The following is a 70,902-nucleotide window of genomic DNA, read 5'->3' as shown; positions in this document are numbered from 1 at the left end:
AGTCTGCGCACTCTGAGCTGGATCCTAAACAGGACGGGACTGCACAGACGGTAACGTCAGTCCGATCGTCCAGCTGTGGTGATGATCCTAACTGACCGTCTTTAATGAAGCTCGAATTTGTTTCTGGTTGAAGCTTCTGACTCAAGAAATGGCAAAAGGGCGATTATAACAGAATGGAAGCTTCTGCAGTCATAACAGAGGCTCAGATGTCTTTGCTGAACATTTTCTGTTCAGATTTTTTTTTTACATTCTACAATACATTGATTTCCTCCAGTGTAACATAAGCCTGGCGGCCCGCCGTGGTTTATTAGGCTCGCTGCCAGGCAAACCGTTGCTTGATTTTCTTTTAAGAAAAGTTAATAATTGAGGGAGAGAGGAAGGATTGATTAATGATTTATTTATTTTTAAATCTTAAAGCTGGACTCCAAGCGACTCTGTTGTTTTGAGAGTTTCTCTTGTAGATCACATTTTATTTTTAAAAGATTTCTAAGTTTATATTTTATTCATTTAAATCTGGTGTTCTGTCAGATTATCATACGCTGTCAGAATAGCATAAATGCTGTGAGTATGCATGCCTGCGCATCAAGAAGTCCAACCGTCAGAGTTGTCAGTTCAGAATACACAATTGAGTTGTGACAACACTAAGTCATTAAATTGTTTTCATTGATAACCAGATATACATGCATTGTCGTGGTTTCAAAGTGTATTTAAAGCAGGATGTAGCTGCAGCTGCAATCAACTACATCTTTGTTGCTGATTAAATGAAATCGTACGGTAATGGCAGAATATACTTGTCTGATAGATGTAGCCGTCAGTTTGTGCTAAGCGTATGCTGACCTGACAGAATACCAGCAGAGCTGACCAATCACACAGCTGGCGTCTCTGCGCGCTGCTGCTGCTGTTTCATCTCTGAAGTTTATCTGAGCGCGGATCGCACGCGCCTCCATTTACTCAAACTGGACACAAGCTGACCTGTATGGATATTTACATCAACCCCCTGAGAGGAATGATCAATCTTTGGAGAACTCTTATCTCAGGGCTGAAACGATTCATTGAATGGTTCCAATACCTCAATTATTAAAACTTCTTGAGGAAAATTTACCTGCCTCGAATCTTCGTTAATTTATGTGTTATTATTTTGCGAACCGTCTTCCGGCTGGGACATTATTTGCCTTACGCAGCACTCTGACTTCCACCTATTTTGTTTTAGAAATATTTTTTATCTGATTACAATTAATCGAAAGAATAATCACTCGATTACTATAATATTCATTCACAAGTGTCCTAATTATTGTATTATTTTTAGTATAATTTTTCCAGCTACTTAATGCATCAAACATATCAAATCCTTTGTGCACTTAGTCAGCCAGAGCTAATGTGCACGGATGCAGGAAGATCAGAAAAACTCGTCCCACAAACTTGAGCAGCCAGAACAAGTTTTTTGTGACGTTTATTAAAAACTCTGGAGCCACATTAGCAGCATTTCACTAAATCTGCTACTGTGATTTAATTTCTGCCCAGTGCAGCGGATTTAACTCATCATACAGGGCCGGTCCACGGCTGTATGAGGCCTGGAGCGAAATCTGACTCAGGGCCCCTTTTACTCCTAAAACCATCAGCATCTCTAACAGCTTCTGTTAGATTTAATCTGGGAGAGGGAGAGTAGTTTAATTGGCCTACCTAAAAACAAGCAGTTATATTTGCAGTTTATTAATTTGTATTTTTGAACAAATGGAGCTCAAACTGAAAAAATAAACTCACAGTATCTGATTGTTGTGATAATAAAACAATCTAACTATGAATATTGTTCTTTGAACTTTTACAAAGTAAACTTGCCAGCTCCCTAAAATCTTACATATAAACGTTTAACAATTTGAAATTATTTAATTTATGTATGCTGATAACATTAAATCAAATTCAGCAACATTGATGATCTGGATAAACAAATGTTACATTTATGATTGTGTGTTTTGTGTTACAATATTAGCTTTTATGGGGCCCTGAAGTCCTGGGAACCTTTTGGAGCCGCTGACTTAATTTGTATTAAACAGAAGTGAAAATAATTTATATTAATTTTAATTGTATTTTTTGAGTAGTTTTTTTTTTTTAGACTAGTTGTGGGCTTAAATGTCATTTCACTGGCAATGTTTTCCAGTGACATATAATTAGCCAGTAATATTTTTACCTTTCTTCTCTTCTTAACATCATTAAATACAAAAACACGGTGGACCGCCTCGGCGCCCCGACCGAGTTTTCTGGAAAACCCTGCAGACGACTGCAGACGACCCACATCTCTTGGAGAAAACTGAAAATTTGACACTTGCTTTTTTTCGCTCTCTCTCTCTCTGTCCCTCTCTCTGTCTCTCTCTCTCTCTGTCTCTCTCTCTCTCTCCCTCTCTCTTCTCTCTCTCTCTCTCTCTCCCTCTCTCTCTGTCTCTCTCTCTCTCTCTCTCTCTCTCTCTCTCCCTCTCTCTTTCTCTCTCTCTCTCCGTCTCTCTCTCTCTGTCTCTCTCTCTCTCTGTCTCTCTCTCTCTCCCTCTCTCTTTCTCTCTCTCTCTCTCTCTCTGTCTCTCTCTGTCTTTCTCTCTCTCTCTCTGTCTGTCTGTCTGTCTCTCTCTCTAATATATTTGGCAACCTGACTTTGATTATGGCTGATCAGTCCTATGCCACCAAACAGGAATTGGCTTTAACTTCTGTCAAGAAGGTTTGGTTTCTGCCAAAACTTTGAATACTTATCAACTGAGCTCAACTGAGTCTGACTGGCTGAACATAATACAGAGTCTTTCTCAATGCACTGTTTGGTGGTGATATGCAGAGTTGATCGGAATGCAAAGCACCGACGGGTTTGCAATTGCAACGTACCCCAGAGAGTTGTTGAGGCGAATGAACCGTTTGAGGTTGCTTACAACTTTAATTTTTGTTGCTACAGTAGTAAAGAACAGATGTTGATGCAAATGAGGATCGGAATGATGAAATGAAACCAAAACTATCAACAGGGTTTAAAATGCTCATTTTCTTTTGTAATGTGCATTAGAATCCAAGCTGCTCTATGCATAAAATGTTTTAAGTGTAGAACTACATTTAAGTCTCTAAGGTTCTATAGCAGGACTAAATCCAGTTGCTGTTTGAACTATTTTTGTCGTGGAGCCTCTAGGTTTAATTATCGCCATCTTGCTTTCTCACCTGGAGATCCATAGTATGTTTGGACTGATTTCTTGATCCCTTCCAGTCAGAAAAACTAAAGTGTAAAAAGTTAATTTTTATACTTATGAATTTGTAATTTTAGTGTTTGGAACACTTGAGAAAGATTTAAGTGATTAAAATGAAGGACTCATTCTTTTACTCACATTTAAAAGCTTTTATTTTGTGTTTTTGTGCAGATCTGCCACAGTGCTGGGTGTGTAAAGAGGAGGAGGATCTAAATGAATTCAGCATCCAGGAGAGGAAGTCCACTTCAGATAAAGAGGAACCAGAATCTCTGCAGATGAAACAGGAGCAACAGGAACCAGAACCTCTGCAGATAAAACAGGATCAAGAGGAACCAGAACATCAAGAGTTGAAAGAGGAAGAGAAGCAACTCTGCATCAGTCAGGATGAAGAGCATCTGGTGCTGAAACTGGAGACTGATGACATTTTGATGAATCCTCTAAATGTGCAAAGAATCTACAATGAAACAGAACCACAGAGGAACCAACTCATCTCTCATGGCTCTGCTGAGGATGAGAACCAGGATCAGGAAGGAAGCAATTCTGAAGATCCAGGAAAAAAGAGAGATGAAGAACAGAAACAAAATCGGAGATATAAGAAAACCAAACAGCAGAAAATCGTTTACAGTTTCTTCCGTGCAGACAAAGTGAAACACAGAAATCATCTCAGAGCGCACGAGGGAGCATTTGCTGTTCTTTAGTTAAACTGAAACAGGTTTGGTGTTTTCAGTGAAAATGTCTTCAGTTCAGCATCAGAGAGAGTTTATCAAGCAGCAGGAAACTCCTGCTGAAGAAACATTCACAGAGTGGAAAGAAATCAACGTTAAGATGGAGGAAGATGGACGATCAGCGCAGACTGATGGATTTTACCCGGATACCCAAGATCATCTTGCACCGGATAGGTACGAAACAGCTTTAAATTTTACTCAGCAGAGTTAAAAACAGGTTAAAGACAGCTCGAGACAATGTAGGAAACTTTCTGGGCCGATGTTTCAGATTAACTGGTTGAAACATTTGCGCGCCGCAGATGTTTCTGAATTGTAGGTGGCTGTGGATGCCTGTTGAAAAATGCCTCTTGTGTGACAAAACCGTTTGCAAAACATTATTATAAATCCCATTTGAAGCAAAAATGTTTAATGTTGCATTTGGAAAATTAGTTTCAAAGCAAGTTTCAACAGAGCAGCGTTCAGTGCGCTTCGAAAAGAGCAGAACCAGATTAATGAGTAACACCACAATGGACCTTACCAAGCTCCGCCCACAACTGACCTAGAAAATCCCACGTCTCACAAACAAAGGCTATAGGCGCTTTGTATCTCTGTCTGCAGAGCATTTCTGAGTCGATTAGTACATCATTTCACCAAATATCAGCTACAACAGCAGCAGATCTGACAAGTTCATGCGAAGCTTCACTACATTGATGTTATTTTCAATCCTAACATTTCATTTAGCAAGCTTTTAGGAGTTGTAGACAGTTATGTCCAAGTTGAACAACTCGGCTCCTAATTGACTCTGAAGTACCTGTAATGTGAGTTTCTTAATATTTCTACCCCAGTTTTTGGTTTTGGCTCAGATCCTGCAATGCAACTGCACTGTTTCTGAATTTCTTCTTTTTCTTAGCAGCACTACCCACAGGACGTGTCGCTAAACAGTGAGGTTGGTGTCATCATTTTTAATAAAATTTAAATCGCATACTTGATGGTGTTGCTATGGTGTTCCTGGTTCTGTAAAGGGGTCCTTAAAAGTCACGCAGCTGGCAAAACATCTGACTTTGCCAGCTGCCGGCACCAGTTAATCTATAACACCGACCCTGAACTTAAACTAAAAGACTCAAACATATCAAATCAGTTTCCACCGGAAATAAATAAATAAAAATTTAACAAATCCTTAGAATGAAGAACTCTGACCTCAATAATAGTCGATAATAATGAATAGCATATTCTATGTCAAATTATGGCTCTCATTTGTATAAATGTAGAACTAACTCTGGTAAGTGTTGATTGAAAAGTGAATATTGAGTTTGTTAAAACTCATGTAATTTTAACAATGGTTAAGTTGCTTTAAAACTATACACTCAAATGCCAGAGGCAACGAGACCAATGGTTCTCGGCTTCTGGGCAGAGAAAATAAATGATTGAGTCAAAGACTCAATCATTGCCAAGAACAGAAAAAAAAAACATTTGAACCGAGGGTGAAGCTTACAGTTTCAGCTTCTGAGCATCTTTAAAAATGAGTTTTGAACCTAATTAAACAGAAATGAGATGAACATTCCCACCATTCCACTCCAAACAAAAGAACTGAAGGAACCAGTCAGGTGATGAGCAAGTTGTTGATTTACATCTGACTGGGAATGAACTGAAGAGGATGGACCTCCATGAACTAAAAAGAGAAAAAGAATCAGATTCCAACACCAACTTACTGATCTGCAAAACTTTGTCCTGAGATTAGCTGAGTACTGTTACTGTTTTCCAATCCAGCATCAACCCTTCCTATTGCCATGCCATTACTTAACATTTGTTAGTCTGCACATTTCAATAGCTGAGATTAAAACGCACTTTAGGAATTTTCTCTGAGTATTTTATGTGATGCATATTCTGTATCTACACAGAGGAAAGACATTTTTGGAATATTCATTTGGGAGACATTAGGTTAAGCTGTCATCAGAAAAACTAACTCAACTTAATCTAGATGAGTTAATTTTTCAAACTTAAATGTTTTTAATTTCAGAATATACCAAGAAAATCATGTTTTCATACATCAATGGATTCAAATGCATGTTTTGATCTGTGGTTGACATTTCAAAGCTTTTGTTTTTTTCTTTTGTCCAGATCTGTGGAAGGAGGAGGTTCTCAATGAGCCCAGCAACCAGGAGGAAAACTCCACTTTAGAACAAGAGAAACATCTGCAGATGAAACAGGATCAAGAGGAACCAGAACATCAAGAGTTGAAACGAGATCAAGAGGAACCAGAACATCAAGAGTTGAAAGAGGAAGAGAAGAGAGTCATCCTACATCAGTCAGGATGAAGAGCATCTTGTGCTGAAACTGGAGACTGATGACATTTTGATGAATCCTCTAAATGTGCAAAGAATCCACAATGAAACAGAACCACAGAGGAACCAACTCATCTCTCCTGGCTCTGCTGAAGGTGAGAACCAGGGTCAGGAAGGAAGCAATTCTGAAGATCCAGGAAAAAGAGAGATGAAGAACAGAAACAAATCGGAGATATAAGAAAACCAAACAGCAGAAAAGTAAAACTGACAGTTCGAAACAAGAAAGTTCACGCAGACAAAAAAATATATATTCCTGTAGAATTTGCAATCAAACCTTTTCCAGAAACACTTCTGTGATTAGACACATGAAAATTCACATATATATACCACAAGCAGACTCACGTGGATGAGAGCCACACTCATGTGATCTGTGGAAAACATTTTAGTTACAAAAGTTGTTTAAATATTCACATGAATTCACACAGGTGAGAAGCCTTTCTCATGTGTGATCTGTGAACAAAGGTTCACCAGGAAGATGGTTTAACTGTTCACATGAGGTCTCACACAGGTGAGAAACCTTTGTCATGTGTTTTTCTGTGGAAAACATTTTGGTTCCACAGATGATGTAAATATTCACATGAGGATTCACACGGTGGAGAAGCCTTTTTTATGCGAGATCTGTGGAAAACGTTTCTATCAAAAATCATATCTTTCTCAACACTCTCAAACTCACACAGCTAAGACTTTTCCTGGTGTGATTTGTGGAAGACCTTTGAAGTCTAAACCTAATTTTCTTTTTCATATGAGAACTCATGCATGTGTGAAGCCTTTCTCTGGTGGGAAATGTGGAAAGAGTTTCACCACTGTTCATATGATAGAGCACAAAGCACATGAAGGCATAATTATAAGTATCAACATTCTCAGTAACTTGCTATGTGAAAGCGCAGTGATTATAGCTGGGTGACGTTTTGTAAATGTAGCAGCTTTGTTAAAAAATCCAATGGATTTAGCTGAGATACTTTCAAGAAATCATCTTACACTGGTAGATTTACCCTTCCATTTAAATGTTTATTTTTAAGTGAGATTGTTTCCATATTACTTGTTTCTTAATTAATAAAGGGATTTGAATGCTTTTAGAGTCATTGTACATTTGTTGCACTTCAATGATTTTTGGTTAGTGGATACATGTTATCTGTTACTGAATGCCATGTATGCTGGTAGGTTATAAACGGATTGCCCAGTGGAAAAATACTTGTCTAAACTTGAATCTGAATGTCAGTTTTTTATTATGTTGTCTTTGTGATTAGAATAGACTTTAAAATACTGTGAGTTTAAAAATCACTGAACAACTTATCAATCAAATTTTATTTGTATATCACATTTCAGTAGCAGGACATTTCAAAGTGCTTTACATCATAACAAACACAAAAAACTTAGCAGCATAATACATTAAAGATCTGCTGTTGTTATAGACACCTTCCAGATCTTCTGGTTCTGCTCTGCATCCCCAGAACCAAATCAGCTTCCATACGCCACAAATCTGGAACAAACTTCTAGAAAACGATGAAACAGCTGAACACTGACTTCCTTCAAATCTCGACTAAAAACCCACCTGTTCAGAGTTGTATTTAGAACATAATCAATTGCAAATTTCATGATGGAACTTGACTTAATGTCATGTTTTGATTGTTGATTTTGTGACGCATGACTTTGTATTTTGGTGTTGTGGTGCGAAGCACTTTGAAATGCATTGCTGCTGAAATGTGCCATACAAATAAAATCTGATTTGAATCAGGACAAAATAAATATTGCTAATTATATGATGGCAACAATGCAGACATAAGTTTTACTAGATCATAATTAATCCTGAAAAGTGTTTTTTGTAACCGTGCTTTGACTTTTTATTAAACCCATCATCAGTCCAAAGCCAATCAGACGGCATGAGGAGATGACGGCTGCCGAGACGCCTGCAGACACTGGTGGCCATTCACCACTTATATCAAATAAGTGTATTATTTATTGCATCAGTGTTTATGGTGACCATTAAATACTTTCTGTTTCTGATTTTATTCCATTAAAAGTCCATTCACATCCAAAATGGTGTCTCTCTGATGCGCCATGATGGCACTCGGTCATTAACGTCGACGCAGATGCAACGCCCTTACTCCAGATGCTTTATTGAAAAACAAATATCTACTTTATTAAAATTCATGCAATGTTATGGACGAAGAGATGGGCTCTGTGGATTGCTTCTGTTTATACATATATGTATAAATCAGGAAGGTTTTCCTGATTTACTATTTGTTTCAAACAGGTTTAATTCGGGTCTCTGATTTCTGCCAAATCATTTACAGTTTCCATGAACGTCTGAAGGAGAATTCAGAGATTGGGTTTGTAATTATGTAAATTTATTCTGTCACACAGTCTTCTACTAAACAGACAAAAGAAAAAGACAATTATTGTGGTAAATAAACTTTATTATATCTGAAATTACTTTTCTATTATCCAAAGCATAAAAACAATGTCAAAAAAAATTGACGAAACAAGACTTGGTAAAAACAACAATTTACAATAACTAACAAAAATATGCAGATTTTTAAACAAAAGGGGAGAAAATCTCAGGTTTCATAATTATTTAGCACGATTTCCTTCCTCAATCAGAACCTCTGAGAAAAAAACATGGTGGATGATATTTAGATTAAAGTTTAGAAAACACTAGTAATCTCATTAATGTGTGACCCTACAAGAACACGCAGTAACAGCTAACATATCTATTTCATCCAACCAAATAAGTACAAAGGATAAACACAATAAAGACTCCAAAACTTTACAAGTCTAAATGAAACCTTTAAACCCATTGCTCCTTTAAGAAGCTACAAATATTTCTTATTCTCTTAAAAAATTAATGCCAACAGAAAACTGCTAGAATAAAGTGAATGTTGAAGCGTTTTAGCTAAATCTCCAATTTGAAATGCATTTTAAACAAAGCTGCTGCAATTAAAAATGCAATCCAGTTTCAATGACTCTGTTTCCAAAAAGCAAATTACTAAGAATGTTGGGACTTGATGTTCACATTATGCCATCAAAGCTGTGTGAGTTCTCATGTGAACGGTTACATTTCTTTTGAGCAGTGCACCATCTGCAGTTTTCTGGCCGATCGTCGATGACCTGATAAGCCATTTTGAATTTTGGGCAACGCCAATTTTTTTGTATGAAATGTCACTAAATACAGCAAGAAAGTTGCTGAGATGGCAACAGTGCAGTGACTTTTGTGAAGAAATGTGTAGACACGACTTTTGACTGATAGTCAAACCTCTCACTGGAGAGCAGAAGAGGACAGTGGCTGATCTTTAGACCTTTGCTGAGGTAGAAAAAATCGGGGAATAAGATCAAATTCACAGGTAATTATTGGCTGATCACAGATCTCCAAAAATTAAGTGACATTGATAAATCAGTGCACTCCTACTTCTTACCTGTGTGAATTTTCATGTGAGCAGTTAGATTTTTTTTATGAGAGAAACTTCTTCTACAGGTCCCACATGAGAATGACTTTGCACATGTGTGCGTTCTCATGTGAGAATCTAAATAATATTTTGAGCAAAACGTTTTTCACAGATCCCACATGAGAAAGCTTCTCACTTGTGTGAGTCGTCATGTGCTGACGTAAACCAGATCTACATGTAAAGGATTTTCCACAAATCCCACATGGAAAAGGCTTCTCACCTGTGTGAGTTCTCATGTGAGCAGTTAAATGTATGTTACGAGAGAAACATCTTCCACATGTCCCACAGGAGAAAGGCTTCTCACCCATATGAGTTCTCATGTGAGCAGTTAAAATCAATTTACGAGTGAAACTTCTTCCACATGTCCCACATGAGAAAGAAGTTTTGCCTGTATGAGACTTCATGTGAGAAGTTAAACGATGTCTTCCAGCAAAACTTTTTCCACAGGTCCCGCATGAGAAAGGCTTCTCGCCTGTGTGAGTTCTCATGTGATTAACTAAGTCAGATTTATTCAAGCAATTTCTTCCACAGGTGCCACAAGACAAAGTCTTCTCACCCGTGTGACTCTCATGTGAACACTTAAACTGTTTTTATGAGAGAAACATTTTCCACAGGTCTCACATGAGAATGGCTTCTCACCTGTGTGAACTCTTACGTGACTAACCAAATCAGGTTTCCTCCGGAAACTTTTTCCACAGGTTCCACATGAGAAAGGCTTCTCACCTGTATGAATAGTCATGTGATCAAGTAATTGAGATTTACATGCAAAATGTTTTCCACAGGCTGTGCATGTGTAAGGTTTCTCACCAGAGTGAATTCTCATGTGTCTGCTTAAAGTACCATTTAGATGGAAACTTTTTCCACAAGCAGCACATGTGAACGGTTTTTCACCTGTATGAATTCTCATGTGATCAATTAAACGACTCTTGTAACGGTATCTTTTTCCACAAGTCAAACATATGAAAGGTTTCTTAGCCGTGTGAGTTGTCATGTGTGTCATGAAGGAACTGTTTTCAGAAAAGGTTTTGTCACAAATTTCACAAGAATATAGTTCTTGGTTTGGCTGAGCTTTCTTGTGCATTTTCTCATTTTCCTGCTTCAGCACAAGCTTCTCTTCATCTTTGAGCTGCAGAGGTTCTGGTTCCTCTTGCTCCTGTTTTATCTGCAAAGGTTCTGGTTCCTCTTGTTCCCATTTCATCTGCAAAGGTTCTGGTTCCTCTTGTTCCAGTTTCATCTGCAGAGGTTCTGGTTCTCTGTGTTCTTGTTTCATCTGCAGAGGTTCTGGTTCCTTTTGTTCCCATTTCATCTGCACAGGTTCTGGTTCCTTTTGTTCCCATTTCATCTGCACAGGTTCTGGTTCCTCTTGATTTAAAGTGGAGTTTTCCTCCTGGTTGCTGGGCCCATTGAGAACCCCCTCCTCTTTACATGTCCACTGTTGTGGGAGATCTGGACAAAAAGACAAAAAAAAATCCCAAAACAAAACATAAAAGCTTTTAAATGTGAGTCAAATACAGAACCATTCACTTTTATGTATTGATGTATTTAAACAGGACTTTTTAAGGTTTTTCTAAAATAACAAACTCAACAAATGTACATCTTCTGACCAGAAACGGAACGAGATTTGAGTCAACATTATATCATGGACTTCTGGGTGAACAAGCAAGTGATGATAAGTTTTTTTTCTAGTAGCTGAGACAAATTTCCCAAAAAGCCTTTTTCCTCGATGTAGAACTATATGGTTGCTGTCCTTCAATAGAACCAGCTCCCTCTTCTACATCACTCCATATCTTATTCCTCCAAAACTGCAGACACGCTGCTTTGCGAAAGTATTTGGCCCCCTTGAACTTTTCAACCTTTTATCGCTTGTCAGGCTTCAGAAATAAAGATCTAAAATTTGTATTACTTTGTGAAAAATCAAGTGGAAAACAATCTTGAAGTGGAATTTATTTATTGAATATTTTAAACTTTTTTAATTAATGAAAAACTGCAAAGTGGGCTGTCCAATATTATTCTGTCCCTTAACTTTCAGTGCAAACTGAGTCCAGAAGTTCAGTGAGGATCTCTGAATGGTCCAATGTTGTCCTAAATGACTGATGATGAATGGAATTCGCCTGTGTGTATTCAAGTCCCTGTCTAATAAATGATAATAAATAATCTGGGGCCTGGCTTTTCCCCAGATTATTCAGTCTAACAGTCGTTCGACGACCTGTTCTACAGATTTGAGTACGACAACAAATACCAAAATAAAAATAGTCCTTCAGCGAATGTGTGTGCTCCCATTAAAAAAAATTGAACCCTGCTGTAGTTTACCAGTAATAAAACAGAGGTGCCAACATTTTGAAATATGCAGTTCGGCCAGCCGGACAGAGAATCTGTAAGACCTTAACTCCTCTTAAACATTTGCTTGGTGCAAAGGTCATATTCTGTGACCTTTGTACATTGTGACTGTAGGGGGCGCTGTTGCAGATTTACTAACCCACTTAATGGGACCACTCTAAAGTAAAAATTTTAACCAAATAATTTCTGCTAACTCTCTCCTTCCTAAGTGACTGAGTATTATGACGTTACTTTTTATTATTTGGAGGAATAATAAAACAATGTTGTCGTTGGTTTTCACAATTATTCAAGAAAAGAAGAAAATAATTAGCTTTTAATTAATTTAACAGCACTTATAGCAAAGCTGTTTTATTCACAAATGTAAATTCAATAGAAACATGGCTTGTTTAGAGACTTTTAAAATTGACCTAAAAACTACTTTCAGCTACTCTTTCATTCAAAAGCACAGTAAGGCAATTAATATAATAATACAACTATTGTAATGTTGACCAATGTTAAATATAGTGCAGTAAAATACTCATCTGTGCTCTGGAGATACTGGTGTGATTGTCCTGAATGGTTAGTAGCTATTTCTTACGTACTTTTATTCTATTTGTTTGTTTGTTTTATTTTTTATGCAAGTTGGACTTTGAGTCTGTTATAAAATGTATCTCATGCACTCAGTGTATTGCCTAACTTCCATTCATGTACATGATGCTGCAATAGCTCTCTGGCTAATGATGGTATCAGCAAAAATGTTGTTTTTGTACATCTAGTGTTGTTTTAAAAAAGAAGAAGTCATAATCCAGGTCACAGTTGATCAAATTAGCTGAATGTTTTCAGACGGAGCGGATTTGGTTTGGTGTAATACTCCTTTAATAGCTTTACGAATTCAGCGCAGCCACAAAGAGTTTTATTCAACCTGGATCATCAGTAAACCGTGGAGCTGTTTCGTACCTATCCGGTGCAAGATGATCTTGGGTATCCGGGTAAAATCCATCAGTCTGCGCTGATCGTCCATCTCTTCCTCCATCTTAACGTTGATTTCTTTCCACTCTGTGAATGTTTCTTCAGCAGGAGTTTCCTGCTGCTTGATAAACTCTCTGAGGCTGAACTGAAGACATTTTTACTGAAAACACGGAAATATTTAACTAAAACGCCAAATTTGTCTTCAGACAACCGTCTCACAAAAGAAAAGCTAATGCTATCCCGTATGCTCTGTTTTTATCTTTCGTGTGTTTCACTCTGGCTGTACTGAAGAAACACTAAACGACTTTTAGTTCCGCTTTGAGCCTCCTCTTTTAATATACTGTTTTATTAAATAAATGAGTGCTCTTGAGAGGTCAATTGTTAGCGTAATTTTAGAAAATAGTTTATTTTATTGGTTTGTATAGTTTTGCTTCCACAGCAAAGTTACGTTCATCCTATCGGAAATTAGTCAGAGTTTAGATTAGAATGGACAGTTCTATAATTTAAGGTTTTGATGATCTTTATAAGCCAGAAATGTTGGTTTGTGATAACTTTGTGTCAACTTGAGACCAACAATAAGTATCGAGTGTGTAGTTAGAACAGACTAGATTGAAAACACTGATCATGAATTTTTGCAATAATTAATAAAGTGCTGCTCGAGTGAAAATCATTTATGTCTGTAAGGGTGATAGTTCATCAGAATAAACTCCTTTTATCCATTTATTTTTTTTTTGTTTCACTAACTCAGTGTATAGAAAATAATTACGCACAGACTAATGTTTAAGCTTTTTCAGTTAATTATGACCTTTTATTCTTTTTCTTAGTTGTTTTGAATGAAAGCTTTATTTATTAAAGTTTTCTTTTAATATCAAAAAATGTACGACAGCCTGGCGATCTGTCCAGGGTTTAACCCGCCTCTCGCCCGAAATGTCTCGCTGGAGGCTGGCACTCCTCCCGACCCCATTAGGGAGAGAGGGGTGTAAGAAAATGGATGGATGGATGTTGAATAAAAAACATTTTATATCAGAAATGTGGCCTGACACAGTAGCACCTACATGCTGCCACCTACTGACCAGAACCTGATACTACACCTACTTTGTAGGTTTGTTTTTTGCAGGATGAAAAAAACAAAAGTTGCATAAGTATTTTACTGTAAAGTATTTTCACACTTAGTTTGCAGCCTTAAGTGTGAAAATAAACCTCAGTCAAGTTTGAAAACAAAATATGTGAATAGGTTTATGTCTGGTTGAACGATGTGTGTGCCCGGTTGATTCTTTTTTGGCAGGGATTTTATTGTAATCCATAGGGAGCCCGAAAAATCTTTGGGAACCTCTGGATTAGTTGTACTTAAGTTTTGTGTTTAATCTTATTTAGGTTAATTCTTTGTTAAATTATGGCTAATAAGTTCTTTTCTCTTTAATTTGTATAAGTATAGACTCAGTCTGTTAAGTACTCAGTAGAAAGAATATTGACTTTTTTAAAATGTGTGCAATGCGAAGGAGGAAGAGATGGACTATTAGTTTCAAACTGAAGGTTTTATTCCAGTCTCTGATTCCAGCCAAATCATTTACAGTTTCCATGAACATCTGAAGCAGAATTCAGAGAGGGAGGAGTTGTAATTGTATAAATCTAGTCTGTCCCACAGTCTTTCTACTAAACAGAAAATAAGAAAAAGGCCATGATTATGATAATTCATTTTCTAAAATTATACAGTTTCAATCTAAAATTCAATCCATATCATCAATACATTTTCTAAGCAGGAAAATCATTAATACCATGTCAAAGAAATGCATCCATTTCTCCAAATCATTGAAATAAATAAAAAAAAATAAGTACAAAGGATAAAATCACTATAAATATTTCACAATTTTAGAAGTGTAAATCTGAAAGCATTCAAACTCATTGTTTCTTTGGAGACAACCTCTCCCTTAGTCTCATTAAATAAAATGGAAATATAAAACTGCCAGAATAAAGTGAATTTTAAAGAATTTAATCTAAATATCCAATTTAAAATGCTTCATAAGCAAAACCTGATACATTTAAAAATTTTAGTTGGTTGCAATTACTCCACTTCAAAACAGCAACTTACTGAGAATCTTGAGGTTCACATTGTGGCATCAAACCTGTGAGAGTTCTCATGTGAACAGTTACATTTGTTTTGAGTGAACCTTTTCTATTGAATCTACAAAAGAAAGACTTCTAACCCGTGTGAATCTTCACGTGATTACGTAAACCGGTTCTATTCACATAACATTTTCCACAGACCTCGCATGAGAATGGTTTCTCGCCTGTGTGTGATCTTATGTGAACAATTAAAGTCTGTTCATGAGCGAAATTTTTTCCACAGGACCCACACAAAACGGTTTCTTACCTGTATGAATTCTCAAGTGGGTAGTTTAAGGTATCCTTATGAGTAAACATCTTTCCACAGATCTCACATGAGAATGGTTTCTCACCTGTGTGAGTTCTCATGTGAACAGTTAAACATTGTTTTCGAGTGAAACTTTTTCCACAAGTCCACATGAGAATGGCTCCTCACCTGTGTGATTTCTCATGTGAAAAGTTAAGGCATTCTTATAAGAGAAGATTTTTCCACAGGTCCCACACAAGAAAGGCTTCTCACCCGTGTGAAATCTCATGTGAACAGTTAAACTTTCTTTTCGAATGAAGTTTTTTCCACAAGTCCCACATGAGAAAGGTTTCTCACCGTGTGAATTCTGATGTGATTAACTAACTGAGGTTTCCTCCGGAAGCATTTTCCACAGATCTCACATAAGAAAGACCTCTCACCCGTGTGAATTCTGATGTGATTATGTAAATGACATTTAAACACAAAACTTTTTCCACAGGTTGTGCAGGTGTAAGGTTTCTCACCTGAGTGAATTCTCTTGTGTCTGTTTAAAGAGTTGTTCAGACGGAAACTTTTTCCACAAGCTGGACAAGTGAACGGTTTTTCACCTGTATGAATTCTCATGTGAGCAATTAAACGACTCTTGTGAGGGTAAAGTTTTCCACAGGTGGAACATGTCAAAAGTTTCTTAGCCGTGTGACTTTTCATGTGATTCATGAAGGAATTATTTGAGAAAAGTTTCATCACAAATTTGACAAGAATATAGATTTTGGTCTGGCTGAGCTTTCATGTGCGTTTCTTGTTCTGAAGTCTCTGTTGAGTTTTTCTGCTGTTTGTTTCAAAATGTCATCAATTTCCTGTTTCATCACAAGATGCTCTTCATCCTGACTAATGCAAAGTTGCTCCTCTTCCTCTTTGATCTGCCAAGGTTCTGGTTCCTCTTGTTCCAGTTTCATCTGCAGAGGTTCTGGTTCTGGTTCCTCTTGTTCCAGTTTCATCTGCAGAGGTTCTGGTTCCTCTTGATCCAGTTTCATCTGCAGAGGTTCTGGTTCTGGTTCCTCTTGTTCCAATTTTATCTGCAGAGGTTCTAGTTCCTCTTGTTCCAGTTTTATCTGCAGAGATTCTGGATGATCTTGATCTGAAGTGAAGTTTCTCTCCGTGTTTCTTATCTCATTAAGATCCTCCTCCTCTTTGCACACACTGCCTTGTGGGAAATCTGGAAAAAAAAGTCAAAATGTGAGGTCACACAATGAACTCTTCAGTTTAATTAAAAACTAAAATGAAAATATTCTTCATCAGGGGGCGTGCTGTGGTAGCGCAACCCACGATTGGAGGCCTTCAATCCTCCACACGGCCGTCAGGGGTTTGATTTCCGGACCCGACGATATTTGCCGCATGTCTTTCCTTACTACATTCCTGTCAGCCTTCTTTCTTATAAGGGACACTAGAGCCCACAGAAACCCCCAGGAGGGGAAAATGTATATATATCAATCAGCAAACATTACAAAATGAAATCTCTTCCATCGTCTTTCAGAGAGATTGTTATTTACCTTATTAGAATAAACAAATGTCTGCATGTGGTTAATAATTTTACCAGCAATTAAACTTAATGCCGTCAAATGTGCCAACATTTGGAAATATGCAGTCTGGCTAGCTGACGTTAACTCCCTTCAAGATTCGCTTCTCGCCAACAGGGACGTTACACCATATTCTGTGACCACTGCACATTGTGACTGTAGGAGGCGCTGTTGCAGGTTTACATCATTCTTTGCTATTCTTATGGACAGAATATGATGGCACTTATCAAATAATGGTCCCACACTGTAACTTACAGTAAAATACTAAATATTTAAACTGAACCATCTCTATTAACTCTGCTTGCTAAGTCAATATCTGACCATTAGTATTATGACATTTCTTTTTAGTTAAATTAAACGGCCCTTTAAATAGCTTTACATAGTGTTATAGTCAAGACCATCTAAGCAGAGACCAAGACCAGCCGCCACATGACTATAAAATGTGAAATATTAGCAAAAGTGCTAATAAAATTGGTCTGAAAGATCCACATTCCCATAAAAACAAATCAATTTAACCAATATTATCAATTCAAACTCTTTGTTCTACTTTGCTCTGTGCTACAATCCATGGAAGTCTCATGCCAACCCTAAAAGTTAACGCCCTGGGCGGTTGCCCATATTGCTCATATCAGAAACCACCACTGTCTGCACTATTAAACATAGCAATTAAGGCAATGCACTAGTGGTAAACAACGCTCCATCAAGAACACAGACCAAGGAGCAACAAGCAGAAATAACCAAACACTGTGACAGTTCTCACTTTTTCTCCTGCTGCATGAAGCCAGGCAGCACAGAACTATCACAGAGCAATGAGCATGCTCTGTGTGCTCTGGTTTTATTGATTCACCAATTAAATTAATATCAATGTATACAATCAATTAAAATAATGACAGCTACTGCAGCTGTTTCGTACCTATCCGGTGCAAGATGATCTTGGGTATCCGGGTAAAATCCATCAGTCTGCGCTGATCGTCCATCTCTTCCTCCATCTTAACGTTGATTTCTTTCCACTCTGTGAATGTTTCTTCAGCAGGAGTTTCCTGCTGCTTGATAAACTCTCTGAGGCTGAACTGAAGACATTTTCACTGAAAACACGGAAACATTTAACTAAACTGCAAAACAGTCTTTAAGAGGAAAAGTAAAGCCAGACATTTGCTCTGTTTTTATTTTTCACGTGTTTCACTGTTGCTGTGCTGAAGAAACTGGAAGTGATTATTAGTTTGGCTTTAAATTTTCTGCTGAGTCTCTTCTTTTAAAGTCCTGGAGGGCTGATGCCCTGAAACCTTTAGCTGAGCCTCTGCTGCACCACCTGAATAGAGTAATTAGGTCATTAAGGCTCTGCAGATCTGATCCACAAGGAGGAGGTAATTATGGTGATTTCATTGCAGTGTTTTGTACCTGTGGCTCATCTAAACACTGCAGGTCACCTTGAGGACTGGAGTTTGACTCCTGTGGTTTAGTTACAATAGATCAGTCTGGAGAAAACACTGATGATGTTTTGTTGTTCTTGCAATAACTTATAAAGTCCTGATTCAGTGAAAGTCACATATATATTTTCTATTTTTATAAAGATATTTCAGATAAGTATGAAGTTAACCAGGATGCTTTTATTGTTCTGTTGGTTTAAATTTAAAGCCTTTAGTTAATATTTAGAGTAGATTTATTAACCTCCCTAATTTTACTTTAATAAATTGCTGCACTTTTAGCTGCTGTTCAATCTGCCAGGTTTCTGCAACCTGGATATCTGGAGACTCAAGAGGCTCTTTGGCTCATTTATTATATCAAACTATAAAATATTGATCTGTCGTTTTGTTTCATTCTTTTTTAAGTGTCGTCATGAAACGATCACATTGGCCCTTGTGGTAAATTTGGCCTCTAAACCAACTCCTTATTGGTATCAATATTTTCAGAAATTCTCTTTAAAATACCAGAATATTCACATAACTGTTATACTTTTGTCAGTGTGAGGAGACACTGAATATTGAATTAGGTGTTATGATCAGTTACTCAGTAATTCACCAAATACTTCAAAAGAAAATACAGAGGAAGAACATTGTTCCAGCAGGAATATTAAATAAATAGAATGATAAACCCTGACCTTTACTATTATATAAGATCAAAATATAGTTTATGTTCCATGACTCCTTCACTTCTAACTCACCAGTTTAAGTACTGAAGGTTGTTTAAAATGATTAATTGTACTTGCTTTGAATTTTAAAGTTTTGATTATTTAGGTTCATTCTTTGTTAAATTATGGCTCATTTTGTTTTATCTCTTATTAGTATAAATATAGAACTCAGTCTGTTAAGTGTTGAATGAAAAGAATATCGACTTTATTAGAATGTATGCAACGTTGAGGAAGAGATGATCTCTGTGGACTGCTGCTGTTTATGTATATGAAGGTTTTCCTGATTTACTTTTTGTTTTAAACAGGTTTTATTCCAGCCTCTATAATTATGTAAATCTAGTCTTTCACACAGTTTTCTACTAAACAGGAAAAAAGAAAAAGGTCATCATTATAATAGTTTATTTTCTAAAATTATATAAAAAGTTTCAATCTGAAATTCAATTTATATCATCAATACATTTTCTAAGCAGGAAAATTATAAAACCATGTCAAAGAATGCATCCATTTCTCCAAATCATTGAAATAAAATAAATGAGTACAAAGAATAAAAACACAATAAAGTTTCCAACATTTTAGAAGTCTAACTCTCAAAGTATTTAAAGTCATCGTTTCTTTAGAGACAATCTCTCCCTCAGTCTGATTAAATAAAATAGAAATATAAAACTGCCAGAATAAAATCCAAGTTTGTTGCAATTACTCCACTTCCAAACAGCAACTTACTGAGAATCTTGAGGTTCACATTGTGCCATCAAACCTGTGCGAGTTCTCATGTGAACAGTTACATTTGTTTTGAGTGAACCTTTTTCTACTGAATCTACAATAAAAGCTTCCAACCCGTGTGAATCTTCATGTGATGACTTAAACTGGATCTATACACAAAACATTTTCCTCGCTTTTCACTAAGGGTGCAGACATGACATGGTGAGCTGGTCTAATAGTCAACCTCACAGCGGAGAACAGAACAGTGGCTGAGGTCAATAACGTTGAGGAATCAGATCAGCTTCACATGCATGTATCTGCTGCTCACCCATGTCCCAAAATTAAGGAAATCAACATTTATTAATCAGCCAGCTGATAAATCAATGCACAGCTACTTCTCACCAGTGTGAATTCTGTTGTGAGAAGTTAAGTACTGTTTTCGAGTGAAACGTTTTCCACAGATCCCACATGAGAAAGGTTTCTCACCTGAGTGAATTTTGTTGTGAGAAATTAAGTGCTGTTTTTGAGTGAAACTTTTTCCACAAATCCCACATGAGAAAGGTTTCTCACCTGTGTGAGATCTCATGTGAACAGTTAAACTTTTTTTATGAGGGAAACATTTTCCACAGGCCTCACATGAGAATGGCTTCTCACCAGTGTGAATTCTGATGTGAGAAGTTAATCTATGTTTGTGAGTGAAACCTTTTCCACAAATCCCACATGAGAAAGGCTTCTCACCTGTGTGAATTCTGTTGTGAGAAGTTAAGTTGTGTTTTTTTGAGTGAACTTTTTCCACAAATCCCACATGAGAAAGGTTTCTCACCTGTGTGAATTCTGTTGTGAGAAGTTAAGTTCTGTTTTTGAGTGAAACTTTTTCCACAAATCCCACATGAGAAAGGTTTTCTCACCCGTGTGAATTCTGATGTGATTAACTAACTTATGTTTCCTCCGGAAACTTTTTCCACAAGTCTCACAGGAGAAAGGTTTCTCACCTCTATGAATCGTCATATGAGCAAGTAAATGAGATTTAAACAAAAAACTTTTCCCACAGGTTGTGCAGGTGTAAGGTTTCTCACCCGAGTGAATTCTCTTGTGTCTTTTAAAGAGTCGTTTAGACGGAAACCTTTTCCACAATCTGGACAAGTGAACGGTTTTCACCTGTATAAATTCTCATGTGATCCTTTAAACGACTCTCTTTAGGGTAAATTTTTCCACAGGTGGAACATTTGAAATGTTTCTTAGCCGTATGAGTTTTCTTGTGATTCATCAAGGAACTATTTCGAGAAAAGGTTTTATCACAAATTTGACAAGAATATAGATTTTGGTCTGGTTGAGCTTTCATGTGCGTTTCTTGTTCTGAAGTCTCTGTTGAGTTTTTCTGCTGTTGTTCAAAATGTCATCAGTTTCCTGTTTCATCACAAGATGCTCTTCATCCTGACTGATGGAAAGTTGCTCCTCTTCCTCTTTGATCTGCAGAAGTTCTGGTTCTTTTTGGTCCAGTTTCATCTGCAGAGATTCTGGTTCCTCTTGTTCCTGTTTCATCTGCAGAGGTTCTGGTTCCTCTTGATCCAGTTTCATCTGCAGAGGTTCTGGTTCCTCTTGTTCCAGTTTCATCTGCAGAGGTTCTGGTTCCTCTTGTTCCAGTTTCATCTGCAGAGGTTCTGGTTCCTCTTGTTCCAGTTTCATCTGCAGAGGTTCTGGTTCCTCTTGATCCAGTTTCATCTGCAGAAGTTCTGGTTCCTCTTGTTCCTGTTTCATCTGCAGAGGTTCTGGTTCCTCTTGTTCCTGTTTCATCTGCAAAAGTTCTGGTTTCTCTTGATCCATTCATCTGCAGAGGTTCTGGTTCCTCTTGTTCCAGTTTTATCTGCAGAGGTTCTGGTTCCTCTTGTTCACGTTTCATCTGCAGAGGTTCTGGTTCCTCTTGTTCTCGTTTTATCTGCAGAGGTTCTGGTTCCTCTTGATCCAGTTTTATCTGCAGAGGTTCTGGTTCCTCTTGTTCCTGTTTTATCTGCAGAGGTTCTGGTTCCTCTTGATCCAGTTTTCATCTGCAGAAGTTCTGGTTCCTCTTGATCCAGTTTCATCTGCAGAAGTTCTGGTTCCTCTTGTTCCAGTTTTATCTGCAGAGGTTCTGGATGATCTTGATCTGAAGTGAAGTTTCTCTCTGGGTTTCTGAGCTCATTTAGATCCTCCTCCTCTTTGCACACACTGCATTGTGGGAGATCTGGAAAAAAAAAGTCAAAATGTGAGGTCACACAATGAACTCTTCAGTTTAACTAAAACTAAAATGAAAATGTTCTTCATCAGGGGGCGTGCTGTAGTAGCACAACCCACGATTGGAGGCCTTCAATCCTCCACACGGCCGTCACGGGTTTGATTTCCGGACCCGACGATATTTGCAGCATGTCTTTCCTTACTACATTCCTGTCAGCCTTCTTTCTTATAAGGGACACTAGAGCCCACAGAAACCCCCAGGAGGGGAAATGTAAAGATATTCTCAGCAAACATTATAAAATGAAATCTCTTCCATCGTCTTTCAGAGAGATTGTTATTTACCTTATTTAGAATAAACAATGTCTGCATGTGGTTAATAATTTTACCAGGAATTAAACTTTAGTGCCGTCAAATGTGCCAACATTTGGAAATATGCAGTCTGGGCTAGCTGACGTTAACTCCCCTTCAAGATTCGCTTCTCGCCAACAGGGACGTTACACCATATTCTGTGACCACTGCACATTGTGACTGTAGGAGGCGCTGTTGCAGGTTTACATCATACTTTGCTATTCTTATGGACACAGAATGTGATGGCTTATCAAATAATGGTCCCACACTGTAACTTACAGTAAAGTACTAAATATTTAAACTGAACCGTCTCTATTAACTCTGCTTGCTAAGTCAATATCTGACCATTAGTCTTATGACATTTCTTTTTTAGTTAAATGAAACGGCCCTTTAAATAGCTTTACATAGTGTTATAGTCAAGACCATCTAAGCAGAGACCACCCAGCCGCCACATGACAATAAAATGTGAAATATTAGCAAAAGTGCTAATAAAATTGGTCTGAAAGATCCACATTCCGATAAAAACAAATCAATTTAACCAATATTATCAATTCAAACTCTTTGTTCTACTTTGCTCTGTGCTACAATCCATGGAAGTCTCATGCCAACCCTAAAAGTTAACGCCCTGGGCGGTTGCCCATATTGCTCATATCAGAAACCACCACTGTCTGCACTATTAAACATAGCAATTAAGGCAATGCACTAGTGGTAAACAACGCTCCATCATGAACACAGACCAAGGAGCAACAAGCAGAAATAACCAAACACTGTGACAGTTCTCACTTTTTCTCCTGCTGCATGAAGCCAGGCAGCACAGAACTATCACAGAGCAATGAGCATGCTCTGTGTGCTCTGGTTTTATTGATTCACCAATTAAATTAATATCAATGATACAATCAATTAAAATAATGACAGCTACTGCAGCTGTTTCGTACCTATCCGCTGCAAGATGATCTTGGGTATCCGGGTAAAATCCATCAGTCTGCGCTGATCGTCCATCTCTTCCTCCATCTTAACGTTGATTTCTTTCCACTCTGTGAATGTTTCTTCAGCAGGAGTTTCCTGCTGCTTGATAAACTCTCTGAGGCTGAACTGAAGACATTTTTACATTAAACACAGAAATATTTAACTAAACTGCAAAACAGTCTTCAAGAGGAAAAGTAAAGCCAGACATTTGCTCTGTTTTTATGTTTCACGTGTTTCACTGTTGCTGTGCTGAAGAAACTGGAAGTGATTATTAGTTTGGCTTTAAATTTTCTGCTGAGTCTCTTCTTTTAAAGTCCTGGAGGGCTGATGCCCTGAAACCTTTAGCTGAGCCTCTGCTGCACCACCTGAATAGAGTAATTAGGTCATTAAGGCTCTGCAGATCTGATCCACACAAGGAGGAGGTAATTATGGTGATTTCATTGCAGTGTTTTGTACCTGTGGCTCATCTAAACACTGCAGGTCACCTTGAGGACTGGAGTTTGACTCCTGTGGTTTAGTTACAATAGATCAGTCTGGAGAAAACACTGATGATGTTTTGTTGTTCTTGCAATAACTTATAAAGTCCTGATTCAGTGAAAGTCACATATATATTTTCTATTTTTATAAAGATATTTCAGATAAGTATGAAGTTAACCAGGATGCTTTTATTGTTCTGTTGGTTTAAATTTAAAGCCTTTAGTTAATATTTAGAGGTAGATTTATTTAACCTCCCTAATTTTACTTTAATAAATTGCTGCACTTTTAGCTCCTGTTCAATCTGCCAGGTTTCTGCAACCTGGATCTCTGGAGACTCAAGAGGCTCTTTGGCTCATTTATTATATCAAACTATAAAATATTGATCTGTTGTTTTGTTTCATTCTTTTTTAAGTGTCATCATGAAACCGATCACATTGGCCCTTGTGGTAAATTTGGCCTCTAAACCAAACTCCTTATTGGTATCAATATTTTCAGAAATTCTCTTTAAAATACCAGAATATTCACATAACTGTTATACTTTTGTCAGTCTGAGGAGACACTGAATATTGAATCAGGTGTTATGATCAGTTACTCAGTAATTCACCAAATACTTCAAAAGAAAATACAGAGGAAGAACATTGTTCCAGCAGGAATATTAAATAAATAGAATGATAAACCCTGACCTTTACTATTATATAAGATCAAAATATAGTTTATGTTCCATGACTCCTTCACTTCTAACTCACCAGTTTAAGTACTGAAGGTTGTTTAAAATGATTAATTGTACTTGCTTTGAATTTTAAAGTTTTGATTATTTAGGTTCATTCTTTGTTAAATTATGGCTCTTTTGTTTTATCTCTTATTAGTATAAATATAGAACTCAGTCTGTTAAGTTGAATGAAAAGAATATCGACTTTATTAGAATGTATGCAACGTTGAGGAAGAGATGATCTCTGTGGACTGCTGCTGTTTATGTATATGAAGGTTTTCCTGATTTACTTTTGTTTTAAACAGGTTTTATTCCAGCCTCTATAATTATGTAAATCTAGTCTTTCACACAGTTTTCTACTAAACAGGAAAAAAGAAAAAGATCAGCATTATAATAGTTTATTTTCTAAAATTATATAAATAGTTTCAATCTGAAATTCAATTTATATCATCAATACATTTTCTAAGCAGGAAAATTAAAACCATGTCAAAGAAATGCATCCATTTCTCCAAATCATTGAAATAAAATAAATTAGTACAAAGAATAAAAACACAATAAAGTTTCCAACATTTTAGAAGTCTAACTCTCAAAGCATTTAAAGTCATCGTTTCTTTAGAGACAATCTCTCCCTCAGTCTGATTAAATAATATAGAAATATAAAACTGCCAGAATAAATCCAAGTCGGTTGCAATTACTCCACTTCCAATCAGCAACTTACTGAGAATCTTGAGGTTCACATTGTGCCATCAAACCTGTGCAAGTTCTCATGTGAACAGTTACATTTGTTTTGAGTGAACCTTTTTCTACTGAATCTACAAAATAAAAGCTTCCAACCCGTGTGAATCTTCATGTGATGACTTAAACTGGATCTATACACAAAACATTTTCCTCACTTTTCACTAAGGCAGACATGACATGGTGAGCTGGTCTAATAGTCAAACCTCACAGCGGAGAACAGAACAGTGGCTGAGGTCAATAACGTTGAGGAATCAGATCAGCTTCACATGCACGTATCTGCTGCTCACCAATGTCCCAAAATTAAGGAAATCAACATTTATGAATCAGCGAGCTGATAAATCAATGCACAGCTACTTCTCACCAGTGTGAATTCTGTTGTGAGATGTTAAGTGCTGTTTTTGACTGAAACTTTTTTCACAAATCCCACATGAGAAAGGCTTCTCACCAGTGTGAATTCTCCTGTGACGTTCTAAACTTTTTTTATAAGGGAAACTTTTCCCACAAATCACACATGAGAAAGGCTTCTCACCTGTGTGAGATCTCATGTGATTTCGTAAATCAGACCTAAAAGCAAAACTTTTCCCACAGGTAGCACATGAGAAAGGCTTCTAACCCTGTGTGAGTTCTCATGTGAGAATTTAAACTTTTTCATAAGGGAAACAATTCCCACAAGTTCCACATAAGAAAGGCTTCTCACCTGTATGAGTTACCATGTGAGCAGTTAAGCTGGTTTTATGACTGAAACTTTTTCCACAAATCTCGCATGAGAAAGGCTTCTCACCAGTGTGAATTCTCACATGAAGTTTTAAACTTTTTATAAGTGAAACATTTTCCACAGGCCCCACATGAGAAAGGTTTCTCACCTGTGTGAATTCTGTTGTGAAAAGTTAAGTTCTGTTTTTGAGTGAAACTTTTTCCACAAATCCCACATGAGAAGGTTTCTCACCTGTGAGATCTCATGTGTTGAACTAAATGAGATCTAGTCAAACAATTTCTTCCACAAGTGCCACAATTGAGAACCTTCTCACCCGTGTGACATCTCATGTGAACAGTTAAACTTTGCTTTCGAGTGAAACTTTTTCCACAGTTCTCACATGAGAAAGGTTTCTCACCCGTGTGAGATCTCATGTGATGAACTAATTGAGATCTAGTCAAACAATTTCTTCCACAAGTGCCACAATTGAGAACCTTCTCACCCGTGTGACATCTCATGTGAACAGTTAAACTTTGCTTTCGAGTGAAACTTTTCCCAGGTCTCACAGAGAAAGATTTCTCATCTGTATGAATCTCAATATGAGCAAGTAAATGAGATTTAAACAAAAAACTTTTCCCACAGGTTGTGCAGGTGTAAGGTTTCTCACCCGAGTGAATTCTCTTGTGTCTGTTTAAAGAGTCGTTTAGACGGAAACCTTTTCCACAAGCTGGACAAGTGAACGGTTTTTCACCTGTATGAATTCTCATGTGATCCTTTAAACGACTCTTGTAAGGGTAACGTTTTCCACAGGTGGAACATTTGAAATGTTTCTTAGCCGTGTGAGTTTTCTTGTGATTCATCAAGGAACTATTTCGAGAAAAGGTTTCATCACAAATTTTACAAGAATATAGATTGTCTGGTTGAGCTTTCATGTGCGTTTCTTGTTCTGAAGACTCTGTTGAGTTTTTCTGCTGTTTGTTCAAAATGTCATCAGTTTCCTGTTTCATCACAAGATGCTTTTCATCCTGACTGATGGAAAGTTGCTCCTCTTCCTCTTTGATCTGCAGAGGTTCTGGTTCCTCTTGTTCCTGTTTTATCTGCAGAGGTTCTGGTTCCTCTTGATCCCATTTTATCTGCAGAGGTTCTGGTTCCTCTTGTTCCCATTTCATCTTCAGAGGTTCTGGTTCTGGTTCCTCTTTTTCCAGTTTTATCTGCAGAGGTTCTGGATGATCTTGATCTGAAGTGAAGTTTCTCTCCGGATTTCTGAGCTCATTTAGATCCTCCTCCTCTTTGCACACACTGCATTGTGGGAGATCTGGACAAAAAAGTCAAAATATGAGGTCACACAATAAATTCTTCTCTTTAACAAAAATTAAAATGAAAATGTTCTTCATCAGGGTCGTGTTGTGGTAGCGCAACCCACGTTTGGAGGCCTTCAATCCTCCACACGGCCGTCACGGGTTTGATTCCCGGACCCGACGATATTTGTTGAATGTCTTTCCTTACTACATTCCTTTCAGCCTTTTTTGTATCTGTGTATCGTTTCACTATAAATGGTTCACTTATTGCATAAATTAAAATGCAAAAAATCTAAACAGAACAAGATCTTATGAAATAGGAGCGTATCGCTGCACACATTTAATGAGCACAAGCTGCCGGTCTGTGTATCGTTTCACTATAAATGGTTCACTATTTAGCGGCACTGAAGTGAAAGTGCTGAGCAAACCTTATCAGGGGGAAAGTGAGAGAAAACGGTGGATTGAATCCACCGTGAGAGTCAGATGTGAGGATTAAGGGGTAAACTGCTGGAGAAAAAGCAGCAGGATAAAGCAGAGCAGAATTTAAACATGGAAGAGACGCAGCCGGATCCGGTTTGAGACCAAAACAACGAGGTGCGCCGCCTCACTGACTGATATTGGAAATCAATGTGAGCCTTTAAACCAATCAGCAGCAGCAGATAAGTTATCCTGTTCAGGTCGATATTTATTACACCGATCCACTGAAACATGTAGATACACATTAGTGGTGTTTTACATCATTTCCTGATGTTTTGAAGCTGATTTTTTTAGACTCCACTGGTGTGAATAGGTTTACATGGACAACATGTAAACAACAATAACTCTTTAAAAAACTTGAATTCATATGAGCTTCAACATTTATTTTCAATTTGGGGTCAAAAGAGTATTTTTGAATTTGACTGATATTTTATCAGATGTTTTTGTGATTGATTGATGTATTTGTTATCATCAGGAGAAAGGTCAAAGGCAGAAGAGATAGATTATGATAAAAAAAAACACAAAAGATCTGAATAATTCATCAATAACAAAAAACATCAATCAATCTCAAAAACATCTGATAAAATATTAAACATTTGGAAATATCTATTGAACTCTGATCCTGAAATCTGGAATCAACTCCCTCTCTCATGGCAACTAAACAACAATATATTGCGATAGACTTGATCAGCATCAGTAAACAAAACATTAGATCCACACCTCAGGATGGTTTAGAGGAATCAATAAACCTATCAGTCATGCTTTTGGACTTTGGGAGGAAGCCGGAGTACCCGGAGAGAACCCACACAAGCAAGGGGAGAAACATGCAATATTCGTGCAAAAAGACTCGGCATGAAGCCCGGAGGTCAGCCGGAGAGTATCTGATGACCTGGCGACAAGGAGATTAGAATCTGATGGTCTGGGAACTCGAGGCCTCAAGTTCCCATGGCACCGCAGTCCTGCGGGCCCAAGCTCTCCTGCCAGCATCTTCTGCCATCAGCCCCTAAGTGTCAAGCTCCCTTGACACTGCAGTCCTTTCTAATTAGAATTCAACCCAGTACTTCGCAGTACCTGCTCGGTATGTGTGCAGAATAGAATTGGAGATCCCTCCGATCAGACGTGCCATTACTGACCGCTGCTCCTGTGGCTGGTCTGAAACCGACTGGCTGTCTTCGTGGGTTTCCTCTTCAGGTGGCTGCCGGTTCTGCTGTTCTACTCTGTCCCTCGTCTTTTTGGTCTGCTTTTCCTCTTCCGAGACATTTCCGACTTCTCAGCTTCAGGTCGGTGTTTTCCTGTTCATAGGCGGTGTTTATATTCTCCAAGGCGATGGTTTTCTGCTCCAGGGCCAAGCTTTTCAGCTGCAGGGCGGTGCTCATTTTCACCAAGGCAGCGCTTCTTTTCTCCAGAGCGAAGCTTTTCAGCTTCAGGCCGGTGTTTTCCTTCTCCAGAGAGATTTTAACCTCCTCCAAAGCGGTGTTTTTCTGCCCCAGGGTGGTGTTTTCTTGCTTGAAGGTGGTGTTATTTGTGCCAAGGCAGTGGTTTTCTGCTCCAGGGCACGTTTTTGCTGCTCCAAGGTATTGATTTTCTCATCCAAGAAGGTGCTTTTCTGCTCCAGAGCGGTGCTTTTCTGCTTCAAGGCGGTGTTTACCTTCTGCAGGGAAGTGTTTGCCTGCTCCAGCGCGGTACTTTCTTGCACCAGAGCGGTCTTTTCCTTCTCCATGGCGGTGTTCTTTAGCTCCAAGGCGATGCTTTTTTTCTCCAGAGTGCTCTTCATTTTCTCCAAGGCAGAGTTTTTCTCTCCAAAAAGCTCTCTTTTCGATCTCTAAGGCTGCGTTTTTCTGACCCATTGCAATATATTTTTTCTCCAGATCGTCATTCTCTTCTTCTCCAAGATGGTGTTTTGTGTCTGTAACGCTGTGTTTCTCTCCTCCAAGGCAGTCTTTTCGATCTTTAAGGCCGTATAATTCTCCTCCAAGGTGGCCTGTTTCTTCTCTAGATCGGCGATATCTTCCTTTAAAGTTTTATTTGCCTCCAACTGTTTTTTCAAGTCGTCGTCTTTCTGCCGAAGGAGAGCGTCTACTTCAAGCGCAGCTTTTTTCACGTTGAGAACTTGGATGTTCAGCTCCTCATTGGCTTTCAGCAGAGACTTTCGCTCAATGGACATCATGCTGACTTGTTTCAAAATGTCATTGAGCTGCTGCGTCTGTCTCGCTATGATCCGTTGCAATTCCTTGTCTTTGCAATCAGTAGACTTATTCATCTTACTGCTCTTATTCATTTTTAACTCTTTCTCTCAGGACAAATTTGAAAATCGATCAGAAAATGTACTAACTGTACTAACACGCGAATAATACAATCCTTGTGCTTTCTCTCCAACTGCTGCAATAGCTATGACCGTAGATTTCAGAAGTGATGCATTGTCTCTCCACAAAGGGTGCATCACTCTTTGTGACATCAAATTCTGTGATGTCACAAACTGATGTCACCACCTCAGAAGGACAACAAGAAAACTGCTGAAGTTTGAATAAAAACAAACTTTACGACTGAATGCAGCTCGGCTCGCTGATGCGATTCTGGAACGAACCGAACGTTAAAGATGGCGTCAAAGTGAGGACGGTTGAGAGCGGTTACCCAGACAAGGCAAGAGTAAAAAGAAACAGTCATTCATTGCAGGAAATGCAGCCGGACGAGACGGAGAAAAGTAAAAAACCAAGAGTTTAGATTGAAAAATAGAGAAAACAGGCGCAGTGAAAGAAAATCCCAGGTGAGGAGCCAGTAAGATGGTTTTTTAAACTGGACTCCAGCCGAGTACGAACAATCCGTTTGTATATTGGCTCTGTTGAAAAACTTTAACAATAAGAAATTGGTAAAAACTTTAACTTTTGGTATAATATGGTAAAAAGTACATATTTTATTTTGCCAATGTATAAATATTTATTTAACTTTCTAGAGTTTAAAATCAACACCTTCAATATCTGTAATTATTCTTGATTTGATTTAATTATAACGTTTGAATTAACATCTGTATGTATGTTCATGTTATTTGTTTGAAATAAAGTTAAAAAAACACTCTGGTTACCTAGCAACGAGTTCCGTTGAGCAACTGACAGTCGCAGTTTAAAGTTTCACCACTTTTCCTCATAACTGGTTAAAAATAAAAAAACAACGGCGCAGAGTGAAAACTGGATGAAAGAGGAAAGGATTCCCATATTTAACCTCCTCAGACCCCGCATCCTCATATGAGGACATTACATTTTGCTGTTCTGCACCATGATCCTTAATTTGTGCGAATTTTGACCAATTGTCCTCATCTGGGCGGCATGACCGCACCACCTAGTGGCCTCACAATGAAATTACACTCATTTGAAAAAAACAAAACAAACCAGCATGGCGGGGATGACGGCCAATTTCTTCTACGGCAGCTCCCGACAGAAACATGGACAAGGTAAAAATCCTAATGTAATTTTATGATTGAAACTAGTTTATTTATGCACAATAATGTCTGTAGCTCCACCTGGCATGCTAATTTGATATATTTGAGTAATATTAGCAAGCTACAACGTCTGTAAAACATGACGTACTTGTTTGAGGACATCAAGTCTAGCTTCAGTGCAAAAACGTAAAATGTTTCCAAGAGCATTTGTGTTTATTTCTAGTCAAAATGTCTAATTTATAGTGAAAATAAGTCTTATTACACTTAAAATAAGTCTTATTACACTTAAAATAAATCTTATTACTCTTAAAATAAGACTCATCCTCCAAAAATGGTGCAGGTTTTCCCTGTTTCTGTCAAGATGGCTGCCATAAAAAAATGGTCCTTGCTACATCACTTTGAGATGATCTAATTGGTTTTGTTTTTAGGTGAACCTAACTGGTACAGTCATGAAGAACAGGATCCCAAAAGCAAAACAGAAGCTTCCAAGTGACAAGATCATGAAGCAGCAAGGCAGATGTACCTCCGGTCCTCCGCATCAGTTGTCAGGGGAGATGGGAAACGGAATGTAGTGAAATGGTTTGACAACAAGCCGGTCCTGATGCTCTCTGCTGTCCACGCTAAGGAGCCAGAGGACACCTGCCAGCGGTGGTCCAAGAAGGACAAATGCTACTTAACCATCAGACGACCAAATATTGTACAGGAGTACAATGCAAAGACGGGTGGGGTAGACTTATCAGACAGAATGATGAGTTTCGCTATGACATGTTCATAATGAAGATCATAGACTTTGCACTTTTATCTGCACTTTGTGTTTGACAGTATAAAATAAACCTTTGTACTTTGTTAACCAATGGTGTCTTCATTGTGAAAGTCTGGACAGAAAGCAGCGTAAATGTACATCCTGTGAAACACAGATGTAAATAATGACATTGATTTAATGGTCTTATCGTCACACAGATAGACCCGATGTCCTCGTATGAGGACATTTGGTTTTGAGATAACCACTTATTGTAGAAAGCTAAAATTTCATTTTAGGCTAATTGGGTCCTTTTGATCCCAAATGGCAATGAAAAAAATTATATGCAAAAACAGACCCATTGTCCTCATATGGTTTTGACATAGTTCAAGAGCACATAGAAAGCTAAAATGTAATTTCAACTAAATTAGGTCAGACTAATCCCAAATAGTAAGGAGACATAAGAATGCACATCAAACAAAATCCCAGGTCTCAGGAGGTTAAACATAGCAATTAAGGCAATGCACTAGTGGTAAACAACGCTCCATCATGAACACAGACCAAGGAGCAACAAGCAGAAATAACCAAGCACTGTGACAGTGCTCACTTTCTCCTGCTGCATGAAGCCAGGCAGCACAGAGCTATCACAGAGCAATGAGCATGCTCTGTGTGCTGGTTTTATTGATTCACCAATTAAATTAATATCAATGTATACAATCAATTAAAATAATGACAGCTACTGCAGCTGTTTCATACCTATCCGCTGCAAGATGATCTTGGTATCCGGGTAAAATCCATCAGTCTGCGCTGATCGTCCATCTCTTCCTCCATCTTAACGTTGATTTCTTTCCACTCTGTGAATGTTTCTTCAGCAGGAGTTTCCTGCTGCTTGATAAACTCTCTGAGGCTGAACTGAAGACATTTTCACTGAAAACACAGAAATATTTAACTAAACTGCAAAACAGTCATCAAGAGGAAAGTAAAGCCAGACATTGCTCTGTTTTTATTTTTCACGTGTTTAACTGTTGCTGTGCTGAAGAAACTGGAAGTGATTATTAGTTTGGCATTAAATTTTCTGCTGAGTCTCTTCTTTAAAGTCCTGGAGGGCTGATGCCCTGAAACCTTTAGCTGAGCCTCTGCTGCACCCACCTGAATAGAGTAATTAGGTCATTAAGGCTCTGCAGATCTGATCCACACAAGGAGGAGGTAATTATGGTGATTTCATTGCAGTGTTTTGTACCTGTGGCTCATCTAAACACTGCAGGTCACCTTGAGGACTGGAGTTTGACTCCTGTGGTTTAGTCAGAACTCCTGCTGAAGAAACATCCACAGAGTGGAAATAAATTAACGTTAAGATGCAGGAAGAGATGAACGATCAGCTCAGATCAGTCTGGAAAAACACTGATGATGACAATAACTGTTTGATTACCTTGGTAACTAAGAGTGATAGCAAATTAGAGTAAATTCTTTCTGATTCATTTCCTTTTTTCCATTACTATTCATTCAGTTCCTCAGTTGACCCGAGTGAAACACAGTATAATTTTTTTCAAGTCATTTTAATTAATTATTAAGTTTTATGTTTTTTTAAACACATTTACTAACGTTTTTTTAAAATATATGTAAAATGTTTATATTAAACTTTCAATGTATAATAAAACATTTTAAATCAGAAATGTGACACAGAAGCCCCTTTATGCTGCCACCTACTGACAAGAACCTGGTACTACACCTTCAAAGATCTATTTTTCTACGGTCTGTGCGACTGAATTCATTTCCATGGATTTCATATGCAGGAGTATGTTTTAAACAGTCATGTTCAATAACATGGAATCAGACCAACAACAAAAAAGTTGTATTTCATAATGTGTGTTTGAAGTCAGTTCTATTGTGAGACGTTTTTTTAATTTTATTTCAAATGTTCAAGTTGAATACATTACTCTAAACCACATGTGGCTTCATACTGTTTAACTTTAAAAATGAATCAGAACCTACAAACTAAAACCTCATGTGTCGATATAATAACTGTACGTGCTTTGTTCTAATTAAACAGATCTAATCATGCTCAATAAATTAAAATATGAAAGAAAATGTGGTATTAAAGCGGAACTTTGAATCGTTCACAGTTTCTTCAGTACAGTTCCAGTGAAACACGGGGAAGATTTTTGAATATATTTGTTATTTAATAAATCACCTTAAGAAAACAAAATTGGTAGAAAGAATATTTTATTTATAATAATAATAATAATAATAATAATAATAATAATAATAATAATAATAATAATAATAATAATAATAATAATAATAATAATAATTTGGGTGTGGGGAATATTTATGTAGCATCCCGTTTCACACTCCATTCCAGTAGATGGCGGTAATTCACATCAATAAGTTTCTTGCCAACCGCCATGAAAAAAAGAAGAAGAAGAAGAAGAAGGCGGGGAAGATGAAAACAGAGCACGCGGGCTCGCTTTAGCTTTTCCTTTGTTAGACGGTTGTTTGGAGAAGAGTTTGAGGTTCAACTAATTTTTTCCGTGTTTTCAGTGAAAATGTCTTCAGTTCAGCCTCAGAGAGTTTATCAAGCAGCAGGAAACTCCTGCTGAAGAAACATTCACAGAGTGGAAAGAAATCAACGTTAAGATGGAGGAAGAGATGGACGATCAGCGCAGACTGATGGATTTTACCCGGATACCCAAGATCATCTTGCACCGGATAGGTACGAAACAGCTTCACGGTTTACTGATTAATCAGGTTAAAGAGAGTTTTTACAGATAAATAATCGTTGTGTTCGTAGACATATTTTAAAGAATCTGCTCAAATTAAGTAAAAATAGAAAATCCCTGGAGAAATGTAACCGGGCCTGCTAAAGTGTGGCCCCAGTTTGGACCCAGCGCTGATGCTAACAATTAGCATCAATACTAAGCTAAGCTGAATTATAGTCAATAGCCTGTGGAAAGTCACAAGCATGTTGACTAACATGGACTTCTCCATTCAGTTTGTTAAAATTAGTGTATAATCTAAATGAGCCAAATGCTAATGTTAGCCTAAATGCTGCTAGTAGCATGTGGGGCATCATTACAATGTGGTCCTTACATTGACTTCCTGCATTCAGGGTCCTAAACATGGCTAATAAATAATAAAAATAGCTAGAAGCTTATTGGAGGGAAAAGTCTGATGCTTGTGCAGCAAAGCAGAGCCCTAACCTGAGAGGAAAAGATCATGCAGGCTAATATTATTGCACTGTCTCTGAGTTGGTTTCTCTTCGCAATATTTATTAACCTATTTGTATGATTTGTTCTGTAAATTGCCATTCATATTATTTCTCAGTCTTTATCACTGAGAGGATGAAGAGACTGATGTCTGGTTCTTTAGGTTCTGACGGGTCTGCGGTTCCTCTCCTGACCCACTGTGCACCCTGAATATCGCCGACACAGTTTTTTAATTCCCCTATCAAACTTCTCTGTGATTGTTTAGCCTAGAATGTGCATCTTCCAATGTTATGTTATTTGATGTTATTGTTACAGGTCAGTTTTCTAAACTACAAAGAAATGACTGTTAGGGATGCTCCAATATGAAAAATTGGATTGATATTGATATCTGATAGTAAACTGGTGTTATACCAGATTTACCAATATTTTATTTTATATATGTTTTTAATCCGATTACTCGATTAATCATCAGAATAATTAATAGATTACTCAGTTACTGAAATATTTGTTTACAGCAACGCTACTATCCATCCAGTTATCACTAGAAAATATTTATTGACTTTCTCTTTTATCTTGTCACATATGCTGAGCTGACAGCGCCTCTTAATGCTCATTTGTACTCAATGCATGTCAGCTATTCTGACAGAATAACGGCTCAAATTTAAGTTAAAGAAGGTCAGTGTTAGACCCGCCCAAAGCCCGCCCTCCACTTTCATTGGGGAATTATTTTATGGTGACATGACAGGAACTGCAACCAGGTGATAATAATGATCACAACAATCAAAAGCATATTTAGTAACTGTCTTGTCTGGCTGCTAAGTTTCCATTTTCATAATGTAAACTTAGTAAATGACTTATTAACTAACTTGTGTCTTAAATAAACTCGTTAAATAATTTTATCATTGTACATTTTCACCTTTCATATTTAATCTTCCAAATTGTCCAATATTCATGTCAAATATTTTCAATTGGTTCATTTTGCCATTATTTTCTGCATGTGTGCGATTAACAACAATCACCCACTGCTACCAATTCTGCTGTGAATCCCAGAAAGTAAAGGCTGAGATTTAGTTGTGCTTTTGAACGTTCTTCCTCTCTCTACATGGAGGAAGAAGATTTTATGTAATATTTGTCAGGAAGCTACTAGATTAAGCGATTGCCATCTTATTTGCTCACCTGGAGATCCTTAATATCATATTTTGACTCAAGTCTAGTTCCAGTCTGGTCATTAGAATGGAGCTATGACCAGAATGAAACTAGTTCTGATCATAGTTCCATTCTAGAACATCCAATGTTCTAGAACATAGAACGTTAACTTCTTAGTTGAGTTAATGTTCATTCTTGTAAGATTGTAATTTTCGAATAACCTAAGAAAATCCTGTTTCGATACATGAAGGCATCAAGTGGATTTCTTGTTTGATTGACATTTAAAAAACTTTTTTTTTTGTCTATTTCCCAGATCTTCCACAATGTTGTGTGTGTGAAGAAGAGGAGATTCTCAATGACACAAAACCACAGAGGAACCAACTCATCTCTCATGGCTCTGCAGAAACTGAGAACCAGGATCAGGAAGGAAGCAATTCTGAAGACCCAGGAAAAAAGAGAAAGGAAGAACAGAAACCAAAGGAGAGATATGAGAAAACCAAACAGCAGAAAGACAGAACTGATGCTGAGAAACAAAAACCGCAGAAGAAAAACTCATAGAGGGCAAAACATATATTCTTGTAAAATTTGTGATAAAACCTTTTCTCTAAACAGTAACTTGAAGACACACATGAGAATTCACACAGGAGTAAAACCTTTCACTTGTTCAACCTGTGGAAAGAGTTTCAATGAAAGAGGGACTTTAACTAAACATATGAGAATTCACACAGGTGAGAAGCCTTTCTCATGTGGGACTTGTGGAAAGAGTTACAGACAAAAAACGAATTTAACTGCGCATATGAGAATTCACACAGGTGAGAAGCCTTTCACTTGTGGGACCTGTGGAAAGAGTTTCAATGTAAAAACGGCTTTAAACTCAGCATATGAGAATTCACACAGGTGAGAAGCCTTTCTCATGTGGGACCTGTGGAAAGAGTTACAGACAAAAACCGAATTTAACTACGCATATGAGAATTCACACAGGTGAGAAGCCTTTCACTTGTTCAACTTGTGGAAAGAGTTTCAGTGATGGAGGGACTTTAACTAGGCATATGAGAATTCACACAGGTGAGAAGCCTTTCTCATGTGGGACCTGTTGACAGTTTCAGGATGAAACAACAATTACTTAAACACATAAAGATTCATATGGGTGTGAAACAGTGACGTGCGGTGAGGCTTTACGATGTATAAATACAGACACCATGTATGTTATTGGTTACTCAGAAATTTTGCTCATGCATACAACGCTGGAGGGCAGAAAGACCGTTCTTTTACACGTCATCCATAGCTGTAGTAACCAGGTTAAACTTAGAAATGTAGGTATTGTTTCGTGTTATGATCCACAGCAAAGGGAGAAACCTAAACCACTTTCTCACTCTGCATCACCCAAGCTACATGCAGACTCGTTGCAATAGCAACTGATAACAATGCCATGTTTTAGGATTTAACATAAAAATAAAGAATTTTGGTCACAGAACAGAACATTGAGTTTTTTGCAGTAGTTTTGTTTTAGTCTTAGTGTTTATTAATAAATCATTGCTGTGGTAGATTAGCTAACATTTTCTACTTTACTGAATTCTTTAGACATACAGACTGTGCCCACAAAATGCACATTTCATTAAAAAACTAAACAAAACATGTTTTTTCCCATCTTACCTTTACTTATAAATTAAATCCATGCCAATTCTGCACAAAAATATCCATTCATCCAAAGCCAAGTCGATGCTCTGAATGTCTTGTACTAAGATAGACTTGAGGTCCATTTTGTCTACCAGCTTTGTTTTTCTAAAATCAGTTTTTAGTTTTATTTCTCAGTCACATTTGTACTTAAGGTTCCCATCAGTGTCCCATTAGATACTGAAGTTAAAGAGGGGAATGTCTTCAGGAAGGTTTAATTTCTGTGGATTTCAGGTGTCTTGCAGTTCTGTGTCATGTAGTTATTGAGTTCAGCTTTTACATTGTTGACTTTTACATGTATGACTTGAAATAAAGTATTTTACATTTTAAAGCAGTGTATTATTCTTTTTCCCATAAATTGCTGGGTTTCAGATGATGTAGCACCGATGCCTTACCATGGAGGTGGGGGTCAGAAAGTAAATGCAGCACATTTAGGCATTTTGACTTAAACATCAAAATGTCTTAATTCTGTGCCATGTGTGGTTGTTCCAACCGTTCTAAAAGAGAAAGAAAAACTTTATCTTTGTGTTTTGAAGGTAGTCGGTCACAAGGAAGTTAATTTAGAAAAAACTCACCTAACAAAGAGAAAAGTGGATCAACAATCTACAGCTAAAACCAGGAGGTGCAGGAAGTAATAATGCGGGAGTTTGCAGAGCCACTTTTCTAACATCATTTAAATTGTATTTTCAGATATTTTATTGGATGGTAACTTAGAAAGACAAGCATTCATATGCAGGCACATGCAGAGGGGGTCTGGAGAGGGCTTGAGCCCTGCCCCTTTTACCCTTGATGCCCCCAGAGCCCTTTTTGAGTTTATTTTGTTTTCAACTTGAGTCTTTTGTGTCAGGAGGCCTTCTTGTGCCTCTAAATATAACACCTAGCAAAAACTAATGAGTCTGGCTGCCCTTGGTCTAATTATGAGGATTCCCAGTCCTTCTGCCTCCACGTTGTTCAGACACCGGGTCCGTGGCGAGGAAGAGCGGGGCTGAACTGTGACCTCTAACAGTCAAATTTTGGGCAATAATTAATTTTTCTAACGTACACTTGTGAATAAAAATATAGGTCTGATGTTGAAGTTATAAAACCAGTTTCTATTTATATTCTGTAATAATGTCTGGAGGGCCCCTACCAGCAGCTACTGGGTTCTCTTTGTTTACCTTGATATCTCAGCCTTATAATTCTAGATCTCAGAGGTGCTGAAATCAAATTAATGACATGTGAGAAGTTAACTGTTTATATATGAAGGTTTTCCTGATTTACTTTTTGTTTCAAACAGGTTTTATTTCAGTCTCTATGTTTATGTAAATCGATTCTGTCACAGTCTTTGACTAAACAGAAAAATAGAAAAAGACCATCATTATGATACTTTATCATCTAAAATTATAGAAAAGTTTCAATGATTTTTTTTATCTGAAATTCAATCCACATCATCAAACCATTTTGTAAGGAGAAAATTTATTTAAAACCATGTCAAAGAAATGCATCCATTTCTCCAAATCATTAAAATAAAATATCTACAAAGGATAAAAACACAATAAAGACTCCAAAATTTCAGAAGTCTAAATCTCAAAGCATTCAAACTCATTGTTTGTTAGACGATCTCTCCCTCAGTCTCATTCAATAAAATGGAAATATAAAACTGGCAGAATAAAATTTTTACGAATTTCAGCTAAATATCCAGATTAAAATGCTTTGTAAGCAAAACCTGCTACATTTAAGAATTTAAGTCGGTTGCAATTACTCCACTTCCAAACAGCAACTTACTGAGAATCTTGAGGTTCACATTTTGCCATCAAACCTGTGCGAGTTCTCATGTGAACAGTTACATTTATTTAGAGTGAACCTTTTTCTACTGAATCTACAAAATAAAAGCTTCCAACCCGTGTGAATCTTCATGTGATGACTTAAACTGGATCTATACACAAAACATTTTCCTCACTTTTCACTAAGGGTGCAAACATGACATGGTGAGCTGGTCTAATAGTCAAACCTCACAGCGGAGAACAGAACAGTGGCTGAGCTCAATAACTTTGAGGAATCAGATCAGCTTCACATGCATGTATCTGCTGCTCACAAATGTCCCAAAATTAAGGAAATCAACATTTATTAATCAGCCAGCTGATAAATCAATGCAAGCTACTTCTCACCTGTGTGAATTCTGTTGTGAGATGTTAAGTACTGTTTTTGAGTGAAACCTTTTCCACAAATCCCACATGAGAAAGGTTTCTCACCTGTGTGAATTCTGTTGTGAGATGTTAAGCACTGTTTTTGAGTGAAACTTTTTCCACAAATCCCACATGAGAAAGGTTTCTCACCTGTGTGAGATCTCATGTGAACAGTTAAACTTTGTTTATGAGGGAAACATTTTCCACAGGCCTCACATGAGAATGGCTTCTCACCTGTGTGAATTCTGATGTGAGAAGTTAATCTATGTTTTTGAGTGAAACCTTTTCCACAAATCCCACATGAGAAAGGTTTCTCACCTGTGTGAGATCTCATGTGAACAGTTAAACTTTTTTTATGAGGGAAACATTTTCCACAGGCCTCACATGAGAACGGCTTCTCACCTGTGTGAATTCTGTTGTGAGAAGTTAAGTTGTTTTTTTGAGTGAAACTTCTTCCACAAATCCCACATGAGAAAGGTTTCTCACCTGTGTGAGATCTCATGTGAACAGTTAAGCTTTGCTTTTGAGAGAAACTTTTTCCACAGGTCTCACATGAGAAAGGTTTGTCACCCGTGTGAATTCTGATGTGATTAACTAATTTATATTTCCTCCAGAAACTTTTCCCACAGGTCTCACATGAGAAAGGTTTCTCACCCGTGTGAATTCTGATGTGATTAACTAACTTATGTTTCCTCCGGAAACTTTTCCATAAGTCTCACAGGAGAAAGGTTTCTCACCTGTATGAATCGTCATATGAGCAAGTAATTGACATTTAGACACAAAATTTTTTCCACAGATTTTGCATGTGTAAGATTTCTCACCAAAGAAAATTCTCTTGTGTCTGTTTAAAGAGCCGTTAGACGGAAACCTTTTCCACAAGCTGGACAAGTGAATGGTTTTTCACCTGTATGAATTCTCATGTGATCAATTAAACGACTCTCTTTAGGGTAACGTTTTCCACAGGTGGAACATTTGAAATGTTTCTTAGCCATGTGAGTTTTCTTGTGATTCATCAAGGAACTATTTTGAGAAAAGGTTTTATCACAATTTGACAAGAATATAGATTTTGGTCTGGTTGAGCTTTCATGTGCGTTTCTTGTTCTGAAGTCTCTGTTGCGTTTTTCTGCTGTTTGTTCAAAATGTCATCAGTTTCCTGTTTCATCACAAGATTCTCTTCATCCTGACTGATGGAAAGTTGCTCCTCTTCCTCTTTGATCTGCAGAAGTTCTGGTTCCTCTTGTTCCTGTTTCATCTGCAGAGGTTCTGGTTCCTCTTGTTCCCGTTTTATCTGCAGAGGTTCTGGTTCTGGTTCCTCTTGTTCTTGTTTCATCTGCAGAGGTTCTGGTTCCTCTTGTTCCAGTTTTATCTGCAGAGGTTCTGGTTCCTCTTGTTCCAGTTTCATCTGCAGAGGTTCTGGTTCCTCTTGATCCAGTTTCATCTGCAGAGGTTCTGGTTCCTCTTGTTCCAGTTTTATCTGCAGAGGTTCTGGTTCCTGTTGTTCCCATTTCATCTGCAGAGGTTCTGGTTCCTCTTGTTCTTGTTTTATCTGCAGAGGTTCTGGATGATCTTGATCTGAAGTGAAGTTTCTCTCCAGGTTTCTGAGCTCATTTAGATCCTCCTCCTTTTTGCACACACTGCATTGTGGGAAATCTGGAAAAAAAAGTCAAAATGTGAGGTCACACAAGAACCCTTCAGTTTAACAAAAACTAAAATGAAAATGTTCTTCATCAGGGGGCGTGCTGTAGTAGCACAACCCACGATTCGAGGCCTTCAGTCCTCCACACGGCCGTCACGGGTTTGATTTCCGTATCCGACTTTATTTGCCGCATGTCTTTCCTTACTACATTCCTGTCAGCCTTCTTTCTTATAAGGGACACTAGAGCCCACAGAAACCCCCAGGAGAGGAAAATGTAAAGATATTCTCAGCAAAACATTACAAAATGAAATCTCTTCTATCGTCTTTCAGAGAGATTGTTATTTACCTTATTTAGAATAAACAATGTCTGCATGTGGTTAATAATTTTAAACAGCAATTAAACTTTAGTGCCGTCAAATGTGCCAACATTTGGAAATATGCAGTCTGGCTAGCTGACGTTAACTCCCCTTCAAGATTCGCTTCTCGCCAACAGGGACGTTACACCATATTCTGTAACCACTGCACATTGTGACTGTAGGAGGCGCTGTTGCAGGTTTACATCATACTTTGCTATTCTTATGGACACAGAATATGATGGCGCTTATCAAATAATGGTCCCACACTGTAACTTACAGTAAAGTACTAAATATTTAAACTGAACTGTTTCTATTAACTCTGCTTGCTAAGTCAATATCTGACCATTAGTATTATGACATTTCTTTTTAGTTAAATTAAACGGCCCTTTAAATAGTTTTTACATAGTGTTATAGTCAAGACCATCTAAGCAGAGACCAAGACCCAGCCGCCACATGACAATAAAATGTGAAATATTAGCAAAAGTGCTAATCAAATTGGTCTGAAAGATCCACATTCCCATAAAAACAAATCAATTTAACCAATATTATCAATTCAAACTCTTTGTTCTACTTTGCTCTGTGCTACAATCCATGGAAGTCTCATGCCAACCCTAAAAGTTAACGCCCTGGGCGGTTGCCCATATTGCTCATATCAGAAACCACCACTGTCTGCACTATTAAACATAGCAATTAAGGCAATGCACTAGTGGTAAACAACGCTCCATCATGAACACAGACCAAGGAGCAACAAGCAGAAATAACCAAACACTGTGACAGTTCTCACTTTTTCTCCTGCTGCATGAAGCCAGGCAGCACAGAACTATCACAGAGCAATGAGCATGCTCTGTGTGCTCTGGTTTTATTGATTCACCAATTAAATTAATATCAATGTATACAATCAATTAAAATAATGACAGCTACTGCAGCTGTTTTATACCTATCCGGTGCAAGATGATCTTGGGTATCCGGGTAAAATCCATCAGTCTGCGCTGATCGTCCATCTCTTCCTCCATCTTAACGTTGATTTCTTTCCACTCTGTGAATGTTTCTTCAGCAGGAGTTTCCTGCTGCTTGATAAACTCTCTGAGGCTGAACTGAAGACATTTTCACTGAAAACACAGAAATATTTAACTAAACTGCAAAATAGTCTTCAAGAGGAAAAGTAAAGCCAGACATTTGCTCTGTTTTTATTTTTCACGTGTTTCACTGTTGCTGTGCTGAAGAAACTGGAAGTGATTAGTTTGGCTTTAAATTTTCTGCTGAGTCTCTTCTTTTAAAGTCCTGGAGGGCTGATGCCCTGAAACCTTTAGCTGAGCCTCTGCTGCACCACCTGAATAGAGTAATTAGGTCATTAAGGCTCTGCAGATCTGATCCACACAAGGAGGAGGTAATTATGGTGATTTCATTGCAGTGTTTTGTACCTGTGGCTCATCTAAACACTGCAGGTCACCTTGAGGACTGGAGTTTGACACCTGTGGTTTAGTTACAATAGATCAGTCTGGAGAAAACACTGATGATGTTTTGTTGTTCTTGCAATAACTAATAAAGTCCTGATTCTGTGAAAGTCACATATATATTTTGTATTTTTATAAAGATATTTCAGATAAGTATAAAGTTAACCAGGATGCTTTTATTGTTCTGGTGGTTTAAATTTAAAGCATTTTGTTAATATTTAGAGGTAGATTTATTCAACCTTCCTAATTTTACTTTAATAAATTACTGCACTTTTAGCTGCTGTTCAATCTGCAAGGTTTCTGCAACCTGGATCTCTGGAGACTCAAGAGGCTCTTTGGCTCATTTATTATATCAAACTATAAAATATTGATCTGTCGTTTTGTTTCATTCTTTTTAAGTGTCGTCATGAAACCGATCACATTGGCCCTTGTGGTAAATTTGGCCTCTAAACCAAACTCCTTATTGGTATCAATATTTTCAGTAATACTCTTTAAAATACCAGAATATTCACATAACTGTTATACTTTTGTCAGTCTGAGGAGACACTGAATATTGAATTAGGTGTTATGATCAGTTACTCAGTAATTCACCAAATACTTCAAAAGAAAATACAGAGGAAGAACATTGTTCCAGCAGGAATATTAAATAAATAGAATGATAAACCCTGACCTTTACTATTATATAAGATCAAAATATAGTTTATGTTCCATGACTCCTTCACTTCTAACTCACCAGTTTAAGTACTGAAGGTTGTTTAAAATGATTAATTGTACTTGCTTTGAATTTTAAAGTTTTGATTATTTAGGTTCATTCTTTGTTAAATTATGGCTCATTTTGTTTTATCTCTTATTAGTATAAATATAGAACTCAGTCTGTTAAGTGTTGAATGAAAAGAATATCGACTTTATTAGAATGTATGCAACGTTGAGGAAGAGATGATCTCTGTGGACTGCTGCTGTTTATGTATATGAAGGTTTTCCTGATTTACTTTTTGTTTTAAACAGGTTTTATTCCAGCCTCTATAATTATGTAAATCTAGTCTTTCACACAGTTTTCTACTAAACAGGAAAAAAGAAAAAGATCAGCATTATAATAGTTTATTTTCTAAAATTATATAAAAAGTTTCAATCTGAAATTTAATTCATATCATCAATACATTTTCTAAGCAGGAAAATTATTAAAACCATGTCAAAGAAATGCATCAATTATTCCATATCATTGAAATAAAATAAATAAGTACAAAGAATAAAAACACAATAAAGTTTCCAACATTTTAGAAGTCTAAATCTCAAATCATTTAAAGTCATCGTTTCTTTAGAGACAATCTCTCCCTCAGACTGATTAAATAAAATAGAAATATAAAACTGCCAGAATAAAATCCAAGTTTGTTGCAATTACTCCACTTCAAACAGCAACTTACTGAGAATCTTGAGGTTCACATTGTGCCATCAAACCTGTGCAAATTCTCATGTGAACAGTTACATTTGTTTTGAGTGAACCTTTTTCTAATGAATCTACAAAATAAAAGCTTCCAACCCGTGTGAATCTTCATGTGATGACTTAAACTGGATCTATACACAAAATATTTCCTCACTTTTCACTAAGGGTGCAGACATGACATGGTGAGCTGGTCTAATAGTCAAACCTCACAGCGGAGAACAGAACAGTGGCTGAGGTCAATAACATTGAAGAATCAGATCAGCTTCACATGCATGTATCTGCTGCTCACCAATGTCCCAAAATTAAGGAAATCAACATTTATTAATCAGCCAGCTGATAAATCAATGCACAGCTACTTCTCACCAGTGTGAATTCTGTTGTGAGAAGTTAAGTAGTGTTTTTGACTGAAACCTTTTCCACAAATCCCACATGAGAAAGGCTTCTCACCAGTGTGAATTCTCCTGTGACGTTCTAAACTTTTTTTATAAGGGAAACTTTTCCCACAAATCACACATGAGAAAGGCTTCTCACCTGTGTGAATTCTGTTGTGAGAAGTTAAGTGTTGTTTTTGACTGAAACCCTTTTCACAAATCCCACATGAGAAAGGTTTCTCACCTGTGTGAACTCTGATGTGAATAGCTAACAGAGGTTTCCTCCGGAAACGTTTCCCACAGGTCTCACAAGAGAACGGTTTCTCACCTGTATGAATCTCAATATGAGCAAGTAAATGAGATTTAAACAAAAAACTTTTCCCACAGGTTGTGCAGGTGTAAGGTTCTCACCCGAATGAATTCTCTTGTGTCTGTTTAAAGAGTCGTTTAGATGGAAACATTTTCCACAAGCTGGACAAGTGAACGGTTTTTCACCTGTATGAATTCTCATGTGATCATTTAAACGACTCTCTTTAGGGTAACTTTTTCCACAGGTGGAACATTTGAAAGGTTTCTTAGCCGTGTGAGTTTTCATGTGATTCATCAAAGAATTATTTCTAGAAAAGGTTTTATCACAAATTTGACAAGAATATAGATTTTGGTCTGGTTGAGCTTTCATGTGCGTTTCTTGTTCCGAAGTCTCTGTTGAGTTTTTCTGCTGTTTGTTCAAAATGTCATCAGTTTCCTGTTTCATCACAAGATGCTCTTCATCCTGACTGATGGAAAGTTGCTCCTCTTCCTCTTTGATCTGCAGAGGTTCTGGTTCCTCTTGTTCCTGTTTCATCTGCAGAGGTTCTGGTTCCTCTTGATCCAGTTTTATCTGCAGAGGTTCTGGTTCCTCTTGTTCCAGTTTTATCTGCAGAGGTTCTGGTTCCTCTTTTTCCAGTTTTATCTGCAGAGGTTCTGGATGATCTTGATCTGAAGTGAAGTTTCTCTCTGGGTTTCTGAGCTCATTTAGATCCTCCTCCTCTTTGCACACACTGCATTGTGGGAGATCTGGACAAAAAAGTCAAAATGTGAGGTCACACAATGAACTCTTCAGTTTAACAAAAACTGAAATGAAAATATTCTTCATCAGGGGGCGTGCTGTGGTAGCGCAACCCACGATTCGAGGCCTTCAGTCATCCACACAGCCGTCACGGGTTTGATTTCCGGACCCGACAATATTTGCCGCATGTCTTTCCTTACTACATTCCTGTCAGCCTTCTTTCTTATAAGGGACACTAGATCCCACAGAAACCCCCAAGAGAGGAAAATGTAAAGATATTCTCAGCAAACATTACAAAATGAATCTCTTCCATCGTCTTTCAGAGAGATGTTATTTACCTTATTTAGAATAAACAATGTCTGCATGTGGTTAATTTTACCAGCAATTAAACTTAATGCCGTCAATGTGCCAACATTTGGAAATATGCAGTCTGGCTAGCTGACGTTAACTCCCCTTCAAGATTCGCTTCTCGCCAACAGGGACGTTACACCATATTCTGTGACCACTGCACATTGTGGACTGTCGGAGGCGCTGTTGCAGTTTACATCATACTTTGCTATTCTTATGGACACAGAATATGATGGCGCTTATCAAATAATGGTCCCACACTGTAACTTACAGTAAAGTACTAAATATTTAAACTGAACCATCTCTATTAACTCTGCTTGCTAAGTCAATATCTGACCATTAGTATTATGACATTTCTTTTTAGTTAAATGAAACGGCCCTTTAAATAGCTTTACACAGTTTTATAGTCAAGACCATCTAAGCAAAGACCAAGACCAGCCGCCACATGACAATAAAATGTGAAATATTAGCAAAAGTGCTAATCAAATTGGTCTGAAAGATCCACATTCCCATAAAACAAATCAATTTAACCAATATTATCAATTCACACTCTTTGTTCTACTTTGCTCTGTGCTACAATCCATGGAAGTCTCATGCCAACCCTCAAAGTTAACGCCCTGGGCGGTTGCCCATATTGCTCATATCAGAAACCACCATTGTCTGCACTATTAAACATAGCAATTAAGGCAATGCACTAGTGGTAAACAACGCTCCATCATGAACACAGACCAAGGAGCAACAAGCAGAAATAACCAAACACTGTGACAGTTCTCACTTTTTCTCCTGCTGCATGAAGCCAGGCAGCACAGAACTATCACAGAGCAATGAGCATGCTCTGTGTGCTCTGGTTTTATTGATTCACCAATTAAATTAATATCAATGTATACAATCAATTAAAATAATGACAGCTACTGCAGCTGTTTCGTACCTATCCGGTGCAAGATGATCTTGGGTATCCGGGTAAAATCCATCAGTCTGCGCTGATCGTCCATCTCTTCCTCCATCTTAACGTTGATTTCTTTCCACTCTGTGAATGTTTCTTCAGCAGGAGTTTCCTGCTGCTTGATAAACTCTCTCTGAGGCTGAACTGAAGACATTTTTACATTAAACACAGAATATTTAACTAAACTGCAAAACAGTCATCAAGAGGAAAAGTAAAACCAGACATTTGCTCTGTTTTTATTTTTCACGTGTTTCACTGTTGCTGTGCTGAAGAAACTGGAAGTGATTATTAGTTTGGCTTTAAATTTTCTGCTGAGTCTCTTCTTTTAAAGTCCTGGAGGGCTGATGCCCTGAAACCTTTAGCTGAGCCTCTGCTGCACCACCTGAATAGAGTAATTAGGTCATTAAGGCTCTGCAGATCTGATCCACACAAGGAGGAGGTAATTATGGTGATTTCATTGCAGTGTTTTGTACCTGTGGCTCATCTAACACTGCAGGTCACCTTGAGGACTGGAGTTTGACTCCTGTGGTTTAGTCAGAACTCCTGCTGAAGAAACATCCACAGAGTGGAAATGAATCAACGTTAAGATGGAGGAAGAGATGAACGATCAGCTCAGATCAGTCTGGAAAAACACTGATGATGACAATAACTGTTTGATTACCTTGGTAACTAAGAGTGATAGCAAATTAGAGTAAATTCTTTCTGATTCATTTCCTTTTTTTCCATTACTATTCATTCAGTTCCTCAGTTGACCCGAGTGAAACAGTATAATTTTTTTCAAGTCATTTTAATTAATTATTAAGTTTTATGTTTTTTTTAAACGCATTTACTAACGTTTTTTTAAAATATATGTAAAATGTTTATATTAAACTTTCAATGTATAATAAAAACATTATAAATCAGAAATGTGACACAGAAGCCCCTTTATGCTGCCACCTACTGACAAGAACCTGGTACTACACCTACAAAGAGCTATTTTTCTACGGTCTGTGCGACTGAATTCATTTCAATGGATTTCATATGCAGGAGTATGTTTAAACAGTCATGTTCAATAACATGGAATGAGACCAACAACAAAAAAAGTTGTATTTTATAAATGTGTGTTTGAAGTCAGTTATCTATTGTGAGACGTTTTTTTAATTTGATTTCAAATGTTCAAGTTGAATACATTACTCTAAACCACATGTGGCTTCATACTGTTTAACTTTAAAAATGAATCAGAACCTACAAACTAAAACCTCATGTGTCGATATATAACTGTACGTGCTTTGTTCTAATTAACAGATCTAATCATGCTCAATAAATTAAAATATGAAAGAAAATGTGGTATATTAAAGCGGAACTTTTGAATCGTTCACAGTTTCTTCAGTACAGTTCCAGTGAAACACGGGGAACATTTCTGAATATATTTTTTATTTAATAAATCACCTTAAGAAAACGAAATTGGTAGAAAGAATATTTTATTTATAATAATAATAATAATAATATAATAATAATAATAATAATAATAATAATAATAATAATAATAATAATAATTTGGGTGTGGGAGAATATTTATGTAGCATCCCGTTTCACACTCCATTCCAGTAGATGGCGGTAATTCCCATCAATAAGTTTCTTGCCAACCGCCATGAAAAAAAAAGAAGAGAAGAAGAAGAAGAAGAAGAAGAAGAGAAGAAGAAGAGAAGAAGAAGAGGAGAAGAAGAAGAAGATTTTTTTGATTTTTACCAAAACATTTATTTACAATATAATAAAACAATTTCCTTTTTTTGTTGTTTTACAATAATCCTATGTCATACATTACAAAAACAAATACATTATAATAAAACATCAGTATAAATTAGTTCATTATTTTCTGAAATGATGCACACACTTTGTCACATCCCCATAACTCTAAAAACCCCTGCACATTCCCAGTGGCTCTGTGGAAAGCAAACTCCAACTTCAGCCCTCGCCTTGATGTTTACCTTCCACAGAGCCACAACATCAACTTGAGGTCCATCCTGCATCTTGTCTCTTCGAGTTATATATATAGCTAATTTGCCTCGGCTAATAAATAATTTAAAAGCCTTGACTTAAAACTAGTCGCTTTACTATGACGTACTCCGTTATAAATAGTGCATCGGTAAAAATCATTTTAAAAAGACTAAAAACAGTCGATAAAAAACTAAAAAGACTATCAAACGTGTGCAATCTATAAAACATGAAAAACACTCTCTGACAACCTACAAAATGTACACTCATTTATAAAACCAGGACTAATCACCGATAAAAACGCGTTGGTGGCTATAGCGCCATGGAGTATCCTCCACTGGAGTCGCCAATCTTTTTTCTAATCGGCGGTTTGTACATTGTCCTCCAGTGGATTGGTTGTCCTTTCAGTCTTTCAACCCACACGCTGACGTCCCTCTTTCGAAGCGTTCTCTTGTTTAGAATTTTCACACAGTTTTTATATAAAGTCTTTGGTGCCACTTTGCAAATCCATTTCTGAGTCCATGGTCTTTAGCAGAGGACCGCTGTCCTCTTCAAAGCTTGGACTCAGAAGAACCTTAGGAAAAGGATCTGTTTCTTTTGGAAGGCATTCTCCATCCTTGTATGCCTGCAATAAACTCTTCTCTTTTCCAGTCAATCTTTCTCTTATCTCATCAGGACACGTTCCATCATTCTTGTAGACCTTACTTTCAGTGCGGCAGCGACCTTCTGGGCATCGCCAAAGTCTGCTCCTGACGCTCGAATCAGCCTCTTTAAGGTCACCATTCCGGCTCTAGACAGCGTCTCTGTTAGCCCCAGGAACGTGTCCTCTTCAACATCCAGTCTTGCTCCGTACACCAAGGGTTCTTCTAATAGCCAATGCAGAGAATCAGTCATTTCCGCTCTACGCAATCTAAAAAGAGCACATGATTTAAAAACGCTCTGATAAAATTGCGGAGTTCCTTTAAACCTTAGAAGACTAAAATTTGTTAAAAACAGAGCAGCATCCAATCCCAAGGAATTCACGCGTCTTAGAATGCAACTGGCTACATCCTTCCACACAGGAGATCCTATCAGGTACTTTTGTAAAAACTGTATCCTAAACACAGTGACTCTACTGGCCAGGTGGACAAGGCCCTGGCCCCCCTCTTCTCTGGATAAAAACAGCACCGACTGTGGCACCCAGTGACGATTGTTCCAGAAAAAATTAACCATTTCCGTCTGTATTCTTGCCAGCAGCCCTGATGGTGGATCTAGTACAATGAGCTTGTGCCAGAGTTGTGATGCGACCAGATTATTAAGCACTAACACTCTTCCTCTGTACGACATTTTTTCATGCAACCATTTCCAGTTCGCAAGTTTGTTTGATATTTTTTGTTCTAGGTTTTCCCAGTTTTTTTCAACAAAACCTTTTCTCGCCTAAATACACGCCTAGATATTTTAGGCCATCTTTTCTCCAGGTCATGCCTTTGGGGAGAGCCGGAGTCCGTCGGGCCACTCGCCAACAGCCAGGGCTTCACTTTTTCCCCAATTTACTTTGGCGGCAGACAGCATGGAGAACTTTCTTATGATTTCTGTTAAAACGCTGACGTCTCTTTGATCTTTAATAAAAACCACGAGATCGTCAGCATAGGCAGATAAAACCAATTTGTCTTTAAAACCGGGTAAAACCAAGCCGTGAATGTCTGATCGCATCTTCTTTAAAAGGGGTTCCAGGGAGAGTGCATAGAGCATTCCCGAGAGCGCGCAGCCCTGTCGAACGCCTCTACACACTCTAAAAGGAGCACACAGGCTGCCATTGATCTTCAGCACACTCTCAATGTCACCGTACAACACCTGGATCTTGGCGATAAGACCCTCGCTGAACCCAAACCTCCTCATTACTTTCCAGAGGAAGTCGTTCAACGCGGTCAAAAGCCTTTTCTGATCTAATGAAATCAAGCCTGTCTGTAGACCCAATGAACCGGAGACTTCCAAAATATCCCGAATTAGGTAGACATTGTCCACCATGGACCTGCCGGGGACGCAATAGGTCTGATCCCGGTGGATGACCTGCTCCATGGCTTTCCCTAGCCTAGTGGCCAGGGCCTTGGAGAGGATTTTATAATCTGTACAAAGGAGGGACACGGGGCGCCAGTTCTTAATCTCTTGCAAGTTTCCCTTCTTAGGCAGCAGGGTGATAACTGCCCTGCGGCAAGACAAGGGGAGCGAACCGGTAGACAGACTCTCGTTGAATACGTCGAGCACGTCTTGGGCCAGAAGCTCCCAATAGGCCTTGTAGAACTCGACCGTGAGCCCGTCAACGCCTGGAGACTTCCGACCCTTCATGCCAAGGAGGGCTGTGTGTAGTTCCTGCAGGCTCAGAGGCCGTTCCAACTCCAGGTTGGTCTCCGCAGAGACCTGAGGTAGTTCCTCACAGAACTCCTCCAACAGTTCGTCGTTCTCTCTGTGTTCGCTGCGGAACAGAGAACAGTAAAATTCCACAGCCCTCCTCCTATCTGCCCCGGTTCGCTCAAATGCTGCCCCGTGTCCGACAGCAAGGAGTGGATCATTTTCCTCTGTCCGTGTTTCCTCTCCAGGCTGAAGAAAAGCCAGAGGGAGCATCCATCTCTGTGATGTCCTGTATCCGGGATCTGACCAATGCGCCTTGGACTTTATTTTCCAGCAGGTTTGCTAAAGTTAGCTTTTTAGATTTGAGAGCTTCAAAATACTCTCGATTTCCTGTGGAGTCACTAAGTCGTTCTAATTCCACTATACTCATCTCCAGATCTCTGATAGATCCGGCAATGTCACGAGTGACATTGACAGTGTGCTGTTGCTCAGCAGTTTTATTTGAACCTTTCCATAGTCCCACCACTGTCTAAGAGAGCTAAAATCAGCTTTCCTTTCCCTAAAACCAGTCCAAAATAAGTTAAAACCTCTTTAAAGCTCTGATCATAAGTTAAAGCAGAATTAAAATGCCAGTACGCGCTTCTAGTAAAATGTTTCTGATAAAACACTACCTAAAAGCAACGAATGGTCTGTAAAAGCCACTGGTAAAATCTGGCATGTTTTAAACACGTTAAAATGGTGTTTAAAACAATAAAAACGATCTAAACGAGCTAAAGAGATTTTACTATCAACAATGTGGGACCATGTATACTGCCTGGCGCCTGCATGCATCCTCCTCCATACGTCCACCAGGCCATGAGACGAGACCAGTTGCTTCAAGACCCGTTGGGCCGCCGGATGTGGCTCTGCGTGATTGCGATCTAAAAACTCGTTCTCAGTACAATTAAAATCCCCACCTATAAAAACATAATTCTCGGTCCCGCAATCACCCAGCCTCTCCCAATTTTCTCATAAAAACATTCTTCTCTGCATTGGCTATCGGAGCATAGATATTAATAAAAACATGTTTAAACAATCAAATTTTGTCTTTACTAAAAGACATCTCCCTTGCACCACATGTTCAATTTCTATAGAAAGTGGGGTGAAAGCTTTTGAAAAAAGAAACCCACCCCTGCACTCTTGGAGGTGCCATGACTTAAAATCCCTCTCCTCCCACTCCTTGCCCCAGTCTGTTTCTATTGTACAATCACTATGTGTCTCCTGTAGATAGACGATATCAATTTTCTTTTGTTTCATCATCTGATAAATCAATGCCGTTTTTCAGCCTCCCTCCCCCCATTTAGATTCAAGGATGCTATTTTAAATGAATCCATCTTAGGTAAAAGGCTAAAACAAAACACACCGAAACATTAAAATAGATATTAAAAAACTACTGTACATCATAAAAATTGTTTTCTGGCTTTAGACATTATTTTCTTTAACCTAAAAATTTCTGTGTCTGTGAAACCTGAGTCCTCTTTATGTCTAATGTGATGCCTTGCGGAAAAATAGAAAAGTCTTAAATTTGGGAAATAGCTCTCAAGTTTTATCCCTCTGAGACCTTTGTTTTTTAAAAAGGTTCTAAATGTTTCAACCGGGTATATCGGTTCTCTACTCGTCTGAGATACAGAAGCTTCACTGGTATCTGAGAAATAACTCTCTTCATCACTGCTGTCCGATACCTCCCTCTTCTCCACAACCGACTTACTTTCCTTCTTACTGGCCTGCACAGCAGCCACCACATTTTTCCTCTTGCTGCGCCGTTTCACCGGGACACAAGCTTCCAGCTCCATTTCCTCCTCCACCTCACCTGTTTCTCCCTCCACTCCAGCCACTATAAACGACTCCACACTGTCTTTTCTTTGTACCTGTTTCTCCCCCTGAACCTCTCCCCCCTCGCTCTGATCTCCACACACTCGATGCTCCTCATCACCCCTCACATCCTCCTGTTCTTTCTGCACACCATCACTCTCCTTCCCTACACTTCCACCCACACCACCATTCAGCCCATCACCCACACCACCGTGCTCTCATCCTCTCCTATACTCGCACCATTACCACCGTCCTCCACCGCCTCTTTAACAATGTTTCCTGTCACATCCTCCTCTACCACCGCTGGTTCCCCCGCAGCGGCAGTCGCGCCAGCAGCAGCAGCGGCAGCAGCGGCGGGTTCTCCCGCCGCAACATTAGCAGTGTCTCCCTCCACAACATCCTCCTCACTATTTGTTTTTTTACCCTGCTCAGCGGCAACAGGCTGCTGCTTTTCCGAGTCCGGCTTGGCCAGTTCTGCCTTATCAGGGCACATCTTTATGATGTGGCCCTCCTGCCCACAACCAAAACATTTCATCTGCCCTGATGTGGCAAACAAAACATAGTCAAAATCATCCACTCTAACGTGGAAACGCAAATTCATTTCCTCATCCTTTCTGTTCAGTATCATAAATAACTGTCTACGGTGAGAAACAACATGTTTCAATAGCGGTGATTTACACCCGGAAAGGACTTTTTTCACCGGCGACACCACCTTTCCGTGTCTCGACAGTTCTTTAATCAAAAATTCATCACTGATGAAAGGAGGTACGTTTGACAACATTATCTTAGTGGATGGTAACGTGAGCGGTGAAACTTGTAAAAACAACCCATTCACCGAAACACCCTTTTCCACCACCTGCTGTGCATGTTCCACCTTCTCCACAAACAACACCACTGCCCCATTCATACGTGCAGCCGACTTTATATTCCCGTGCCCAATGATCTCACCCACCGCCAAACAAACTTCCTCCACGCTGCACGGAGAACCAGCACCCACCTTGATGCCGTTCTTCCGTGTCAGCGTGGAAAAAGACCCACCAACACCCACCATTGTTGCCGTCAGACGCCGGCAAGCCAGGCACGCCCGACGGCCACACCCCAAACAAACGAACAAAAACCCCTTAAAACGTGATAAAACTAAACACAAGAAAAAACAATTAAACAAGTAAACCAAACACCCAGAAAAACAGTAAGAAAAAGATAAAGAAAAGATATTCAAGCACTCTTGCTTTCACTCTTCCTCCGCTCCTCCTCACACACCCTCCTCTCACTCGAAGAAGAAGAAGAAGAAGAAGAAGAAGAAGAAGAAGAAGAAAGAAGAAGAAGAAGAAGAAGGCGGGGAAGATGAAAACAGAGCACGCGGGCTCGCTTTAGCTTTTCCTTTGTTAGACGGTTATTTGGAGAAGAGTTTGAGGTTTAGCTAATTTTTTCCGTGTTTTCAGTGAAAATGTCTTCAGTTCAGCCTCAGAGAGTTTATCAAGCAGCAGGAAACTCCTGCTGAAGAAACATTCACAGAGTGGAAAGAAATCAACGTTAAGATGGAGGAAGAGATGGACGATCAGCGCAGACTGATGGATTTTACCCGGATACCCAAGATCATCTTGCACCGGATAGGTACGAAACAGCTTCACGGTTTACTGATTAGTGAGGTTAAAGAGAGTTTTTACAGATAAATAATCGTTGTGTTCGTAGACATATTTAAAGAATCTGCTTAAATTAAGTAAAAATAGAAAATCCCTGGAGAAATGTAACCGGGGCCTGCTAAAGTGTGGCCCCAGTTTGGACCCAGCGCTCTGATTCTAACAATTAGCATCAGTGCTAAGCTAAACTGAATTATAGTCAATAGCCTGTGGAAAGTCACAAGCATGTTGACTAATATGGACTTCCTCCATTCAGTTTGTTAAAATTAGTGTATAATCTAAAATGAGCCAAAATGCTAATGTTAGCCTAAATGCTGCTAGTAGCATGTGGGGCATCATTACAATGTGGTCTTACATTGACTTCCTGCATTCAGGGTCCTAAACATGGCTAATAAGTAATAAAAATAGCTAGAAGCTTATTTCAGGGAAAAGTCTGATGCTTGTGCAGCAAAGCAGAGCCCTAACCTGAGAGGAAAAGATCATGCAGGCTAATATTATTGCACTGTCTCTGAGTCGGTTTCTCTTCGCAATATTTATTAACCTATTTGTATGATTTGTTCTGTAAATTGCCATTCATATTATTTCTCAGTCTCTATCACTGAGGGATGAAGAGACTGATGTCTGGTTCTTTAGGTTCTGACGGGTCTGCGGTTCCTCTCCTGACCCACTGTGCACCCTGAATATCGCCGACACAGTTTTTTAATTCCCCTATCAAACTTCTCTGTGATTGTTTAGCCTAGAATGTGCATCTTCCAATGTTATGTTATTTGATGTTATTGTTACAGGTCAGTTTTCTAAACTACAAAGAAATGACTGTTAGGGATGCTCCAATATGAAAAATTGGATTGATATTGATATCTGATAGTAACACTGGTGTTATAGCAGATTTACCAATATTTTATTTTATATACGTTTTTAGTCCGATTACTTGATTAATCATAAGAATAATTAATAGATTACTCAATTACTGAAATAGTTGTTTACAGCAACGCTACTATCCATCCAGTTATCACTAGAAAAAATTTATTGACTTTCTCTTTTATCTTGTCACATCTGCTGAGCTGACAGCGCCTCTTAATGCTCATTTGTACTCAATGCATGTCAGCTATTCTGACAGAATAACGGCTCAAATTTAAGTTAAAGAAGGTCAGTGTTAGACCCGCACAAAGCCCCGCCCTCCACTTTCATTGGGAAATTATTTTATGGTGACCTGACAGGAACTGCAACCAGGTGATAATAATGATCACAAACAATCAAAAGCATATTTAGTAACTGTCTTGTCTGGCTGCTAAGTTTCCATTTTCATAATGTAAACTTAGTAAATGACTTATTAACTAAATTGTGTCTTAAATAAACTCGTTAAATAATTTTATCATTGTACATTTTCACCTTTCATATTTAATCTTCCAAATTGTCCAATATTCATGTCAAATATTTTCCATTGGTTCATTTTGCCATTATTTTCTGCATGTGTGCGATTAACAACAATCACCCACTGCTACCAATTCTGCTGTGAATCCCAGGAAAGTAAAGGCTGAGATTTAGTTGTGCTTTTGAACGTTTGTGTTGAGTGTGTGAGCGGAGCAATGTCTGACAATATCAGCGGGTGAGATTAAAAATTACTTTATGTTTCCCTTTAGGCATTTTATGTCACTCTTTAATGTGATATATATCTGGTGACATATAATGGGTGCACTTCCCCTGCGCCCATTACAGGCACACTGCCTGCATCACCACCAGCGTTGGTCCACAATCTCCCAGTCGGATTGCGACACCGTGTGTGTGGTCAGGTACATGTCCAAAAGTCAGGTGACCTGAACATCTGACTCCTCCTCCATGTAGGCGTCTTCTTCCTCTCTCTACATGGAGGAAGAAGATTTTATGTAATATTTGTCAGGAAGCTACTAGATTAAGCTATTGCCATCTTATTTGCTCACCTGGAGATCCTTTATATCATATTTTGACTCAAGAATAGTTCCAGTCTGGTCATTAGAATGGAGCTATGACCAGAATGAAACTAGTTCTGGTCATAGTTCCATTCTAGAACATCCAATGTTCTAGAACATAGAACGTTAACTTCTTAGTTGAGTTAATGTTCATTCTTGTAAGATTGTAATTTTAGAATAACCTAAGAAAATCCTGTTTCTATACATGAAGGCATCAAAGTGGATTTCTTGTTTGATTGACATTTAAAAAACTTTTTTTTTTTGTCTATTTCCCAGATCTTCCACAATGTTGTGTGTGTGAAGAAGAGGAGATTCTCAATGACACAAAACCACAGAGGAACCAACTCATCTCTCATGGCTCTGCAGAAACTGAGAACCAGGATCAGGAAGGAAGCAATTCTGAAGACCCAGGAAAAAAGAGAAAGGAAGAACAGAAACCAAAGGAGAGATATGAGAAAACCAAACAGCAGAAAGACAGAACTGATGCTGAGAAACAAAAACCGCAGAAGAAAACTCATAGAGGGCAAAAAATATATTCTTGTAAAATTTCTGATAGAACCTTTTCTCTAAACAGTAATTTGAAGAGACACATGAGAACTCACACAGGAGTAAAACCTTTCACTTGTTCAACCTGTGGGAAAAGTTACAGTCAAAAACATGGTTTAATCTGTCATATGAGAATTCACACAGGTGAGAAGCCTTTCACTTGTTCAACCTGTGGAAAGAGTTTCAGTGGCAGAGGGACTTTAACTCGGCATATGAGAATTCATACAGGTGAGAAGCCTTTCTCATGTTGGACCTGTGGAAAGAGTTACAGACAAAAAACGATTTTAACTTGGCATATGAGAATTCACACAGGTGAGAAGCCTTTCACTTGTGGGACCTGTGGAAAGGGTTTCAGTGTAAAAACGAATTTAACTAGGCATATGAGAATTCACACAGGTGAGAGGCCTTTCACTTGTTCAACCTGTGGAAAGAGTTTCAGTGACAGAGGGACTTTAACTAAACATATGAGAATTCACACAGGTGAGAAGCCTTTCACTTGTTCAACCTGTGGAAAGAGTTTCAGTGACAGAGGGACTTTAACTAAACATATGAGAATTCACACAGGTGAGAAGCCTTTCTGGTGTGAGACGTGTGGAAAGAGTTTCAGTGACAGAGAGACTTTAACTCAGCATATGAGAATTCACACAGGTGAGAAGCCTTTCACTTGTAGGTCCTGTGGAAAGAGTTTCAGTGAAGGAGGGACTTTAACTCAGCATATGAGAATTCATACAGGTGAGAAGCCTTTCTCATGTGGGACCTGTGGACAGTTTCAGGATGAAACAACAATTACTTAAACACATAAAGATTCATATGGATGCGAAACAGTGACGTGCGGTGAGGCTTTACGATGTATAAATACAGACACCATGTATGTTATTGGTTACTCAGAAATTTTGCTCATGCATACAACGCTGGAGGGCAGAAAGACCGTTCTTTTACACGTCATCCATAGCTGTAGTAACCAGGTGAAACTTAGAAATGTAGGTATTGTTTCGTGTTATGATCCACAGCAAAGGGAGAAACCTAAACCACTTTCTCACTCTGCATCACCCAAGCTACATGCAGACTCGTTGCAATAGCAACTGATAACAATGCCATGTTTTAGGATTTAACATAAAAAAAGAAAGAATTTTGGTCACTGAATAGAACATTGAGTTTTTTGCAGTAGTTTGTTTTAGTCTTAGTGTTTTATTAATAAATCATTGCTGTGGTAGATTAGCTAACATTTCTACTTTACTGAATTCTTTAGACATACAGACTGTGGCCCACAAAATGCACATTTCATTAAAAAACTAAACAAAAACATGTTTTTTTTCCCCATCTTACCTTTACTTATAAATTAAATCCATGCCAATTCTGCACAAAAATATCCATTCATCCAAAGCCAAGTCGATGCTCTGAATGTCTTGTACTAAGATAGACTTGAGGTCCATTTTTGTCTACCAGCTTTGTTTTTCTAAAATCAGTTTTTTGTTTTATTTCTCAGTCACATTTGTACTTAAGGTTCCCATCAGTGTCCCATTAGATACTGAAGTTAAAGAGGGGAATGTCTTCAGGAAGGTTTAATTTCTGTGGATTTCAGGTGTCTTGCAGTTCTGTGTCATGTAGTTATTGAGTTCAGCTTTTACATTGTTGACTTTTACATGTATGACTTGAAATAAAGTATTTTACATTTTAAAGCAGTGTATTATTCTTTTTTCCCATAAATTGCTGGGTTTCAGATGATGTAGCACCGATGCCTTACCATGGAGGTGGGGGTCAGAAAGTAAATGCAGCACATTTAGGCATTTTGACTTAAGCATCAAAATGTCTTAAGTCTGTGCCATGTGTGGTTGTTCCAACCATTCTAAAAGAGAGAAAGAAAAACTTTATCTTTGTGTTTTGAAGGTAGTCGGTCACAAGGAAGTTAATTTAGAAAAAAACACCTAAAAAATAGAAAAGTGGATCAACAATCTACAGCTAAAACCAGGAGGTGCAGGAAGTAATAATGCGGGAGTTTGCAGAGCCACTTTTCTAACATCGTTTAAATTGTATTTTCAGATATTTTATTGGATGGTAACTTAGAAAGACAAGCATTCATATGCAGGCACATGCAGAGGGGGTCTGGAGAGGGCTTGAGTCCTGCCCCTTTTACCCTTGATGCCCCCAGAGCCCTTTTTGAGTTTATTTTTGTTTTCAACTTGAGTCTTTTGTGTCAGGAGGCCTTCTTGTGCCTCTAAATATAACACCTAGCAAAACTAATGAGTCTGGCTGCCCTTGGTCTAATTATGAGGATTCCCAGTCCTTCTGCCTCCACGTTGTTCAGACACCGGGTCCGTGGCGAGGAAGAGCGGGGCTGAACTGTGACCTCTAACGGTCAAATTTTGGGCAATAATTAATTTTTCTAACGTACACTTGTGAATAAAAACATAGGTCTGATGTTGAAGTTATAAAACCAGTTTTCTATTTATATTTTGTAATAATGTCTGGAGGGCCCCTACCAGCAGCTACTGGGTTCTCTTTGTTTACCTTGATATCTCAGCCTTATAATTCTAGATCTCAGAGGTGCTGAAATCAAATTAATGACATGTGAGAAGTTAACTGTTTATATATGAAGGTTTTCCTGATTTACTATTTGTTTCAAACAGGTTTTATTTCAGTCTCTATGTTTATGTAAATCGATTCTGTCACAGTCTTTGAGTAAACAGAAAAATAGAAAAAGACCATCATTATGATACTTTATCATCTAAAATTATAGAAAAAGTTTCAATGATTTTTTTTATCTGAAATTCAATCCACATCATCAAACCATTTTGTAAGGAGAAAATTTATTTAAAACCATGTCAAAGAAATGCATCCATTTCTCCAAATCATTAAATAAAAATATGTACAAAGGATAAAAACACAATAAAGACTCCAAAATTTCAGAAGTCTAAATCTCAAAGCATTCAAACTCATTGTTTGTTAGACAATCTCTCCCTCAGTCTCATTCAATAAAATGGAAATATAAAACTGGCAGAATAAAATTTTTAAGAATTTCAGCTAAATATCCAGATTAAAATGCTTTGTAAGCAAAACCTGCTACATTTAAGAATTTAAGTCGGTTGCAATTACTCCACTTCCAAACAGCAACTTACTGAGAATCTTGAGGTTCACATTGTGCCATCAAACCTGTGCGAGTTCTCATGTGAACAGTTACATTTATTTAGAGTGAACCTTTTTCTACTGAATCTACAAATAAAGCTTCCAACCCGTGTGAATTTTCATGTGATGACTTAAACTGGATCTGTACACAAAACATTTTCCTCGCTTTTCACTAAGGGTGCAGACATGACATGGTGAGCTGGTCTAATAGTCAAACCTCACAGCGGAGAACAGAACAGTGGCTGAGGTCAATAACGTTGAGGAATCAGATCAGCTTCACATGCATGTATCTGCTGCTCACCAATGTCCCAAAATTAAGAAAATCAACATTTATTAATCAGCCAGCTGATAAATCAATGCAAGCTACTTCTCACCAGTGTGAATTCTGTTGTGAGAAGTTAAGTTGTGTTTGTGAGTGAAACCTTTTCCACAAATCCCACATGAGAAAGGTCTCTCACCTGTGTGAGATCTCATGTGAACAGTTACTGTTTTTATGAGGGAAACATTTTCCGCAGGCCTCACATGAGAATGGCTTCTCACCTGTGTGAATTCTGTTGTGAGAAGTTAAGTTGTTTTTTTGAGTGAAACTTCTTCCACAAATCCCACATGAGAAAGGTTTCTCACCTGTGTGAGATCTCATGTGAACAGTTAAATTTTGCTTTTGAGAGAAACTTTTTCCACAGGTCTCACATGAGAAAGGTTTCTCACCTGTGTGAGATTTCATGTGAAGAGTTAAATTTTGCTTTTGAGTGAAACTTTTTCCACAGGTCTCACATGAGAAAGGTTTCTCACCGGTGTGAACTCTGATGTGATTAACTAACTTAGATTTCTTCTGAAAACATTTTCCACAAGTTTCACAAGAGAAACGATTCTCACCTGTATGAATCGTATGAGCAAGTAACTCACATTTAGACACAACATTTTTTCCACAGATTGTGCATGTGTAAGATTTCTCAACAAAGAAAATTTTCTTGTGTCTGTTTAAAGAGTCGTTTAGATGGAAACATTTTCCACAAGCTGCACAAGTGAACGGTTTTTCACCTGTATGAGTTCTCATGTGATCATTTAAACGACTCTTTTGAGGGTAAAGTTTTCCACAGGTGGAACATTTAAAAGGTTTCTTAGCCGTGTGAGTTTTCTTGTGATTCATCAAAGAATTATTTCTAGAAAAGGTTTTATCACAAATTTGACAAGAATATAGATTTTGGTCTGGTTGAGCTTTCATGTGCGTTTCTTGTTCTGAAGTCTCTGTTGAGTTTTCTGCTGTTTGTTCAAAATGTCATCAGTTTCCTGTTTCATCACAAGATGCTCTTCATCCTGACTAATGCAAAGTTGCTCCTCTTCCTCTTTGATCTGCAGAGGTTCTGGTTCCTCTTGTTCCAGTTTTATCTGCAGAGGTTCTGGTTCCTCTTGATCTGATTTTATCTGCAGGTTCTGGTTCCTCTTGATCCCGTTTCATCTGCAGAGGTTCTGGTTCCTCTTGTTCCAGTTTTATCTGCAGAGGTTCTGGTTCCTCTTGATCCAGTTTCATCTGCAGAGGTTCTGGTTCCTCTTGTTCCAGTTTTATCTGCAGAGGTTCTGGTTCCTCTTGATCCAGTTTTATCTGCAGAGGTTCTGGTTCCTCTTGTTCCTGTTTCATCTGCAGAGGTTCTGGTTCCTCTTGTTCCAGTTTTATCTGCAGAGGTTCTGGTTCCTCTTGATCCAGTTTTATCTGCAGAGGTTCTGGTTCCTCTTGTTCCTGTTTCATCTGCAGAGGTTCTGGTTCCTCTTTTTCCAGTTTTATCTGCAGAGGTTCTGGTTCCTCTTTTTCCAGTTTCATCTGCAGAGGTTCTGGATGATCTTGATCTGAAGTGAAGTTTCTCTCCGGGTTTCTGAGCTCATTTAGATCCTCCTCCTCTTTGCACACACTGCATTGTGGGAGATCTGGACAAAAAAAAGTCAGAATGTGAGGTCACACAATGAACTCTTCAGTTTAACAAAAACTGAAATGAAAATATTCCTCAGCAAGGGGCGTGCTGTAGTAGCGCAACCCACGATTTGAGGCCTTCAATCCTCCACACGGCCGTCACGGGTTTGATTTCCGGACCCGACAATATTTGCCGCATGTCTTTCCTTACTACATTCCTGTCAGCCTTGTTCTTATAAGGGACACTAGAGCCCACAGAAACCCCCAGGAGGGGAAAATGTAAAGATATTCTCAGCAAACATTATAAAATGAAATCTCTTCCATCGTCTTTCAGAGAGATTGTTATTTATCTTATTTAGAATAAACAATGTCTGCATGTGGTTAATAATTTTACCAGCAATTAAACTTTAGTGCCGTCAAATGTGCCAACATTTGGAAATATGCAGTCTGGCTAGCTGACGTTAACTCCCCTTCAAGATTCGCTTCTCACCAACAGGGACGTTACACCATATTCTGTGACCACTGCACATTGTGACTGTAGGGCGCTGTTGCAGGTTTACATCATACTTTGCTATTCTTATGGACACAGAATATGATGGCGCTTATCAAATAATGGTCCCACACTGTAACTTACAGTAAAGTACTAAATATTTAAACTGAACCGTCTCTATTAACTCTGCTTGCTAAGTCAATATCTGACCATTAGTATTATGACATTTCTTTTTAGTTAAATGAAACGGCCCTTTAAATAGCTTTACATAGTGTTATAGTCAAGACCATCTAAGCAAAGACCAAGACCAGCCGCCACATGACAATAAAATGTGAAATATTAGCAAAAGTGCTAATCAAATTGGTCTGAAAGATCCACATTCCCATAAAAACAAATCAATTTAACCAATATTATCAATTCACACTCTTTGTTCTACTTTGCTCTGTGCTACAATCCATGGAAGTCTCATGCCAACCCTAAAAGTTAACGCCTGGGCGGTTGCCCATATTTCTCATATCAGAAACCACCATTGTCTGCACTATTAAACATAGCAATTAAGGCAATGCACTAGTGGTAAACAACGCTCCATCAAGAACACAGACCAAGGAGCAACAGCAGAAATAACCAAACACTGTGACAGTTCTCACTTTTTCTCCTGCTGCATGAAGCCAGGCAGCACAGAACTATCACAGAGCAATGAGCATGCTCTGTGTGCTCTGGTTTTATTGATTCACCAATTAAATTAATATCAATGTATACAATCAATTAAAATAATGACAGCTACTGCAGCTGTTTCGTACCTATCCGCTGCAAGATGATCTTGGGTATCCGGGTAAAATCCATCAGTCTGCGCTGATCGTCCATCTCTTCCTCCATCTTAACGTTGATTTCTTTCCACTCTGTGAATGTTTCTTCAGCAGGAGTTTCCTGCTGCTTGATAAACTCTCTGAGGCTGAACTGAAGACATTTTTCCATTAAACACAGAATATTTAACTAAACTGCAAAACAGTCTTCAAGAGGAAAAGTAAAGCCAGACATTTGCTCTGTTTTTATTTTTCACGTGTTTCACTGTTGCTGTGCTGAAGAAAACTGGAAGTGATTATTAGTTTGGCTTTAAATTTTCTGCTGAGTCTCTTCTTTTAAAGTCCTGGAGGGCTGATGCCCTGAAACCTTTAGCTGAGCCTCTGCTGCACCACCTGAATAGAGTAATTAGGTCATTAAGGCTCTGCAGATCTGATCCACACAAGGAGGAGGTAATTATGGTGATTTCATTGCAGTGTTTTGTACCTGTGGCTCATCTAAACACTGCAGGTCACCTTGAGGACTGGAGTTTGACACCTGTGGTTTAGTTACAATAGATCAGTCTGGAGAAAACACTGATGATGTTTTGTTGTTCTTGCAATAACTAATAAAATCCTGATTCTGTGAAAGTCACATATATATTTTCTATTTTTATAAAGATATTTCAGATAAGTATGAAGTTAACCAGGATGCTTTTATTGTTCTGTTGGTTTAAATTTAAAGCCTTTAGTTAATATTTAGAGGTAGATTTATTTAACCTTCCTAATTTTACTTTAATAAATTGCTGCACTTTTAGCTGCTGTTCAATCTGCCAGGTTTCTGCAACCTGGATCTCTGGAGACTCAAGTGGCTCTTTGGCTCATTTATTATATCAAATTATTAAATATTGATCTGTTGTTTTGTTTCATTCTTTTTTAAGTGTCGTCATGAAACCAATCACATTGGCCCTTGTGGTAAATTTGGCCTCTAAACCAACTCCTTATTGGTATCAATATTTTCAGTAATACTCTTTAAAATACCAGAATATTCACATAACTGTTATACTTTTGTCAGTCTGAGGACACTGAATATTGAATTAGGTGTTATGATCAGTTACTCAGTAATTCACCAAATACTTCAAAAGAAAATACAGAGGAAGAACATTGTTCCAGCAGGAATATTAAATAAATAGAATGATAAAAACTGACCTTTACTATTATATAAGATCAAAATATAGTTTATGTTCCATGACTCCTTCACTTCTAACTCACAGTTTAAGTACTGAAGGTTGTTTAAAATGATTAATTGTACTTGCTTTGAATTTTAAAGTTTTGATTATTTAGGTTCATTCTTTGTTAAATTATGGCTCATTTTGTTTTATCTCTTATTAGTATAAATATAGAACTCAGTCTGTTAAGTGTTGAATGAAAAGAATATCGACTTTATTAGAATGTATGCAAACGTTGAGGAAGAGATGATCTCTGTGGACTGCTGCTGTTTATGTATATGAAGGTTTTCCTGATTACTTTTTGTTTTAAACAGGTTTTATTCCAGCCTCTATAATTATGTAAATCTAGTCTTTCACACAGTTTTCTACTAAACAGAAAAAAGAAAAGGATCATCATTATAATAGTTTATTTTCTAAAATTATATAAATAGTTTCAATCTGAAATTCAATTCATATCATCAATACATTTTCTAAGCAGGAAAATTATTAAAACCATGTCAAAGAAATGCATCCATTTCTCCAAATCATTGAAATAAAATAAATTAGTACAAAGAATAAAAACACAAAGTTTCCAACAATTTAGAAGTCTAACTCTCAAAGCATTTAAAGTCATCGTTTCTTTAGAGACAATCTCTCCCTCAGTCTGATTAAATAAAATAGAAATATAAAACTGCCAGAATAAAATCCAAGTCGGTTGCAATTACTCCACTTCCAAACAGCAACTTACTGAGAATCTTGAGGTTCACATTGTGCCATCAAACCTGTGCAAGTTCTCATGTGAACAGTTACATTTATTTAGAGTGAACCTTTTTCTAATGAATCTACAAAATAAAAGCTTCCAACCCGTGTGAATCTTCATGTGATGACTTAAACTGGATCTATACACAAAACATTTTCCTCGCTTTTCACTAAGGGTGCAGACATGACATGGTGAGCTGGTCTAATAGTCAAACCTCACAGCGGAGAACAGAACAGTGGCTGAGGTCATAACGTTGAGGAATCAGATCAGCTTCACATGCATGTATCTGCTGCTCACCAATGTCCCAAAATTAAGGAAATCAACATTTATTAATCAGCCAGCTGATAGATTAATGCACAGCTACTTCTCACCAGTGTGAATTCTGTTGTGAGATGTTAAGTGCTGTTTTTGACTGAAACTTTTCCCACAAATCACACATGAGAAAGGCTTCTCACCAGTATGAATTCTCCTGTGACGTTCTAAACTTTTTTTATAAGGGAAACTTTTCCCACAAATCACACATGAGAAAGGCTTCTCACCTGTGTGAGATCTCATGTGATTTCGTAAATCAGACCTAAAAGCAAAACTTTTCCCACAGGTAGCACATGAGAAAGGCTTCTCCCCTGTGTGAGTTCTCATATGAGAATTTAAAGTTTTTTCATAAGGGAAACATTTCCCACAAGTTCCACATAAGAAAGGCTTCTCACCTGTATGAGTTACCATGTGAGCAGTTAAGCTGGTTTTATGAGTGAAACTTTTTCCACAAATCTCGCATGAGAAAGGCTTCTCACCAGTGTGAATTCTCACGTGAAGTTTTAAACTTTTTTTATAAGTGAAACATTTTCCACAGGCCCCACATGAGAAAGGTTTCTCACCTGTGTGAATTCTGTTGTGAAAAGTTAAGTTCTTTTTTGAGTGAAACTTTTTCCACAAATCCCACATGAGAAAGGTTTCTCACCTGTGTGAGATCTCATGTTGAACTAATGAGATCTAGTCAAACAATTTCTTCCACAAGTGCCACAATTGAGAACCTTCTCACCCGTGTGACATCTCATGTGAACAGTTAAGCTTTCCTTTCGAGTGAAACTTTTTCCACAGTTCTCACATGAGAAAGGTTTCTCACCCGTGTGACATCTCATGTGAACAGTTAAGCTTTCCTTTCGTGTGAAACTTTTTCCACAGTTCTCACATGAGAAAGGTTTCTCACCCGTGTGACATCTCATGTGAACAGTTAAGCTTTCCTTTCGAGTGAAACTTTTTCCACAGTTCTCACATGAGAAAGGTTTCTCACCTGTGTGAGATCTCATGTGATGAACTAATTGAGATCTAGTCAAACAATTTCTTCCACAAGTGCCACAATTGAGAACCTTCTCACCCGTGTGACATCTCATGTGAACAGTTAAACTTTGCTTTCGAGTGAAACTTTTCCCACAAGTCTCACAAGAGAAAGATTTCTCACCTGTATGAATCTCAATATGAGCAAGTAAATGAGATTTAAACAAAAAACTTTTCCCACAGGTTGTGCAGGTGTAAGGTTTCTCACCCGAGTGAATTATCTTGTGTCTGTTTAAAGAGTCGTTTAGACGGAAACCTTTTCCACAAGCTGGACAAGTGAACGGTTTTCACCTGTATGAATTCTCATGTGATCAATTAAACGACTCTCTTTAGGGTAACGTTTTCCACAGGTGGAACATTTGAAATGTTTCTTAGCTGTGTGAGTTTTCTTGTGATTCATCAAGGAACTATTTCGAGAAAAGGTTTTATCACAAATTTTACAAGAATATAGATTTTGGTCTGGTTGAGCTTTCATGTGCGTTTCTTGTTCTGAAGTCTCTGTTGAGTTTTTCTGCTGTTTGTTCAAAATGTCATCAGTTTCCTGTTTCATCACAAGATTCTCTTCATCCTGACTGATGGAAAGTTGCTCCTCTTCCTCTTTGATCTGCAGAGGTTCTGGTTCGTCTTGTTCCAGTTTCATCTGCAGAGGTTCTGGTTCCTCTTGTTCCTGTTTCATCTGCAGAGGTTCTGGTTCCTCTTGTTCCTGTTTCATCTGCAGAGGTTCTGGTTCCTCTTGATCCAGTTTCATCTGCAGAGGCTCTGGTTCCTCTTGTTCCCTTTTCATCTGCAGAGGTTCTGGTTCCTCTTGTTCCCGTTTTATCTGCAGAGGTTCTGGATGATCTTGATCTGAAGTGAAGTTTCTCTCCGGGTTTCTGAGCTCATTTAGATCCTCCTCCTCTTTGCACACACTGCATTGTGGGAGATCTGGACAAAAAAGTCAAAATGTGAGGTCACACAATGAACCCATCAGTTTAACAAAAACTAAAATGAAAATCTTCATCAGGGGTCGTGCTGTGGTAGCACAACCCACGTTTGGAGGCCTTCAATCCTCCACACGGCCGTCACGGGTTTGATTCCCGGTCCAGACAATATTTGTTGAATGTCTTTCCTTACCAGATTCCTGTCAGCCTTCTTTTATCTGTGTATCGTTTCACTATAAATGGTTCACTTATTTGCATAAATTAAAATGCAAAATATCTAAACAGAACAAGATCTTATGAAATAGGAGCGTATCGCTGCACACATTTAATGAGCACAAGCTGCCGGTCTGTGTATCGTTTCACTATAAATGGTTCACTATTTAGCGGCACTGAAGTGAAAGTGCTGAGCAAACCTTATCAGGGGGGAAAGTGAGAGAAAACGGTGGATTGAAATCCACCGTGAGAGTCAGATGTGAGGATTAAGGGGTAAACTGCTGGAGAAAAAGCAGCAGGATAAAGCAGAGCAGAATTTAAACATGGAAGAGACGCAGCCGGATCCGGTTTGAGACCAAAACAACGAGGTGCGCCGCCTCACTGACTGATATTGGAAATCAATGTGAGCCTTTAAACCAATCAGCAGGAGCAGATAAGTTATCCTGTTCAGGTCGATATTTATTACACCGATCCACTGAAACATGTAGATACACATTAGTGGTGTTTTACATCATTTCCTGATGTTTTGAAGCTGATTTTTTTAGACTCCACTGGTGTGAATAGGTTTACATGGACAAAATGTAAACAAAAATAACTCTTTAAAAAACTTGAATTGATATGAGCTTGAACATTTAATTTCAATTTGGGGTCAAAAGAGTATTTTTGAATTTGACTGATATTTTATCAGATGTTTTTGAGATTGATTGATGTATTTTGTTATCATCAGGAGAAAGGTCAAAGGCAGAAGAGATAGATTATGATAAAAAAAAACACTAAAAGATCTGAATAATTCATCAATAACAAAATACATCAATCAATCTCAAAAACATCTGATAAAATATTAAACATTTGAAATATCTAGTGAACTGTGATCCTGAAATCTGGAATCAACTCCCTCTCTCATGGCAACTAAACAACAATATATATTGCGATAGACTTGATCAGCATCAGTAAACAAAACATTAGATCCACACCTCAGGATGGGTTTAGAGGAATCAATAAACCTAACAGTCATGCTTTTGGACTTTGGGAGGAAGCCGGAGTACCCGGGAGAACCCACACAAGCAAGGGAGAACATGCAATATTCGTGCAAAAAGACTCGGCATGAAGCCCCGGAGGTCAGCCGGAGAGTATCTGATGACCTGGCGACAAGGAGATTAGAATCTGATGGTCTGGGAACTCGAGGCCTCAAGTTCCCATGGCACCGCAGTCCTGCGGGCCCAAGCTCTCCTGCCAGCATCTTCTGCCATCAGCCCCTAAGTGTCAAGCTCCCTTGACACTGCAGTCCTTTCTAATTAGAATTCAACCCAGTACTTCGCAGTACCTGCTCGGTATGTGTGCAGAATAGAATTGGAGATCCCTCCGATCAGACGTGCGATTACTGACCGCTGCTCCTGTGGCTGGTCTGAAACCGACTGGCTGTCTTCGTGGGTTTCCTCTTCAGGTGGCTGCCGGTTCTGCTGTTCTACTCTGTCCCTCGTCTTTTTGGTCTGCTTTTCCTCTTCCGAGACATTTCCGCGACTTCTCAGCTTCAGGTCGGTGTTTTCCTGTTCATAGGCGGTGTTTATATTCTCCAAGGCGATGGTTTTCTGCTCCAGGGCCAAGCTTTTCAGCTGCAGGGCGGTGCTCATTTTCACCAAGGCAGCGCTTCTTTTCTCCAGAGCGAAGCTTTTCAGCTTCAGGCCGGTGTTTTCCTTCTCCAGAGAGATTTTAACCTCCTCCAAAGCGGTGTTTTTCTGCCCCAGGGTGGTGTTTTCTTGCTTGAAGGTGGTGTTTATTTGTGCCAAGGCAGTGGTTTTCTGCTCCAGGGCACGTTTTTGCTGCTCCAAGGTATTGATTTTCTCATCCAAGAAGGTGCTTTTCTGCTCCAGAGCGGTGCTTTTCTGCTTCAAGGAGGTTTACCTTCTGCAGGGAAGTGTTTGCCTGCTCCAGCGCGGTACTTTCTTGCACCAGAGCGGTTTTTCCTTCTCCATGGCGGTGTTCTTTAGCTCCAAGGCGATGCTTTTTTTCTCCAGAGTGCTCTTCATTTTCTCCAAGGCAGAGTTTTTCTCCTCCAAAGCTCTCTTTTCGATCTCTAAGGCTGCGTTTTTCTGACCCATTGCAATATATTTTTTCTCCAGATCGTCATTCTTCTTCTCCAAGATGGTGTTTTGTGTCTCTAACGCTGTGTTTCTCTCTCCAAGGCAGTCTTTTCGATCTTTAAGGCAGTATATTTCTCCTCCAAGGTGGCCTGTTTCTTCTCTATCGGCGATATCTTCCTTTAAAGTT

General features: G+C 38.3%; 4 protein-coding genes and 2 pseudogenes across 5 annotated transcripts in view; 2 read left to right on the top strand and 4 right to left on the bottom strand.

Annotated features, from left to right (window-relative positions):
* LOC129376546 (uncharacterized) overlaps positions 1-6,368 on the top strand; it is a 7,963-nt gene extending 1,595 nt beyond the window's left edge. Inside the window, exons 2-4 of one of the 2 annotated variants that reach the window (XR_008607779.1) lie at positions 3,381-4,108; positions 4,827-4,859; positions 6,032-6,368. Coding sequence is in view for 1 of the 2 variants with exons in the window: in XM_055056149.1 (XP_054912124.1) it covers positions 3,381-3,907 (527 nt within the window). In the remaining variant the exon portion in view is untranslated. The remainder of the gene's footprint in view (positions 1-3,380; positions 4,109-4,826; positions 4,860-6,031) is intronic. The other variant, XM_055056149.1, reaches the window with a different exon arrangement.
* Positions 6,369-10,209: 3,841 nt separating this feature from the next.
* On the bottom strand, positions 10,210-13,650 carry LOC129376459 (gastrula zinc finger protein XlCGF8.2DB-like). Its single transcript, XM_055056086.1, has 2 exons — positions 12,972-13,650; positions 10,210-11,144 (listed from the first exon to the last, which is right to left on the bottom strand). Exons 1-2 carry the CDS (start codon positions 13,045-13,047, stop codon positions 10,210-10,212), a joined length of 1,011 nt encoding a protein of 336 aa, XP_054912061.1. The 5' UTR covers positions 13,048-13,650.
* A 1,437-nt stretch (positions 13,651-15,087) lies between these two features.
* Positions 15,088-20,754, bottom strand: LOC129376458 (gastrula zinc finger protein XlCGF8.2DB-like; annotated as a pseudogene).
* Positions 20,755-31,042: 10,288 nt separating this feature from the next.
* LOC129376457 (gastrula zinc finger protein XlCGF57.1-like) lies at positions 31,043-58,676 on the top strand (annotated as a pseudogene).
* Positions 39,990-54,261, bottom strand: LOC129376722 (zinc finger protein OZF-like). The gene is made up of 5 exons (XM_055056303.1): positions 53,975-54,261; positions 51,800-52,041; positions 50,295-50,455; positions 40,887-40,944; positions 39,990-40,732 (listed from the first exon to the last, which is right to left on the bottom strand). Exons 1-5 carry the CDS (start codon positions 54,259-54,261, stop codon positions 39,990-39,992), a joined length of 1,491 nt encoding a protein of 496 aa, XP_054912278.1.
* Positions 58,677-66,559: 7,883 nt separating the features above from the next.
* The window catches only part of LOC129376456 (gastrula zinc finger protein XlCGF57.1-like), a gene marked incomplete at its 3' end in the record, with an annotated part of 4,488 nt that continues 145 nt past the window's right edge, over positions 66,560-70,902 (bottom strand). Inside the window, exons 2-4 of the mRNA XM_055056084.1 lie at positions 70,021-70,433; positions 67,206-67,729; positions 66,560-67,041 (exon numbers count right to left, since the gene is read on the bottom strand). Of these exons, the coding sequence (XP_054912059.1) occupies positions 66,560-67,041; positions 67,206-67,729; positions 70,021-70,433 (1,419 nt within the window). The remainder of the gene's footprint in view (positions 67,042-67,205; positions 67,730-70,020; positions 70,434-70,902) is intronic.

The sequence above is a fragment of the Poeciliopsis prolifica genome, unplaced genomic scaffold (assembly GCF_027474105.1).
Source record: "Poeciliopsis prolifica strain line A6 unplaced genomic scaffold, Auburn_PproV2 SCAFFOLD044, whole genome shotgun sequence".
Taxonomy (NCBI): domain Eukaryota; kingdom Metazoa; phylum Chordata; class Actinopteri; order Cyprinodontiformes; family Poeciliidae; genus Poeciliopsis; species Poeciliopsis prolifica.
The sequence above is the reverse complement of the archived record's forward strand: the minus strand, read 5'-3'. Positions and strand labels throughout refer to the sequence as shown.

Coding starts and splice junctions, on each gene's coding strand:
- LOC129376459 (XM_055056086.1), bottom strand. CDS start 13,047: ATGGAGGAAGAGATGGACGATCAGCGCAGACTGATGGATTTTACCCGG. Junction 11,145..12,971: donor GATCATCTTGCACCGGATAG/GTACGAAACAGC, acceptor CTTTTTGTCCAG/ATCTCCCACAACAGTGGACA.
- LOC129376722 (XM_055056303.1), bottom strand. CDS start 54,261: ATGTGCCCTGATAAGGCAGAACTGGCCAAGCCGGACTCGGAAAAGCAG. Junction 40,945..50,294: donor AGGTCGCTGCCGCACTGAAA/GTAAGGTCTACA, acceptor AGTCGTTTAATT/GATCACATGAGAATTCATAC. Junction 40,733..40,886: donor TTGTCCAGCTTGTGGAAAAG/GTTTCCGTCTAA, acceptor TTCTCCTGTGAG/ACTTATGGAAAAGTTTCCGG.